The 72,089-nt window shown below is 44.3% G+C and overlaps 2 protein-coding genes across 2 annotated transcripts; one reads left to right on the top strand and one right to left on the bottom strand.

Annotated features, from left to right (window-relative positions):
- Positions 1-24,948: 24,948 nt before the first annotated feature.
- On the bottom strand, positions 24,949-26,936 carry LOC123131198 (MEIOTIC F-BOX protein MOF-like). The gene is made up of 2 exons (XM_044550928.1): positions 25,979-26,936; positions 24,949-25,503 (listed from the first exon to the last, which is right to left on the bottom strand). Exons 1-2 carry the CDS (start codon positions 26,915-26,917, stop codon positions 25,309-25,311), a joined length of 1,134 nt encoding a protein of 377 aa, XP_044406863.1. The 5' UTR covers positions 26,918-26,936; the 3' UTR covers positions 24,949-25,308.
- A 16,660-nt stretch (positions 26,937-43,596) lies between these two features.
- On the top strand, positions 43,597-45,670 carry LOC123131197 (MEIOTIC F-BOX protein MOF-like). Its single transcript, XM_044550927.1, has 4 exons — positions 43,597-44,568; positions 44,671-44,826; positions 44,944-45,195; positions 45,335-45,670. Exons 1-4 carry the CDS (start codon positions 43,633-43,635, stop codon positions 45,464-45,466), a joined length of 1,476 nt encoding a protein of 491 aa, XP_044406862.1. The 5' UTR covers positions 43,597-43,632; the 3' UTR covers positions 45,467-45,670.
- Positions 45,671-72,089: the final 26,419 nt, after the last annotated feature.

Below are 72,089 nucleotides of genomic sequence, written 5' to 3'. Positions count from 1 at the left end.
TAGTGCCGCGCCTAGCCACCCCGAGCGGGGGAAGATGGGAGGCCCGCCACCGCGCCAAGGCAACGGCGAGGAGGGGGGGGGGGGGAGGGAGGAGGAGTAGGCGGGCAGCTAGGTATTCCCCTCCGGTTGCCCGCGGGTGCAACGGGGAGGAGGAGAGGAGATGGGGTCGTCTCGACCCTAGAGCCGGAACCGATAGCGGAAGGAAACCAGGAGTGTCACGATTTGGCGAATCTTTGAGGACATCTGAACAAACCCTAGTTCGCACACGAACTCTTTGCTTTTCCATATTATATCAGCTGGTATTAGTCGGGTGATGAACGATCTTTGTGCAAGGAAAACACAGAACGTTGCTGATCCGGCCGTACGTAGACGTATCTCTTAACCGAAAGGAAGAAACAGTATCAGGATGCCGCGCAACTTACCAACCGTGCACCAATTCCTGCCCAAACGGTGACATAAAGGACTCATGCCTCTCGTACTATCGATGCACTATATAATTGACCTGGCCTCTCTCTCTCTCTCTCTCTCTCGATGGTCAGAAGAGAACCGGCCCTGGAACAGCTCGACAGGATGGCTGCTGAACCCTCGGTCCCGTCGGGCTTCGGCACCAGGCCATGGCTGGTCCAGGGAACGCGCGGGGAGCGGCAGACGTTCGTCGACTCGGCGGACGGGAGCTCTCACGCGACGATCGTTCCCGAGATGCAAGGCAAGACGTGCCTAGGCTGCATCCACAACGGCGACTGGCTGCTGATGCTGGACGAGTCCACCGCCGAATGCTTCCTCCTCCGCCTCATCACCTCGTCCGACAACGACGACCCAGCCAAGAACAAGAAGATCCCGCTGCCGCCGCTGCACGAGCCGATGGAATCCATAAAGACGTGCGCGACGCTCGGGACATCGCCGGCACACCCGGACTGCGTCGTGGTGGTCGCCGTTGCACGTGATGTAGAAGACGACGTGGATAGGTTCCTGCTCCACTGCCGCCCCGGCGTCTCACAGTCACAGGTGTGGCTGAGGCTCGAGTCCCCCGTCAGCCTCACAACCTTTATGATCGGCCATGGAGGGAAGATCTACTCGTTCGGTGAATCCGACACGCTCGTTGTGATAAGCGACCAAGGCGACGGCACGGTCCAAGCGCGGCTGATGGGATCTCTCTGTGGCGGCAAAGAGGAACACGACAGGACGGTCACATACTACGCTTGGAGTCGTGCGGGGATCTCTTCGAAGTTGCCACGCAACATTTTGGGGATTTTAGCTACGACGGCACGCTCACCAGCGTCACAGTGTCCCGCCTGGATCTCGAGTCCATGACATCGAGCAGGGTGGATAGCATCGGCGGCGACCGTGCCTTCCTCGTCTCCGGGCATTACGGCTTCTCCGTGCCCGTGCGTCCAGGGGAAGCGGGTTTGGTGCAGCAGGGTAACTGTGTGTACATTGTCTGGTCGAGCTGCGACTGCGAAAGGCTATACAAGTTCTGCTTGGATGACAACACCATCAGCTTCCGACAGATCCTTCCGCAACCTACCAAGCCTTGGTGCAGAGCATTCTGGGCCGTTCCGCCATTGGCAACGGTGGTGGAAGAAAGGGAACTGCTGTTGACTAATGGCCTTGTGCTGAAAAAGTCCACCTTGAAGTTGGAGGAGGAGGAGGAGCAGCAGACAACCTCTTTGATTACGCCGCCATGGCATGATCTGCCACTAGAATTGCTGGAGTTGGTTGTCTCGAGGCTTTCTTTGGTGGACCGTCTCCGATTCCCGGCAGTCTGCAAGTCCTGGAGCATGGTGTCCAACCCTGTTGAGGAAGCCAATGTGTGGCCTTGGCTCCTGCACTACTCTGGCCGTGATGGTAATTGCAAGCTGTTCGACCCTCTGCGTGGACAGCGGTACAAAATGACGGTTGAAATATTCGACGATGTCGAAAACGAACACGACGAGCATATTTTCCGGTTCTCCAAAGACGGATGGGTGGCCATGTCGACCAATGCAGACATATGCGACATGTACATCATGAACCCCTTCACTGAGGACGTCGTGGAGATGCCCATGCTCGAGAGGAAAAACTATTACATGGGCCTGTCGTGGTCCTTGGCGGACCCGGCGTCACCGGACTGTGTCTTCTTCGCCGTTGTCAGCCGGGATGACGGCAAAGCAGTCAATGCCCTTCCCGGTGGCATACAACAACTCCGTCTTGTTCCATGGCAAGTTCTATTGCCTTGGAAGAAAGGGCAACCTCGCCACGTTTGACCCGATGAGCGACACATGGACAATCTTGGAGAAGCCTAAGCCGATCCACGTGGAGATGGACCTTGACGGCGACCACCATGTGGGGAGAGAGTTTTGCTACCTGGTTGAACTGGGAGGGGAACTAGTCTCTGTATTCATCCGTAACGCTGACGAGCCACCGCGGGTGTTCAAGCTCAAGGAGGAGATGGCATGGATGGAGGTGCAAGAGATCGGTGGTGCAGCCTTGTTTCTTGATTTCAGGGTGTCATACTCGATGGTGTCGCCGGAAGCAGGGCATGGGAATAGGATATACTTTCCAAGTTTTTCCGAGGATGGCAAACAAGCGGTGTTCTATGATATGGAGAACAAGGCGTACCAACCATCCATCTATGGTCTCAAGCAACCATTGCAGTGTGTGTGGGTGGTGCCTAATATACAGCCCAAATCTAAATAAAGTCATATACTATCTCTTAATTAGGACAGTATTGTCAGGGACGAAGGTAGAAAAGATGAGCACGGATGTCAGCTTATGCCCACTGTAGCACATGCTAGCATATACCCGTGCGGCGCTGCGCCTTGTTATGGTTAATACTGTATACTATAGTATATATTTAAAAAAATCTCTTTTTATTTATTAGTCTTTACTCAGGGTGAAATTTACTTTTGTTGGTAACATCTGTCTTAAGTGGTCTAATAGAGGTGTGCACGCAATACTATGTTAAAATCATGTATGCGCTCATCTGATGATCATTTTGCTAATTGGTTGGTTACTACTTATTCATTTAATTTTTTGCATGTCTATTAAGTAACATAAATTTTGAATGATTTTTCTATGAACATAAAGGCATTGTGGATGATAAGGTGCTTTAAAAAGAGAAAGTTTTATTGCATGAAGTAATCGATACATATTACACAAGGGAAGTACTTTATTATATCACATGCTAAGTTTGAGTTTGGTGGATCTCGGTGAATCATCTATGTAGTATATAAATTTTTATGTACATATCTTTTTCTTATTTTAGTTAATTTGAGTTGTGGCCGCACTTCTCTGGTGCATTCGTGTGTCAGTTTTTCTATTTTGTGTGAACTTCTATTTGTCGCCGTTCATGTTCAGAACCTGGTACCAGATCTTCATGTCTTTTCACAAATTAGAAAAGGTAAAGGTCCACTAAAAAAGGTAAAGGTGTATATTTTCCTTTTGAAATCTCCTTAAAAAACTTAAAAAAAAACAGTTTTTCCATGAACTGGATGCCCAAGTGCTGGTACACGATGTGTGGCCGTAGCGTTTTCTTCTGTGGTTTGTTTTGTCAAACTACGTTCCATGTCACGGCATGAGATCTATTTGCTTTTGTTTTGTCGCTGGTGGGTGCAGGCTTTGATTGGGCGTGAATTTCAGAGTGATGTGAGATGTGACTACGTACATGTGCATGGGATTGAGAGGCGAGGTGGCTACGTGAATGAGTGAGTTTTGCATGGGGTGGCCACATGGTTGTAACATCATGGGATTGGGAGGCGAGGTGGCTACGTGAATGAGTGAGTTTTACATGGGGGTGGCCACATGGTTATAACGTCATGGGATTGGGAGGCGAGGTGGCTACATGAATGAGTGAGTTTTGCATGGGGTGGCCACATGGTTATAACATTAACAGATTTTTTTTCCTTTCCATGCATACTGGTCAAAAGATCATGTGGTTTAAGCGTACACGCATTTTTGGTTCATTTATTTTCGTCTGAATACGTAGCTACGGCTGCTTAGCATGCCGGTTTTCCTTCTTTATTTCTTTTTACGCTTGAATGCGTAGGTGCTAGGATCCCGGGCTCTGCCCAAATACTTCCCCTAAATTACACTAAGAGACTGAGTATTAATCGCCAGTTTTTGTGGGCAAATGCCTATGGAGCACACCCCTTTGCATTTTGCCCCGGCTCCATGGACGGGCTAGCTCCGCCACTTATAGCAGTCCCAAGCATTCTCCATCACAAAAAGTCTTACTCTACTAAGTACACCATCATTCTCTCACAGCTATTTTTTCAGTTGCGTACTTAATTAGAGATGGAGTAGTACATAAATGTTGGTCAGTAGATTTCATCATAGAGATGTAGTAGTACGTAGAGATGGAGTAGTACGTAACATGGCAGGATGAAACACTGATCGGGTAAATTCCACAGAGCAGAGGAGAGGAGAGCGGCGCCTAGTTGTCTCAACTAGCTTAACCCGCGCGGCGGCACGCCGCACCTTGCTGAGACATTGTATGGAAATCCTGTATGCGATGACGAAAAAGTTTAGGTTCTATCTTGTTGACTAATTGGTTGATTATTACTTGTTTGTTTCACTGTTCACATTATTGTATATGTATGAATATCAAGTTGTTAGGTGTTTCAGAAGGGAAAGCTTTACTGCAAGAAGCAGTCAATACATTTTACCAAAAAGAGATATATTTTGATATTGCATGCTAAACTTGAATCCCTCATGCCCTTCGGTAATTCATATCATCCTTGTACGACCACCTTCTGGATTGGTGCTGATGATGAAATGATGAGCCCGTGCAAATTTTTGTACATGATTTTCTAGCAGCTTGGTACCGGTTTCAATGTACACTTTTGCTTGAATTCTGAATGCCCATGGGATTGGTTCCCAGACATAAATAGAATAAAAATTACTTCAATGAATGCCAAAGAAAATTTAAGATATATGTAGTAATATTAAATATCAAATATAGTGCACTTCAAAATTCCTCGTCACAAATTTAAATACTAAGTATATAGTAATTGTATGCTAATGTTAAACTAAAGTAGATACAATAGAACTCCGAACAGTTTGTTAGAAAAAAAACTAAATTCACAATACATATTAATTGATTCAAGCAAGCTTTCAGTTGGAGGTCAGTAAGATATTTTCTGTGAACATGCTATTTGAATTGCAGAATCCCACTATGTCTGCTTCTTATTTGCCTTGTTTTCCGGCTTGATTAAGAGGCAACTGCTGGTTGTGTATTGTTCTCTTCATTTGCCGTTTGCTTGCAATGGAGAGTAGCTCCTATTTGTTGTTTTCTTCCAAGATATCATCAGGCCCAAGTGCAACTATTATTGTCATGGTTGCTCCAGTTGATTCATTGTGCTTCCTGCTCATGCTATGCCACTCAATTTGGTGTGGAAGGGTCCTTGTGCTGTATTGAAGCGTATGTTATTAGTTTATGAATTGGCTGATACTATGTTATCGTAGGCATGGAACTCTGGGTCAATTTGTTATCTTTCTCGTGTGTATCTACCTTACTTAGCGAAAGGATCTACAGTGCCACACATCCGAACATGCATGACAGATTGAACCCTCAAAATACCCATTATCCTAACCATGACTATCAAGAGGCACCAAAAAAAATCAGCACGGAAACCAAATTCTATTTTTTGATTATGAAGGTTAGTCCATATAGTATCTCTATTGCATAACGTTGGAGAAGTAGCTGCTCATATAGAGCCGTTTATCATCTGATTTACTTTTGCTAAATGATGAGATCTACACACAATTGAAAAGAATTCCAAGAATCAGCAACCAGACTGGCATTTTAAACCAAAACAGGCTATTGCATTCCGGCAGACAACACCTTATTTATATCTACTATAAAGAGAGAAAATGGCACAACAGAGAGAAAAGGACAATGTGTGGCAGTCTACTTTTAGCTGGTGTGGGGCTTTGGGCTCAATAAATTCATTGGAAAAGGCTCATGTTGTTTGTCCTACTACTATTACTCACCCATTCTTGCCATACGGAAAGAAAAATAGTACACTAATAGTTTTTCCAACTGAGACTGGAAGAGCTGAAGTATATTACAGCGAAGAGTTGAAGTATACATGGAAGAGGTCTTGACAGAAACAGAGAAAAGTGCATCACTAAGTAGGTATACACGTCGGTTTTAACCATGATAATTGACAATGATAAATGGACCAAACTGAGACTGGAAGCAGAGAAAACATATGCATTAACTTGCAATGCAATAGCACAAAGGAGAGCATTGCACAAAATAAACCAAAAAAGAGACTGATATTCAGTTTCACAAACTGAACTATATTTGCAAGAACTAATAACAGAGTTGCCATATCATGTATGAAGGGTAACAACTTGACATGAGTTGCTCACTGCATTTCCGTAGTAATATTGGCTTAAGGAATTAGAGCATCGCCAAAGAGTTCGCAAGAGTGCACGTCATTCGTAAATTAATAGGTACTGATCATGATAAGAAGAAAAAGTTTCAACGTTTCCTAACTCTGCAGGCAGCAGTATTTGAAAAGAAACACCAAATTGGAATGGTGCAGTCTGCATAATAACCCAGGGAAACTTAACACTGGTACATTACTTTGTGATAACAATAGTTCAAGAGAAATAATACATAAATTACGTTCATCTTCTTTTGTGGTAGAACCAGAGAGAAAAAAGCAAGATGTTTAAATGGTATATTACAGTTTAGTTCAAGAATATGGTCCTCTTCCTTTGTGGCAGAATCAGAGAGGAATGAGCAAGATGTTTAAATGTAACATTGCAGTTTTATTTGCAGACATATTATACCTTGTAGAGTAGAAGTTATTCAACAAAGTGGAGCCATGTAGCCATTTTGTAAAAGACAAGATCTTACGGCCTCCAGGATGGAGCCATGTTCATTTTGAAAAGAAAGAAAATGGTTTTACCAAGTAAGTATAGGCAGGCTCTTAAGTCAATCATGTCAACCTGCTAACTACTACTTAAACAACAATAATCCCTCAAAAAAACTTACACAACAATAAGAAAGCACGGTTCAAAAATCTATGGAAAGTAAATTCAGGAAAATTAATCTGGAATAAAAATTATGGGACTAATCAGACTACAAATCAGTTGATATGAGATATGGCACTTATCAAACGAAATTAAAAACCCGAAGGTATACAAATACTGTGGTGAATGGGAGTTTCAGCAGAGAGTCACCTTCCATACCAAGAAAGCAGCCACCTGCACTTTCAGATTATAGTGTGGATGTTTTGCACTTATTTTATCTCTCACCAACCCACCAATGGACAGACACATTGACTACTGCCCATAGTTGATTGAAAAACCTTAGAAATGTAATGTCCTGATGGAGACCAGAGTTAAGTGCACCTGGGCACAGTACTTAGATTTAGTCAGGCTTTGTTGATACAAATTATGCATTTTTCATAGAAACTCTATTTAGATTTAGTCAGGTTTCACTCAGTACTTGGCCACTGGAAACACCATCAAGAAAAGTTAAAACCTGCCAACGCAAATTAACAGATAATGCAATGAAAATCTAATGGTGTGGCAGCGCAGCTGTACCTATGAAAACATCGGTTTAAACTGTCCTTAACCAAAGAATAAGTACCATATGTCTAAATCATATCACTATATCCATAGAATATAATATGTACCTAGGAACAACTCTTCAAATCTGAAGTGTTCTTTTCCTATCAATCTCACATATCATTTGCAGAGGAGAAATACCATAGGTCCATATGTCATAATTCATACACCAAAAGATCCATCTACAGAGGTAAGCTATAGTTTTGATAACATCAGCTAAATGGAAAACCCAAATCTTGTAAAACAAAAGGTTGTTTTGGACAGTGCAAAGCAAACACATCACTCTACAAACATAACTAAGTTCTTTGTAAAGTACGGTACCTCGCTGCTATGAAAAAAAGTACCAAGGCACTATCTTTCCTCTGGCTCCTCTTCATCAGCCGTCAGACAGGGGGGCGCCACCAGGTTGGGCGGAGTGAGGCCATCTCCACTGCGCGACCCTATCCTGTCCGTCCCTGTCCGTTTGGGGTAAAACGGACAAACCAGACGGCCCAGCGGCAGACCCTATTTTGCTTTTTCGTCCGTTTCGTGTCCGTTTCACCCCATCCCTAGACCAAAGTTGGTCTCGTTTTGGGGCAAAAGCGGACACGAGCCGGACGTTTTCTGCGTCCCTGTTGTCCGCTGTGTCCGCTTTCACCTGGGTCTGGCCCACCTGTCATTGAAATCTGAGGGACCCACCCACCCACCCATCCCTTCTCTCTCCTCTATTTCCACTATTCATTGCACACCGCGTCGACGGTCGCCGGAGCAGGGCATGGGCACGGCCTCCCCGCCGGCGGGCCAACCAGCGCCAGCCTCCTGACCACGGCAGCCGCGACTGGCAGACGGCGAGCACGCGGGCTGCGGCAGGGTGGCGAGCAGCGGCGCACGCGGGCGCGGGCGCAGCAGCTGCCGGCGACGGCTCGGGGAGCGGGACGCGGCGGGGCGGCGCGCGGGGCTGGGCGCGGCGGGGTTAGGGTTTAGGGTTTAGGGTTTAGGGTTTAGGGTTTAGGGCGGGCTCGCGCGGGGTCTGCAGGACGCCTGGCGGGCGCGGTGGTGGGCGGCGGGGCGCAGCGGGCACGAGGGCGGGCAGACGCGGGCGAGCCCGGCAGCGGTGGCGGCACCGGCGGAGCGAGAGCGCGGGCTTGGCGTGGGCGGGTGAGGCACGCGACCGAGGCAGACGTTTTGGGGTTGGTGTGCGCGTTGGGCGCCTCCAACTCTATCCAGACATGCATGTCCGTTTTGCCACCCATTGTCACTCCAAACGGATAAAATCCGGACAAAACGAACGTCCATTTAGGGTCGTGTGGTGAAGTTGGCCTGAGGTCGAAGAATGGGCGGTGCCGGCAGCCAGAGGGTACGGGTCGGACCAGCGGGATGGCAGGGCTGTCGTGGCCTGGGCGGGCCCAAGCTCAAAGAGTCGGCGGATTGGCGGGCTTGAGGACACCGGCGCATGGTCCTACGTTGCCCCGCACCGCGCAGCCGCCACGTCTGGCTCACGAGGCTCCGCCTCGGCGAGTTCAACGCCACAGGAGCCCGTGGGCGCTGCCGATCACCGGCCACCTGCAATCCTGCATCACCTGGTCAGCGCCTTCCTGCACCGCGCTCGCTCAGGCCGGGGAGAACGGCGCAGCCGGTTACTCCGCGACGTCTGTCGCTCCTTCACCACAGATGCACCACGGCAGCCTGGCGCCACTCCCACTCGAACAACGAAACAAAAAATATATAAATAAATGATGAGATTGAAAGAGATGTGTTGGCGACGACAGCGAGAACATACATGGTTCCGTAGTCGTCCGGGTGGGCACGGGCGCACGGCCACCGTAGCTGCTACTGAATACAGAAAACCCCTCATGCCGACGCAATCCGAGGCGCGCACGCAAGATCATCAAGACTCACGACGCGTCCTCACGCGTCCTTGGCGTCCATGACTCTTACATTTATGCAAGAGATGGCGTGAGGGGCTCTGAGTCTTTGAGAACCTACGGCGACGAAGAGGGCCTCGTCTTCGTGTCCTACCGCGACGCATGGTGGCAGCTTCACAACATATGCACCCTCGAAATCGTCCTCCGCCCCTGCCGCGTCCAGTCCTTTCGCCCCGCCCGCAAGGAGGAGCCCGGGTGCCTCCTCCGGTCCGTCACGGCGGCGTCGGCCTCATCTTTGCCGGAAAACCCGACTGACTCGCACACCGGCGTACGTCACGGACTACATGGTGCGCGCCATCATCGGTGCCTGTTCAAGCAACGGGACACGTAGCCGAGGATTGTTAGAATAAATCCGAGGTATACCGTCGATCATCCGAGGACCAAGCAATCACACGAGGCATGACACCGAGATTTGTTAACGAGGTTCACCGATATGGCTACATCCCCGGGACTTGACTACGGGCGCTCCTCCCCGTGACACTGTCACAATACCGCACCCGGTCGCCCTGGACACCGGCACATGCCACCGGCTTCCCCTGCGTTCCGGTGCTATTATGTTGGCATAGGTTACATCATGTGTCCTACTAGAACACGACTTCATATCCTATCTAAACACAATACAACTACAAGTCCAACTGTAACCTAACTTGTACACTATATTCGACACAACTCCAACAAACTCCACCTTGGCGAATATTCTCCACCACCTTGAATTCGTTCATGCGTCAAACTTTCATGTACATTGGACTTGAGCTTATCCCATGAGAACCGTTGCTACTCCAAAGACTCCATGTGACTCCACCTGCAACTTGTAGTCCCTTCTTCCTTATTATTCTAATTTGTGCTCCCAACTTCCAGAGTACCAGTCCAACGTCATCACACACTGATCACTGACCTGCGTGAAAATAAACAACTCACATATTGGGTGTCACACATAAGAGTTACCTAAACTCAACATTACCGCTCCTTTCTTGACCGCCTGTCTGAAACTTGAAGGAATTTCACCATTGCTTGTAGTCATCCCGAGTCAAATTCGCACTTGTCTCACCACATGTATGACCACCAGAGCCCTGGCCCGTCTCCATGCCCTGTGCATACCGCATGCCTCGCCGTTGTCCTGGTCGAGTCTCAAGGGCCGCGAACCCACACTACTCAACCTCCACTGCAGAGTACCACCGATCATCACCGACCGATGACGAGTTTCACTCTTGCATCAGACCACTGGGCTCTAGTCCGAACTGCTGGACACCGGCACATGCCGCCGGCTTCCCCCGCTATATATGAGAGGCCTAGGATACAAGTGTCCTACTAGGACACGACTTCATATCCTATCTAAACACAATACAACTACAAGTCCAATTGTAACCTAACTTGTACACTATATTCGACACAACTCCAACAAACTCCACCTTGGCGAATATTCTCCACCACCTTGAATTCGTTCATGCGTCAAACTTCCATGTACATTGGACTTGAGCTTATCCCATGAGTACCGCTGCTACTCCAAAGACTCCATGTGACTCCAACTGCAACTTGTAGTCCCTTCTTTTCTTGACCATGGTCAACGCTCGAGCAAAATTAAGTTCCTTGTTACTCTAGTTTGTGCTCCCAACTTCCACAGTATCAGTCCAACGTCATCACACACTGATCACTGACCTGCGTGAAAATAAACAACTCACATATTGGGTGTCACACATAAGAGTTACCTAAACTCAACATCGCCGCTCCTTTCTTGACCGCCTGTCTGAAACTTGAAGGAATTTCACCATTGCTTGTAGTCATCCCGAGTCAAAGTCGCACTTGTCTCACCACATGTATGACCACCAGAGCCCTGGCCCGTCTCCATGCCCTGTGCATACCGCATGCCTCGCCGCTGTCCTGGTCGAGTCTCAAGGGTCACGAACCCACACCACTCAACCTCCACTGCAGAGTACCACCGATCATCACCGACCAATGATGAGTTTCACTCTTGCATCAGACCACTGGGCTCTAGTCCGAACTGCTGGACACCGGCACATGCCGCCGGCTTCCCCCGCTATATATGAGAGGCCTAGGATACAAGTGTCCTACTAGGACACGACTTCATATCCTATCTAAACACAATACAACTACAAGTCCAACTGTAACCTAACTTGTACACTATATTCGACACAACTCCAACAAACTCCACCTTGGCGAATATTCTCCACCACCTTGAATTCGTTCATGCGTCAAACTTCCATGTACATTGGACTTGAGCTTATCCCATGAGAACCGTTGCTACTCCAAAGACTCCATGTGACTCCACCTGCAACTTGTAGTCCCTTCTTTTCTTGACCATGGTCAACACTTGAGCAAAATTAAGTTCCTTGTTATTCTAATTTGTGCTCCCAACTTCCAGAGTACCAGTCCAACGTCATCACACACTGATCACTGACCTGCGTGAAAATGAACAACTCACATATTGGGTGTCACACATAAGAGTTACCTAAACTCAACATCACCGCTCCTTTCTTGACCGCCTGTCTGAAACTTGAAGGAATTTCACCATTGCTTGTAGTCATCCCGAGTCAAATTCGCACTTGTCTCACCACATGTATGACCACCAGAGCCCTAGCCCGTCTCCATGCCCTGTGCATACCGCATGCCTCGCCGTTGTCCTGGTCGAGTCTCAAGGGTCGCGAACCCACACCACTCAACCTCCACTGCAGAGTACCACCGATCATCACCGACCGATGACGAGTTTCACTCTTGCATCAGACCACTGGGCTCTAGTCCGAACTGCTAGACACCGGCACATGCCGCCGGCTTCCCCCGCTATATATGAGAGGACTAGGATACAAGTGTCCTACTAGGACACAACTTCATATCCTATCTAAACACAATACAACTACAAGTCCAATTGTAACCTAACTTGTACACTATATTCGACACAACTCCAACAAACTCCACCTTGGCGAATATTCTCCACCACCTTGAATTTGTTCATGCGTCAAACTTCCATGTACATTGGACTTGAGCTTATCCCATGAGTACCGCTGCTACTCCAAAGACTCCATGTGACTCCAACTGCAACTTGTAGTCCCTTCTTTTCTTGACCATGGTCAACGCTCGAGCAAAATTAAGTTCCTTGTTACTCTAGTTTGTGCTCCCAACTTCCACAGTATCAGTCCAACGTCATCACACACTGATCACTGACCTGCGTGAAAATGAACAACTCACATATTGGGTGTCACACATAAGAGTTACCTAAACTCAACATCGCCGCTCCTTTCTTGACCGCCTGTCTGAAACTTGAAGGAATTTCACCATTGCTTGTAGTCATCCCGAGTCAAAGTCGCACTTGTCTCACCACATGTATGACCACCAGAGCCCTGGCCCGTCTCCATGCCCTGTGCATACCGCATGCCTCGCCGCTGTCCTGGTCGAGTCTCAAGGGTCACGAACCCACATCACTCAACCTCCACTGCAGAGTACCACCGATCATCACCGACCAATGATGAGTTTCACTCTTGCATCAGACCACTGGGCTTTAGTCCGAACTGCTGGACACCGGCACATGCCGCCGGCTTCCCCCGCTATATATGAGAGGCCTAGGATACAAGTGTCCTACTAGGACACGACTTCATATCCTATCTAAACACAATACAACTACAAGTCCAACTGTAACCTAACTTGTACACTATATTCGACACAACTCCAACAAACTCCACCTTGGCGAATATTCTCCACCACCTTGAATTCGTTCATGCGTCAAACTTCCATGTACATTGGACTTGAGCTTATCCCATGAGAACCGTTGCTACTCCAAAGACTCCATGTGACTCCACCTGCAACTTGTAGTCCCTTCTTTTCTTGACCATGGTCAACACTTGAGCAAAATTAAGTTCCTTGTTATTCTAATTTGTGCTCCCAACTTCTAGAGTACCAGTCCAACGTCATCACACACTGATCACTGACCTGCGTGAAAATGAACAACTCACATATTGGGTGTCACACATAATAGTTACCTAAACTCAACATCACCGCTCCTTTCTTGACCGCCTGTCTGAAACTTGAAGGAATTTCACCATTGCTTGTAGTCATCCCGAGTCAAATTCGCACTTGTCTCACCACATGTATGACCACCAGAGCCCTGGCCCGTCTCCATGCCCTGTGCATACCGCATGCCTCGCCGTTGTCCTGGTCGAGTCTCAAGGGTCGCAAACCCACACCACTCAACCTCCACTACAGAGTACCACCGATCATCACCGACCGATGACGAGTTTCACTCTTGCATCAGACCACTGGGCTCTAGTTCGAACTGCTGGACACCGGCACATGCCGCCGGCTTCCCCCGCTATATATGAGAGGCCTAGGATACAAGTGTCCTACTAGGACACGACTTCATATCCTATCTAAACACAATACAACTACAAGTCCAACTGTAATCTAACTTGTACACTATATTCGGCACAACTCCAACAAACTCCACCTTGGCGAATATTCTCCACCACCTTGAATTCGTTCATGCGTCAAACTTCCATGTACATTGGACTTGAGCTTATCCCATGAGTACCGCTGCTACTCCAAAGACTCCATGTGACTCCAACTGCAACTTGTAGTCCCTTCTTTTCTTGACCATGGTCAACGCTCGAGCAAAATTAAGTTCCTTGTTACTCTAGTTTGTGCCCCCAACTTCCACAGTATCAGTCCAACATCATCACACACTGATCACTGACCTGCGTGAAAATGAATAACTCACATATTGGGTGTCACACATAAGAGTTACCTAAACTCAACATCGCCGCTCCTTTCTTGACCGCCTGTCTGAAACTTGAAGGAATTTCACCATTGCTTGTAGTCATCCCGAGTCAAAGTCGTACTTGTCTCACCACATGTATGACCACCAGAGCCCTGGCCCGTCTCCATGCCCTGTGCATACCGCATGCCTCGCCGCTGTCCTGGTCGAGTCTCAAGGGTCACGAACCCACACCACTCAACCTCCACTGCAGAGTACCACCGATCATCACCGACCAATGATGAGTTTCACTCTTGCATCAAAGCACTGGGCTCTAGTCCGAACTGCTGGACACCGGCACATGCCGCCGGCTTCCCCCGCTATATATGAGAGGCCTAGGATACAAGTGTCCTACTAGGACACGACTTCATATCCTATCTAAACACAATACAACTACAAGTCCAACTGTAACCTAACTTGTACACTATATTCGACACAACTCCAACAAACTCCACCTTGGCGAATATTCTCCACCACCTTGAATTCGTTCATGCGTCAAACTTCCATGTACATTGGACTTGAGCTTATCCCATGAGAACCGCTGCTACTCCAAAGACTCCATGTGACTCCACCTGCAACTTGTAGTCCCTTCTTTTCTTGACCATGGTCAACACTCGAGCAAAATTAAGTTCCTTGTTATTCTAGTTTGTGCTCCCAACTTCCAGAGTATCAGTCCAACATCATCACACACTGATCACTGACCTGCGTGAAAATGAACAACTCACATATTGGGTGTCACACATAAGAGTTACCTAAACTCAACATCACCGCTCCTTTCTTGACCGCCTGTCTGAAACTTGAAGGAATTTCACCATTGCTTGTAGTCATCCCGAGTCAAATTTGCACTTGTCTCACCACATGTATGACCACCAGAGCCCTGGCCCGTCTCCATGCCCTGTGCATACCGCATGCCTCGCCGTAGAGCCCGGAGATGAGGAAGGCGCGGTCACCACCGATGCTGTCCATCCTGCTCCACCTCATGGACTCGAGATCGAGGTGGTAGACCGCGACGCTGGTTGGTCTTTCGCCGTGGTGTAGCTTGACCGCATCCTTTGATTTCCCCCTCAACGCGGCAACCGGCACATGAGCGACATCATGCCCTTCATACTTGTCTCGTATCGATTTGAGGTTCTCGCAGCACCCGCGAAGTGCCGCGCCTCGGCGGCTGGCCATCATGCAACTCCCAGGGATCTGTAATCATGCATATGCATGGATGTAGTGAGAGGTAGTAGTGAATTAAACCAAAGCCCTCGATTAATTGCAGTAAGATATATACTACACTAATTATTTGAAAATAGATACATCACCATGCAATCTTCCAGCACGAGTGTCTCCATATTCGGGACACTCTTTAGCACGTGCGCCACAACATGGCATCCATCCCCAATCTCACATCCTAAATTCTAAAAAGTGCAGCTGTGCTGATTAGTTCTCCCGAGCACACAGGCCTGCGCGCCGTGGGATCCGCAATCACGATCGCCAGGTGTGCCACGGTCGGAGCGAATCGTCCGAGTTAATTAAACCGCTTGGGCACACAGCGAAACTGCTTCGCTATCTCTCAGAAAAAAACACACTAGCCCAATCCCCTTTTCCCCGTCGAGCAGAGGAGCGCCGGCGACGACGCCCGGGAGGTCGAGGGGGAGATGGCAGAGAAGAGGAGTCCGGCAAGCCGGTCGGCGGGGGATACAGAGCAGCCGCACCGCCGTCTCCTCCCCCTCTTTCCAGGATCTGGAGTTTGGGTCAGCTAACCGTCGCGGCTCCATTGGGGACGGCCGCCACGGAGCCCACGCTGGAGGGCGATCTGGTGCTCAGGTCAGCCCGCAGCGGCTCGTCCGTGTTGTCCGCCGGCACCAAGGGCCGATCCGTCGCCTCCTCTTGCAACGGCCGCCCTGAAGCGGTGGTCTCGGGTTCGGGTATGGCGCGAAGGTAACCCTGAAGGACCCGTGCGGGAAGCTGGACTGGTTCGGGTCGTTCGCGCAGACCGCGTCAATCAGCTGCGCCTGCGACGGCTTACCCGAGTGCCGCATCATGGGCTGTGTTCCTCGCTCGCTCGACGGCTCGCACCAACTTGATTTGTGAGCTGGGCGTAGGTTGATGTGTGCTTTGCTGTTCTTGTGTTTTTGCTGACACTGAAACTGAAACACGGTGCACACCAAACTTCAAAGCAAGTACACGAGAGCAACAACACAGCTTTTAAGAACAGGTGCACATGCGTCCACATTCTACAGTCTTCGCATCATTTGCACTCCTTTGACATCTTTTTCAGAAGCACCGAACGATAGATCAACCTCTACATCCTTTAATCAATGTTCAGATAGTTTACATCCTTTGCACATCGCAATTCACCGGACAATTTCATTGCAGGGGCCGTTGGGTTGCAGTTACAAGGGAGCGCTGAAATTTCTCATTTCTCAACATACTCAATCATAGCTAACTACTGGGATAGGATTCATCATGTGTTCCCAGGTAATCTACAAACTTGCCTGGAAGTAGTATGTATTTTGCCTACAACACGCAACAGGACTTACTTCTGAATTTTTTTCCTATTTCCCCCAACCAGGACTTCATGCAATCTACACACTGAGAAAACAAAATCATGCCCAGGCAAAAAAGCTTTATCACTTACTTCTCAGGTACAATTCGGACGAAAAAAAAACTTCATTGTGATCACCCAGGGATTAGCCTGGTGCCTGCAAAAAGCTTTATGTGGTTTGCCTACATCACAAAAACAATTTGCCTAAAGACTTGCTAAACTTTGCTTAACAGTTCTTGTCCCAAAAAGCAGGAGATTTTTTTTGCTTTCTTGCTGATTGCACTGAATTTGCCCCAAAAAAATGGCACCAACAACTTGTTGTGTTTTTTTATTACAAATCAAAGTAGCCTGCGAAAAAACACAAACTTTTTGCCTGATGATTACACTTAATTTGCCCCAAAACACACAAATGTCACTTGCCTATATTTTTTGTTCTAGACAAATGCAATCTAATATGCATGGAGGGAAGATGCATTCATAACAACACAACATTTACTCTTCATGTTATTTATTTTGAAAGCCAACACTGCGCAAAGTCGTTTTCTCAGGTAAGCTAGATCATGTACGTGCCATTTTGGATTTCGCCCATTACTACTGCTTCTGACTCAATCCTTTGCATGAATGTGCAATTCTCCATAGCTCGAAGTCCACAAGGTGCTCACCACTGGCGGAGCTGCGTTCTGCTTTTGGAACACCAAATTTTCCCTTTCAGGTGTGTTTTAACTGCTTAATAGCTATGTGATTAATTATGCAACAAGATCCTAGTTAATCAGTAGCATCATGGTTCAACATGTAGCTTCTGATGTAGTATCTTCACTGTATGTGTTGCATACGAAATTTATCTTATCCAAACAGATTTTTTATTTTCTTAGTTCCAAGAAATTTTAACAATTTCTTCAAGATTGTTGACTTGGAATCAACAGTTTCTCAATCGGTTCAGAAATAGATAGTCTTTTGCTGTAAAACTTTGAGGTTAAGACAATACGGTTGTGCTCGAAGCTACTTCTGTAAGGCCTCTCAACTTATGTGAAATATAATCCATACTCATACGTGTTGTTTCCTCCGATAGGTCAACTCGCAAGGAACAAGTGATGACTCAAGGATACCAGGATATCATTTGTTGCATACTGTGTTATTATTGACCAAAACTTGCCCATCATTTACTAGGTAAACTGTAGTTGCCCGAAAATCTACGTGATGGCCCATTGAATTATGAATTCTTTACCTGTGCAGTGAAGTTAGGCAATCTGTAAATAAATTTGTACACTTTATATCAGTAGCATTATTTAAGCAGCAAATTGTTGTGATTTGCACACAAGTTGCAATTGCCAATGGAGTAAGTTGCCTCAATATAAATAATACTTGCCTAAATCACTCAGTAAAAGTTTCCTATAAAAAAGGGGGATCTCTAGAGTCATTGTTGAACATCAGGGGGTAATTCATGGACGTAGCTCGGTCCCTTGTCTATTTTGTAACTGGACGCGGGAAGGGAGAGATCACTTGTGTGAATCTGGTTCGTACTTATGCACCCATCTACCTATCCACAGGATGAGCACAACACTTTAATTGATTGGGCAGTATAAAATCTAATAGCATCCGATGTACTTCCTCCGTTCCACAATGAGGTTCCATAGGGAGGTTAAATAGGAGTCTGTGGAGGGAAGTGCCCAAAACATGTCCAACACGCGATAGTTAGTTGCGGGAGATAGTGACATGACTTGCCTAGAGATCCGCTCCCATGAGTTACGTGGTTTCACCAAAAACTTGCCCAACGTATGATAAGTAGTTGCTAGAGATGCTGGCGCAAGTTCCCCAGAGATCCATCCCTGAGAGAGTTGTGTTTTTTCGCACAAAAACTAGCGCAACACATGTTAGGTACTTGCTAGAGATGCTTGTGCAAGTTCCCTAGAAATCCACTCCCGAGACCGAACAAGAGTGGGGGGGGGGTCATGTCGAGTTGTCTATGGATTGGAGGAGGCGAATCGATGATTTCGATGACGATGGGATTTCGTGGTTGGGGATAGTGGTGAAGTCGGGGGCAGGGGCACGCACGAGAGAAGCACAAAAAAAATGAAAATATGGTCAAGGGCCACTTGCCAGAGACATGGACAAGTCGTAAGTTGCTTGGGTGGTTGACAACTTCACACCACTTTTACTGTCCAGGGAAAGAAGCCAAATTATGTGGGGTGGTAAATTTTGCACCACTTTCAAAGCAACTTTTCTGTTTATGGAAAGATAACTTTAGTGGCACACAAAAGCAACTTCATTGTATAATGTGTACTAGTTAATTCGTCAAAAGTGATGGTATGAAGCTTGGTAGGCAACTTATAGGTGATGGTAGGTAACTTGATAGTCATCATAGTCAACTCAAAAAAACATTGGGATGATAGGTCACCATGATAGACGACCTAATCGAAAGTTGCTTACTGATACAAAAGTTGCCTCCATGGCACGAAAGTTGCTTGAGATTTTTTTTCATCAAAGGCAATTTCATAGGTGATGCTAAGTAAATTGACGGTAATGAGATGATAACCAACTTTATAAGAGCATTGAGTTGATAGGTAGTCATGATAGGCAACCTGGCAACAAGGTGCATCATGTATGTAGTACCAAAGTTGATAGGTAGTCACAGGTAGGCAACTTTCAAGTGATGCTAGGCAATTTGGTAGTTATTGTAGGCAACTTAAAAGAACATTAGGATGATAGATGACCATGATATACAACCTAACCGAAAGTTGCCTACTGTAGTATAAAAGTTGTCTCTCTCTGGCACCAAAGTTTCTTGAGAGAAAAAGTTCATCGAAAACAAATTCATAGTTGACGCTAGGCAACTTATAGGTGATGCTAGGCAATTTGGTAGTCGTCATAGCAAACTTCAAAAGAATATTGGGATGATAGATAACCATAATACACAACCTAACAGAAAATTGCCTACTGTAGTACGAAAGTTGCCTTATCCGCGGCACCAAAGTTGCTTCAGAAAAAAAGTTTGCCGAAAGCAACTTCATAGTTGATGCTAGGCAACTTATAGGTGATGTTAGGCAATTTAATAGTCATCGTAGACAACTCAAAAAAACATTAGGATGATTGGTGATCATGATACACAGCCTAACCGAAAGTTGCCTACTGTAGATCAAAAATTGCCTCTTTGTGGCAGCAAAGTTGCTTGAGAAAAAAAAGTTCGTCAAAAGCAACTCCCTAGGTGACACTAGGCAACTTGACGGTCATGATAGCCAACTTTATAAGAGCATTGAGTGGATAGGTAGTCATGACAGGCAACCGGCCAACAAGGTGCTTCATATAACACCAAAGTTGATAGATAGTTGTGGTAGGCAACTTACAGATGATGATAGGCAATTTGGTAGTCATCGTATAGCCAACTCAAAAGAACATCAAAATGATCTGATAAACAACCAAACCAAAAGTTGCTTGTTGTAGTACAAAAGTTGCCTCTTCGTGGCACCAAAATTGCCCGAGGAATAAAAGTTTGTCGAAACATATCAATATGGGATCTAGTTTTGAAGAGCTCGTCGCCAAGAATCTAGCGATGAAAACGAATCTTAATTTTGATGCTTCGTTCAAAAGTTATGACTTTTTGAAAATTTTAAACACACGTAATAATTACACATGGGACAAGATCTTTCCTATTTTGGAGTGAATTTTGCATCATAGCATTAGAACAAAATTTATCTTTTTTGGGTGTGTGCTCGGGAACGCTAAGGAGCACACGTGTGCTCCCTAGTCGCGTCCATCTCACATTGGGTCAGGACCAATGTCCTCAGGTTATGGTACTTGTGGAATAGATCCTAAAAGAGAATTTCATTACCTGCTGCCGCGGTAATGCCTTCATGTAATGATGTGTAAATTGTAGGAGAAATTATATATACCAAATTGTATATATATATATGTATGCGTAAATGGTCGTGTGCAAGAAATTCGATGATATATATATGATTGGTTCTACGAGAAATTCTATTTTTATATATGCATAACATGTACAATATGTAGTAGCGTAAAATATGTTTCAAATAAAAATAATAATAAATGGAAAACAAAAAATTAAAAGGAAAAATAAATCATAAAACCATAAACCCTAAACCTTTTAGTCCCGGTTGGTCCCAGCCCCCGTCACAGGCTCGTGCCACGTGGTAGGCCTTTGGTCCCGGTTCATGTTGAACCGGGACGAAAGGGGGGAGGGGGACCTTTAGTCCCCACCCTTTAGTGCCGATTCCAGAACCGGGACTATAGCCCGTTTCTACACTAGTGATCAGGGTATCAATTTCAAGGATTTGGACGTCAGGGTCCATTCACGACATGCTCTACAACCTCAGGGTTCAAAATAGACTTTGTACAACCTGAGTACTACTCCTACCATGCATTCCAAAGCGAGATTACAGGAAACCTTGCACGGAAACACACATATAACAATGCGGCTATCCTGCATGACACAGCCTGGAAAAATCGACCACCTCCAAGTTCCACCACCGCTGAGACGCTCGCCGGAGATAGAACCGCGCCTTTCAATCACTCTTCTGCGGTGAAGTAGTCCACGTAGCTCTCCAATGACTTACTCCCCGTCGAGTCATAGACGTCGTCGTCCACCTCATCGTCCCATCCGGCGCCCTCCTCATCGTCTCCTCCGGCGCCCTCCTCTTCGTCCCCTTCATGATCGCTCATGTTGAAGAAATCGTCCGCGTCTTCCTTGTCGCTCTCGAACTCCACCTTGTTCGGGTCTAGGTAGAATTTGTGGGCGTAGCCGTTCAGGAGCGGGACCTCTTGGCCACCGTCGTCCTCTTCTTCCTCTTCGCCGCCGCCGTGGCCGATTTGGACATTCAGGCACAGTTTTTTTTCATATAAATATTTTCAAATTTTACAAAGTTTGATTTCACACAAATAATATATACAGAGTAAAAAGGACAAGGAGTAGGGGTCAAATGCCCCCCCCCCTACTTCCTGCTAGTGTACTTGTTTCAGTGTTTGACACAAAAAGCGGACCAAAACCACGAATTTGAGAGTTTTCTTCTATGCTAAATCCCGCCAACTCCGTCCGGCTCATCTCCTCTTGCACTGTCTTCCTCGCCGACTTTATCTCTATCTTTTCTCTACCTAATATTAAAGGGGGATTGTTTCTCCACAATTTTTTGTCATCTTTTCTCTACCTAATATTAAAGGGGGATTGTTTTTTTTCCGTCCTTCCGTTGTTTTAGGCCCCAAAATTTTTTATGCCATCTAGGACTCGAAACCTGCCCAACCAGAATATGCCCGCAGGCACTAACCACCTCACCTAACCAAGCTAATGTGTTCTTTAGATGCCTCCCGATTTTAATGTATTTTACAACTCGATTCTTAGTCCTAAACAAACACAACATCCATCGTATGCTATGCTTCCTTGGGAAAAACGGTATGATCGTACATCGCGTCCCGTTACATCGTATGCTAGGAAACCTCAAAGCAAAACTAAAAATTCTCTTTCCACGCACACGAGCAAACGACAATTGTATTTCTATACAACTTGGAAAGAATTCTTTCAGAGGAGGACGAGGCGCTATAAATAAAAAATATCCCCCTCGATTTTTTGTGACTCTCCAGCGGAACAAGTCGTCGAACCGGCTGGTGGTCGATGAGTGAGAGCCCGGGAGGACTCGATCTGCAGCCTCGTGGGGGAAGAGGAGGAGCAGGTGCTGCATCTCGGCAAGTTTGTGGGAGACCTGCCGGCGAATAGCATTTAGCACCGAGGTTGATATGTAGGAAACATGCACTGGCCGACGAGCAACGGCGAACGATCCCCTCACAGGTTTGGCACCGGGTGTGGTGATGTGGTCACATATGGTGGGCACTATCTGGTAGAGCCTCATGAGGGCGGCATGATTTTCCCGAAGTGCATCCATGCTGGTGCGGTCATAGCCCTGCTCTTCTTCGAGGCCTCGCGGCTCTGTGCCTCTCTGAGCCCCACTCCGCCAGTCTCCTGCAAAGCGCAAGTGTGAGGCCGTCCCCAATGGACCAAATCCCAAACTCCCTCGTGGCTGTGATGTGATATCTGAGCATTAAATATGCCAGCGTGTGCGTCCTCAAATTCTCCTCGATGAATGACGTTGCATGTCACCTGTTTGAATGAATGTGTGGATGAACCAAAAGCTTGCTACTAATTTGCTATGCAAGGTGGAACAGATCTTTAGTATTGAGTTGTATGGTTGGTTAGTGCACCTAATTTGACTCTCCTATAACTGAGTACAAGATCGTACTTAGAAACCTATTGTTTCCTACATTATGATATTAATTAGCATTACATATTTTCTATGCTAAGCTGATCATCATGAAAGTTATCTATATTTGTGTCTGGCAACCTATCCTTTGGTTTTAGTCTTACTTTCTATTGGAAATTTGCAGTTGTCACGTTGACATCAAGATTGTCGAGATAGTACCAGCTGATTTATTCATACTAAGCTTGCATGTGCCCAAACGCCAATGTAACTGCTTCATTTTACTATATATATATATATTTCAATTACAATTATTTATGAGATGAAATTGCATGCTACCTTTCAAAGCACGTATATAAATTTTTGGCAATCATATTATTAATTAAAACCATGCATTAATACATGATCGATTACAGTAAAAAAAATAACACATGTATATAGAGGATAAACGACAATCTGGATGGGGTGTTGTGTTGAAATAGAGGAGATGAACATGTTCGAGGAGGGGGTTTACTAGGCTAAGGACATGTAGTATTTCTTTTCACACATTGCAACGCATAGACATGTTTGTTATTCTAACCTATCTAATAGTAAAACCAAAAGTTAGATGTTTCAATACTGATATACTAGACACGTCGTTGAGCCGCTATAATATCAAAGGACTACAATTTATGATATTTTTTCTCCCGTTGCAACGCATGGGCATGTTTGCTAGTAATCACTTACATTAAACAAATCATCGCCATCTTCTTGGTCGCTCTCAAAATACAGGTCGTCCGGTTCTGGGAAGTAGGTGTGGGCATAGCTGTTCGGGAGCCCCTTCGGGTTCTCTTCGCCGACGTGGTTCTCTTCGCCACCTTGGACGTTCGCCATGTGGTCGTTCGCCGGGACCTCATCCACTCCTCGTCCTCTTCATCCGTGTGATGTGGGCGTTCACGGGGACCTCGTCCTCAAAAGAAGAAGCGAAAATTTCTACACAGAAACGAGCACATCAGGTCAGGTTGCTTCAATATGCAGGCCTTGCAAGCTTCTCCGCGCGAAACTGCAAAATCCACTTATATTGCGCAGTTTTCCGGTAAAGCCACCAAGGTTTCACTTATGGTATCCATTGCCGCACTCTTCAATATACACTGTGATATGTTTTACCAGCTGCTTTTAGATGGAGGAAAGAAACACCCAGATATCGAAATGAGAGAAATGGTAGTTTCTATAAGTCTGTATCTTGTTGTGACTGCAAGCAAGCATTTGTTCCTTTGTCAAAGATCCACTTTGTCTTACTTAACACACATGCTCAATTTTATCTAGGATGCTGAGCAGGTTGCCACCGGAGTGGTCTGGACTAAGGCCATGCGTTGCATGGAACCTACAAGCCTATCGTGTGACCGTGTCACACGGAGCACACGATGGACAATGGGTAGTGGACCCACAACATGAAAAAAAAATGCTTCCATGGAATGAATAAAATGCTTCCAATAGGACACGAAGAAAAACTTATTTCATGGCACACACATGAAGAAATGTCACTAGCAGGCGAATTAATGTTCGCCAACAAACCGACCTAGAGACCGGTGAGATCCCAAAAGGCCTGAAGGCCGGGTTCAGTCTGCAGTGCACTGCTTATTAGGTTGTCCACCTTGTGGGTCGATCAATTTTCAGAACCGGTCTAGGCGCCCCCTTCGGCGTGCCTTGATGGCGCTGTCCCTGGCATGCTTCTTGCCGGCACGGTGCTTCCATGCAGTGGACTCGTGCTCCTCATCGGACTCAGGCGCAGTGGTGATGGAAGCTACATATCGCTGCAGAGCCAGTGGAGAATCAATATATGCCACAGTACATATATAGTGAGGAGAATGTGTTGGAGAGGAAGAGGGAGGCATCAAAGGCAAAAGGTGAGAAGTCCTCCATCTCCCCACTATATATAGGAGGGCCAAGGGGGGGGGGGGGGGGGGGGGGGCGCCGGCCCTAGGAGATCCAATCTCCTAGGGGGGTGCGGCCAAGGGGAGGAATCAATATATGCCACAGTACATATATATGATGGAGGTTGGAGTTGGAATACAAAACGCATAGGATCTACTGAACTGTGAAAGGTCATGACCTGGCTGAGGTGAATTGCGTGGCTGCTGCACAAGGCGATACGCTTCAGCCAGTGGCGCCACTCAACGGAACTGGTTGGTCTTTCCCCGCGGTGTAGCTTGACTGCATCCTTTGATTTCCCCTCAACGCGGCAACCGGCACATGAGCGACATCGTGCCCTTCATACTTGACTCGTATGGATTTGAGGTTCTCGCAGCACCCGCGGAGTGCTGCGCCTCGGCGGCTGGCCATCATGCAACTCCCTGAGATCTCTATACATTAGTTTGACACTTGGGAAAAGAAAGATACAGCACCATGCAATCTTGCAGCACGAGTCTCTCCAGATTCGGGATGCTCTTTAGCACGTGCGCCACAACCTGGCATCCATGCATCCCCAATCTCACATTCAGTCAGGACCAATGTCCTCAGGTTATGGTACTCGTGGAATAGTTCCGGTTCCTCCTCGACCAATGCCTGGATTTAAACCATAATACAACATATACAGATCAGTTGATGCACAAAGACATAAAGAGTAGATGCACAAAGATGCACAGATGCTGAGGGAACTAGCAGTTGGGGCTTGATGATTATAGACTTCTTTAAAGCACTTCTAAACCTTGCGCAATTTTTATACTCCCTCCAATCCATATTACTTGTCAATACCATTAGATTGGTTATGTAATATATTTTCATATGGTATATATTTGATAAAAATATTTTTCTCAAAAAACTGAATCAAAGTTTGTGAAACTTGAACGGAAATCCTATTCCTGTAGGCGCAAGTTTCTACAGGAACAGAACCTTCATTTTGCTCACAACAACAACAACCTTCACGTTTTTTTTGCTAACGGTGTTCGGATTGCTACAGTAGTCATAGGTAAACATTTTATAAAAGCCGTATGTATGAATAACAAAGGATATGACGCATGCATGTAGGCAGGGCACATACCCATGTGGTGAATCTCCGCAGTTCCAAAGCTGTGGCGCTGCGGAGCGATTTCAGGAGAATGAGTGCGCCGGCATGGCATGAGATGGACGCCACGGCGAGGGACCAAATCTCATCCTCCACGGCGACCGGCGTGTCTACGTTCAAGGAAACAAGGGTGGGAGCGGTGAGGCACAGGCGGTGGTGCAGGCTGGACACGCCCTCGATAACCAACCTCTTGAGGGAGCGGGAGCCGATCCGGATGATGTTGCGCCTGTTGCCCGGGAGGAACTGCGTAATGCACTGGCAGTTGACGAGCTGCAGGTCTTCCAGGAGAGGGCACTCGGACCTCAGCTCGTCCGGGAATCCCTGCAGCAGGACCAGTCCAGAGAGGGACAGCCTCCTTAGGCGGCCGGTGACGGCGCCGTCGAAGATGCTGAAGCCAAACGCCAGAGGATCCTTCCAGCAGCTGTTGTAGCCGGCGCCATGGTGGTCGTAGTCGAAGGCGACGCAGAGCTCGGCGGGGCCGCGCGCGAGGCCGCGGCGGATCCACCGGTCCATGGCCTTGCGGAGATGCAGGTCGTCGCGTATGTGCAGCCGATAAGCGTCGAGGGGCCAGGCGCCGTTGAGGGGCAGCACGGCGTCCGCGAAGTCCTCCAAGACGCGCCGCTGCTTCTTCTCCCTGGCGGCCCTCTTGCTCTGCGCTTCTCTGAAGGCGCCCATGGCCGCGTCGGAAGCGCCATGGCCCGGGGCCACAGGTTGCGGCTCGTCAAAGAAGAAGTCGCGATGGTCGACGTCGACGCACGGCACGGCGCGCCACAGGTGCCTCCACCGGCGCGACAGCAGGCTCGTGTGCACCGCCTGCCGTGAGCGGAGGCACGACAGCACGCTGTGGAGGAGGCAGTCTGGGAGATTGCTCAGCCGGTCGCCGCCTGCAGGGGCGGCGGCGGCTGCCGTCTCCATTGTGAATCGCTCAAACCGATCCGTGTCCAGCATTTTCGGGTGGGACTTCGGTTGCACATATATATACCTTGGGTTATCCTGGGCCTCCGTTGCCACATTGGCTTTTGGGCCAAAAGATTTAGTGAAAGCTTTAACAGTGCTACTCTGTGCACTTAGGCCATGGCCATGGGTGAATACTATCTGGGACATATTTGCCTCAAAAAATAAAATCTGTGACATATTCATGTGAATGCATAAAGGCAATTCCTATTTGGCGCATAGGTCCACGGTCAGTGCAGGTGCCAAAGTGGATCCCTCCAATGAAAGGTATGCTCAAAATTAATGTAAATGTAGGAATAGGCAAGAACAGTTGCAAGGGTGCGGCGGCGGCCGTGTGCCGAGACGCCCAAGGAGTTTACCTTGGCTCGTCCGCACGCATCATTGACAGCTGTGTTGACCCCGGAACGCATGTTTCGAGGCTCTTTCCCTCTCAGTCAATCTGAACCTTCGGAGGCTTATTATTGCATGTGACGCAGAAGCGGTAGTTAAACAGATTAATGGAGGAAGTAAAGGTATCTATAGCCAAATTGTACATGAGATTAACATCTGTCGTCGGGACTTTGAAGAGGTCCTGATTATTCATGAAGGCAGGATGTCCAATATGAAGGCTCACAATTTTCTAAAAAGTGTTTTATTGTTAGCTCATGGTCGATATATCTAATTGTTGCAGCCGAATAAAACTACAATTGTACCATATATTATCATGCAACAAAGAGACCATGATTTTCCTCAGAAACAATATTTAGCGCATAGGTCGCCATATTTTTTCTTTTTGGTTTTATTATTTTCTTTTTTTCCTTCTTATTTTCTTTTTAATTTTATTTTCAGCCTCGTTTTTTAATTTTTTTTCATGTTATTTATTTTCATTTTCATTTTCATTTCTGTTTTTCCTTTTTCTATTTAGTGAATATCTTTAAAATTTATGAGCATTTTCTGAATTCATGAACATTTTTCAAATACACGAACATCTTCTGAAATAGGAAAGGTTTTCAATTTGCAAATAGTTTTTCACAAATTCACGAATATTTTTTGAAATCATGAACATTTTTCCAATTGACGAACATTTTTTAATTGGAAACATTTTTGTACAAACTCGCAAACACTTTTTGAGTCGGTGAACATTTATTGAAATGGGGAATAATATTGAAAGGGAAGCTACGTGGAGAACATTTTTGCAAAAAGAGCAATTTTCTGTTTTTTAACTTCTCTTATATTTTTATTTTTATTTTTTCTGTTTCTTTTCTTTTTTTGCTTTTGCTTTTTAAAATTTTACTTTCGTTTTCGTTTTCTCTTTTTATGTTCTTTTCTCTTTTATTTTCTTCTTCACATTTCGTGGACATCTTTCAAATTGGTGAATACTTTTTGATTTCCTGAATGTTTAGTTAACACACGATTTATTCTAAAAGATGAACATTTTTCAAATTCGCAAATAATTTTTTTAGAAATTCATGAACATTTGTAGAAATCATATATATTTTTCAATTGACGAATATTTTTTGAAATTGGAAGAATATGTTTTTTGGAATCCACAAACATTGTTTGAATCCGTGAAGATTTTTTTTATTGCTGAACATTTTTGTAATTTGATAATTTTGAATTTTTTTTCAAATTTCACAAATTGTTTTTGAAATTGTCTTTTTTAAGCCCCTGAACAATTTGTGTATATGTTTGCTTTGTCAGGTGTCGATTCAAGTCAATCATTTAAATATTTGGTAATTAAGAATTCAGAAATAATACCATAAACATGAGATCACCTTCCAAACAGATCACCTCCCTCTCCAATTTATTTCTCCCATCGATCCCCTTCCATACTTAGCTCCACTAGGAAAAAACCACAACCGTCGAAGCCACGCCCTAACTGATCTCGTATCACAATGAGAAAATTCCTTATCTCTACTCCAAATGGAGCATTTGGTAGTCTCCGTTCCATGGGTTTTTTCATCCCACCTCCCACCTCCGGCTGGTTTTTTTGTCCTCCTCCCGCACAAGCTCCGGCACAGAAACATGGCGGGGCTCGAAGCCGTGCTGCCACTCCAAGGAGGAGAATTTGGTCATCTACAAGCATGTCCCCAGCTGCAGCCTCTTCCAAATCCTACATGGTACAACCTCCTCCCCGCCACAGTATGCATCCGGTCTATTCAATGTACGAAGAAGTACACATGCCAAGACTGTGAGAGGGCGCACTTATGTCCTGCTACAGGGATGGATGCACTACTTAGTGTCATGGTGTGGCTATCTCATTATTTTTTCCACCTCAAACCTTGATGAAGTGTCAGCATGAGTGCTCCAGATTTTGTTGTAATCTGCTGAGAAATTTGATAGCAGATTGTTATGTCGGCTAACTCACAAAATGTCATATTTACTCAAAGTAGCAGCAATTGACACTAATTTGTTCACATAATCAAACTGTTCACTAGAATTATTCAGTAATTTGGTATGCATAGTCTTGTTGACAAGTTAGAGATCAACTAACATAAAATAGTTGTTGACATTTCTTGAAATTGTGTGAACTCAATAGCATTAGGAGCATCCGAGTCATTGCAAAAAATTATTTTACCTTTCAATGAAGAGGTGAAGATGCAACCTACAAAATGAGTCAAACTCCATTTGACCTCACAAGTAATTAATATGCAAACATTTGTTTCCTTCAATGCAATCCTTTAAGTAAATCATGTGTGAATTTGATTATATTAATACACGTCATGTTTACGTATATGAAATTAGAAGATAGGGCCATCTTCTTTGAAATAAGCATAGATTTAGGATTTCTCGTTTCTTGACTAGGGGTGATTAATATGATTGTCCATTTGCTGTGCCATTATTATAAACATTGCTCAATGAGCACATGTGACATTTTGGAAGGATAGGGGTAGCGAAGAGGAACGGATGGACATGTTGGTTGAGGAGGTGGGAGCAAAAGAAATACATTCGTGTTTATAGCTATGTGGTGAAAATCCAGATATATGTTGCACTCGATGCATTTAATAGCGTAGAATAATCTATGCATAAATACTATGCTTGTTGGTCCGTGGCAAGACATGGGTACATTAAAAAATTGACCAATCTATTTGTTTCCCTCTCTATATGTTGCTAACAATACTAAAAGCCCATAATAGTAAAGAATGATCTCATCGAGACCTGACTCATCTTCCATGGTTATTAGAAGGTAGCATAATACTGATCGAACCTGATAGTTAACTGAAACCATTGCTTAACATCGAGCCCTCTACTTTCTAAAAAGTTTCCATTTTAGTTTACTGAATATGTTTTTCTTGCTTGAACTATATCAGTTGGGCAAGTGCCAAATCCCAAAAGCTTATGATTTTGCTGCTCTTGGGATACGCATCAATATTGCAATCAACTTTGACTGTGCAATTATGTAGACAAGGGACTGCATTCTATATCTAAGGTTCGAAAGTGAAGTTGCTTGCATTGATCCACAATAGATCTTGACTTCGGTGAAAAATGAGGTATATTGAGCTTAATGACGTAACCATGCATTACATACAGATAGAAGGACCGGTTGTACTAGTTCTACTTCTGGTTCATGTGTAATGAATCTTCAGTTTATATAGTTCATTCTCTACACCTGTAGAGTCGAATGCATATGCTGGTGAGCTCTGTAATCCAAACACTCATAAGATAGTAGATGATATTTTGTACTCTTAGCAGGTAAGTTGTTTTTGACATTTTATAAAGCAGCTTGTGACATTTCTAAAAAGTAAGGTCATGTAGGCACATGGAATGCTCCTTTTTGGTCATTTTCTACTCAATCGTAGAGTTTTATTGCAGTATCACAAATTTTCATATCTCAGTAAAGTGCATGTTTTTCAGATTAATAAGTAAAGTGCATGTCAGTACTTCCAAAGGGAAAATTTTCAAAAAAAATTGTTCTTTCCTGACGGTAATCATTTTCATACAAACTACTACGGTTTGCTTGTCCTTTTGGTTTTGCATCGTGGCCATTCGAGAACCCCTATAGAATAATGAGCGTTCTTGAATTCCCACTATTTAGTTATGATTATGAATCTTTAATTATTGATTCCTTTATGTTATAGTAAGCTTGAGATGAAACATTTGGGGGAGATACAGTTTTGATATACAACTTTACTTGATTTTTAATCCATGTGGTAATACCATTAGCATACATGGAATCTTGCGCATACCATACACTGTTGTCTCACAAAAATTGATTAGTTTCTAATTTCTAATATTTTGGTTGAGATTATAGAATTACATGATGATGGAGGATGGAGCTGTCCTTCGACGAAATGTCTAAAGAACTAAAAAGTAGTAACACTATGTCTTGTTTAAGTGTTTTCGAGAAAAAAAATGTCTTGTTTAAGTGCCAAATCAGCACCGCAAGGCGCTGACTCGTGTATGACATCCACCCATGTTGATTATTGAAATCTTTGATAATTAGTATATGTTTGGTATAATATTTATCCATGTGTTGTAGTTAATCTGTACAACGCAAGTCACCATGAGTCAATGTACGTAGCACAATAAAATGGAAGAAGTTTAACTAAGGGGATTATATCGACGTTAAAAAAAATCCATCAACAAGGGTCTGAAGGTAGTGTCGTTGAAAAGGATGTTTTAAGTATATATATATGCAATAAAAAAGGACCCGTAGCAACGCACAGACATTCTAATAGTAAAATATTATAATTGTGATGAATCAACCGGTGGTTAGATGGTTAGAAGGACAATGGTATCCCATGCCCATCAGAGTGCAAGTCTCAGACTTGACATTGATGCTCGCATTTTCCTAGATTTATTTCAGACCTTCCGGCGATGTGCATTCAGTGGGTGGAGACGTTCTCGTCGAGTACGAAGGCGTCCGTGGCAACTTCGTCAATCTGAAAATGATGTGCCGGCTCAGTCTCTCAGAGATGCTTATAACGATACAGTGTGTGTGTGCGTTCATAGAAATGAGCGTGTGTGCGTATATATGAGTGTCTGCGTTTGTACCGTGTTCAGAAAAAATGTCGTAATTGTAAATGCAGCATGCATTTTTTTTAGCGATATGCATACTCCTGCACATGGAGACCTCCTAATCGGCGTCGGTTAGCATGGTAGTGCTGCCTTTGTGCTTAAATGGGTCGAGGCCCCAAAATAGATTTCGCTCGCGCTCGTTAGGCTAGTTCACTGTTTGTTGGATCATCTTTTCGCAGGTTCGCTTGAACCCTTGGTCGGCTCAACTTTTTTTTTAAAAGAAACTGGCATCAAGCTAGTTTTTTTCATTCCTCGGTTTTTAGTACAAGAGAAGCCAGCATGTTTTTTTGGTTCATGAGTTTGTAAAAAATGTTATTCCAAAAACAATTGTGAACTCAAAAAGTTAACGAACACAAAAAAATTTGAATTTGTAAAAAGTTTGCATATTTGAGAAAAGTTTGTGGAATTGCAAAAAAATCATTGATTCAAACAAAGTTCTTGAATTTGAAAGATCACAGATTGAAAAAAAGTCCATGAAATTTAAAACATTCATGGATTTGAAAATGTTTGTGAACTTGAAAAAAGTTTTTGAATTTGATAATTGTTCATGGATTTAAAAAGGTTTGCGATTTTCTGAGAATTCATGAATTTTAAAAAATGTCAATCATTTTGAAAAAATTCAATGAATTAAAAAAATGCGCACACTTTTGGCAAAAATTTGTGCATCAAAAGCTAAGGAATACTTTTTTCGCACATTTGAAATTTTTTCATGTTTTAAAAATAAAAAAGGAAACTGAATAAGTAGGTAGAAAATAATGAAAAAAAATGAAAAATCAGGGTGGAAACTTCCCAAAAGTGAGCACGCAAAGCTTCTGAATGCTTCCAAAAATTGGGAGGAGCTTCCAACGGGGTCGCACTATGGTTCGCTACATGGATCAACCTATTAACAAAGTAATTGATTGAAGTGGTATGCGCCACATATGAATTATACTTTATTTGGCGCTACGAGCGCCAAATAGGATTCATCATGCATGTGCACGTGAGAATAAGTGGGCTACAAAAGAGATCAATCTAAGCCTAATAAATGAATCCTATTTGGCTTATATGCGTCGACATGGATTAATTTATTAAATCCAAGCCAGCGGAAATCACTTAGATATAAGAGGCCCACGTAATTAATGGCAATACATGTCTGAGTAGTGTGGGAATTTTTTAGTATATTTTCTTTTTTTGACCCACATTTTACCTTTAGTATTGCACATTTGACAAAAATTCATGTTTTAATGGAAAAAGAAAAAAGTAAACAAAGAAACAAAGAAATCCGGGTAAAAACTACATAAAAACAGGATGGAAGCTTACCAAACCGGGCATGGAAGTTTCCCAAAGATTTTTTTGTAAATTTTTTTTTGCGAAAAGATTTTTTTGTAAATTGAGAGTAGCTTCCGACGAGATTGCACTACGCTACGCTAGATGAGCAGGCATGTTAACAAAGTAATCGATCGAAGGGGTGTGCGCCACGTACGAATTATACTATATATAAGCACCAAATAGGATTCATCATGCATGTGTACGTGAGAATAAGTGGGCCATGGAAGAGATCAAAACATGTTGGGACGGATTGGCCTTGATTGGGCCTTATATGCATCAAGGTGGATTAATTTATTAAACTTAAGCCATCAAAATTCTCTTAAATGTAAGGGGCCCATGTAACCAACGACGAGATGTTTCTGATTAACATAGGATTTTCTAGCACATTTCCTTATTAGTTACCAAAAAATCACATTTCCTTATTTTTGACCCATGTTTTACTTTTTGTATATATAATAATAATAGAATTTCTTGTATATTTCCTTATTTTTGACTCGTATTTTACTTTTGGTATACAATAGATATGATAGATATATAGATAGATAGATAGATAAAATTGATAGATAGAAGATAGAATCGATAGATAGAAGATATAATAGAAGATAGAAGATAGATAATTAGATAGATAGATAGATAGATAGGTAGACAGAAGATATATTATTTTGTGTGTTGTGGACTTAAGATAAAAAAATAGGGGCAGATGTTTTATGGGGCAGGGATGGATGGCCGACACCTGCATCTGTATCCCCAGACCAGTCCACAGACAAATATCGCGTCCATTTTGAGGGTCGGCATTGAGATGCCCTTACTGGCCAAACTAGTTTTGCAACGTAGATTAGTTTTGTAGCTTCTGGCAATTTCAAAACTGGATTTGTAGCTTGCTGTGTGTGGGATAGGGACGTAATGTTCTGTGTGGTGAAAATATTAGAAGGGTTGGGCGCGCTTTGCTACGTCGTTGATGTTGTTAGGTTTCTTAAAAAAATCATGCTATTTTATAATATAAGGTGTATTACTTTTTTGAAAAGTCAAACATTTTAAGTTTGATCAATTTTGTAGAGAAATATATCAAATCGATATTTTTAAATTATCATGTAACAATTTTTCATACTTTTTGTTAATATTATGGATGTCGGTATTTTTGCTCTGAACTAGATTAAAGTTAAAGAAATTTGACTTTCTACAAAGCTAACACCCCTTATATTTTGGAATAGATGGAATATTTACTTCGGCGGGCGTGGGAGATGATAGACTGTATTTTATTTTTATTTATAATGTAGTGATTTGGTGGACCTTTCATGACGTGGTTTTATGTTATCCATTAACCAACCGATATTTATGTGGAAATTTTTTGTGTCGATGGTCGTATGTACTACTATATTGGTGCCATAATATCTCATGGTGATGCTTATTTTTTCCAGGTGGTGGGAGATTGCGCGGGATTGATATGCTTTTATAGGCCGATTGCTGATGATTGATTTGAAAAAATTGTTGGCCCCGTTGAAATCATAAACGAAATCCAAAATTAAATACCTCAATGGAACATAAGAGCTTCAAAATTAGGAAATGTAGTGAATTAAAAGAATTGAATGGGAGAGCTAGAAAGTGTTGACCCGGTTGACCCAATCCTAAATTCAATACCTCAATTAATCTTGAGGCCTTAAAAATTAGAAGGCATGGTGTATAGTTTAAAAGAATTGAATGAGAGATCTTTGAGAAATTGTTGACCCGGTCAAAATCGGGTGACCCAATTCTAATTGGAGAACTCGATTAAATGTTGGCTCTTTAAAACTAGGGAATTTAGTGTTCTTCATATTATAGATGTCGATATTTTTGCTCTGAACTAGGTCAAAGTTAAAGAAATTTGACTTTCTACAAAGCTAACACCCCTTATATTTTGGAATAGATGGAATATTTACTTTGGCGGGTGTGGGAGATGATAGTGTGTATTTTACTTTTATTTATAATGTAGTGATTTGGTGGGCCTTTCGTGATGTGGTTTTATGTTATCCACTAACCAACCGATATTTATGTGGAATTTTTTTGTGTCGATGGTCGTATGTACTACTATATTGGTGCCACAATATCTCATGGTGATGCTTATTTTTTTTCCACGTGGTGGGAGATTGCGCGGGATTGATATGTTTTTATAGGTCGATTGCTGATGATTGATTTGAAAAAATTGTTGGCCCCGTTGAAATCATAAACGAAATCCAAAATTAAATTCCTCAATTGAATGGAAGAGCTTCAAAATTAGGAAATATAGTGAATTAAAAGAATTGAATGGAGGAGCTAGAAAGTGTTTACTCAAAATCGGTTGACCCAATCCTAAATTCAATACCTCAATTAATTGCAATGCCTTAAAAATTAGAAATCATGGTGTATAGTTTAAAAGAATTGAATGAGAGATCTTTGAGAAATTGTTGACCCGGTCAAAATCAGGTGACCCAATTTTAATTGGAGATCTCATTTAAACGTTGGCTCTTTAAAACTAGAGAGCTTAGTGTTATAGAGGATATAAAAGAATAGAATTAGAGAGCTTTGAGACATCGTTGACCCGGTCAAAATCGGGTGACTCAATTCTAATGGAAGACCCCAATTGAATGTGGGTTCTTTAAAACTAAAACTAGGCAGCTTAGTGTTATAGAGGATGTACCTCTCCCTTTCTACAGATATGGCCCCACTCTTACATGCTTCTAAAAGTAGTACCTTATTCACTGTAGTATAAACATACGAGTACAGTCGCTGGTACAAAAGTTCGAACCTTGAACACATAAATCATAGACATCCTAGGAAACAGATACACATATGTTTATCATCGAAGACCTGATCGTTTCGCCTGCAGACATTCGAAACGGAAGGCTTTTAACGTCAGATGCACATATAGTCCAGATTAGCTTCACTCAGCTGCAACCTGCCAAACAGGTTGGTTGGCTGGTGGGCCAAAGTCAACTCAGTGTCCGGTTAATGTGGAGACGCCTCCGCCAACCACCATTTTGAACAGCATGCGTTAGCAAAATGAAACAGACTTGACCATCTATCACTCGAGATATAAAGCAGCCGCACTCATTCATTCATGCGACAACAAAAGATATAGAAAATCTCCAGCGTACGTACCAAATACAAGAAAACTGGAGTAACTGTGTTACCTTTTGTGAGCCTTTTTCTTGGTTGCTCACATATATAGTACACAATTGAAGTTATTAATAATGCATGCCGCCCGTAGGCATTTGGCAAATATGAGTATATTTAATTGCGCATCATTATGTATAACTTTTGTTTGTCAGTTACTACTCGCCCTTCCGACACCATCCTCTTGCCCTACAAATACTCGGGTCCGGTCCTCCCTGGTTCTATTCACTCAAAAACATATATAGCGACTAATTAAGTGAAATTTGTGACAAGTGAGTTCTCTATCTTTGAGATTCAGGCATATATAGTGGCAAATCTAGTGTGGCTACGGTTCCTGTTGCACAATGGAGGACGAATTGCTCGCCTTCTTCCCTAGTGGCATCCGGGCCTTGCTTGTTGATGATAATACAACGTTTGTAAACTCGGCTCGCACCATGCTTAATCTGTTGCGCTTCAAAGGTAACGATTACTTTCTTTTGTTTTGATTAGATCTAGTAGTCAGTTGTTGAAAGCAGTGTGGGACGCACACATGAGCTTCATTTATGAGAACCCACATCTATGCGCTTGGTTGGAAAGAACCATTTTATGGTCTTTTTATGCATCTATCTATTTGTGATGAATTCTTTGAGTTCTCCTTGTAAATGTTAGAGCGTGTTTCCTTTTTCCAAGAGAGATGTTCTTTCTTCGACTAATCGATGTTCAAAACGATATTGGGAATACATCGCTTTTCGCGCCAAATTATGCCTTTGATTTTTTCGATGTAATAAGTCGCCTTCGCGCCAATTTATCCTTTTAAATTTTTGACTTTGAAATACGAAACTTGATCGCGATCTACCTTCTACTACATTTTTCATTTTTATTTTGGTCACTACTATGCACAGTATTCAATATTTTTTAGCATTGAACATATTGATTGTAATACAAAACATTGTTTAAATGAGCTTTCACATATGTTTGTACAACTAAAAATTACCATATTAATTAATTCGCCAGAAAAACATATTAATTCAAGAAAAAAAATAAGAAGCTTATTTTATGGCTCAAAAGGATAGCGTGAAGATACATGGAACTACGATAAAACTCACACGGTCTTGTATATAAGGTTACCGTCTGTATTTCTCATCATAAGTACGTAGGACTTACAATCACATAGGTAACACAACTCTATTTGCACATATACACGAGTTTCCCTAATTTTTTGTATTTTCATACCAAATTGTCACATTCTTTGGTATACAGTGGCTACATGCAAGACACCAACCGCAGCCCTGCGGTTTCTCTCAAAAAATCAAAACGATATCATCGATGTCGTCCTCATTGATGGTCACAGGGTATCAACATGCGGTTTTGACCTACGCGCTATAGTCGAGCGGGACCTCCACATCCCAGTCATCTATTGTAAGACCATAACTTACTCCAAGCATAGACAGATCTTGTCAGTACCTTTTACATGTCCATCTAGTCATGCAAGTTGAATAACTTTGAATCTGCACAGACATGTCACTGGAAGACCCAATTCCCACCAGCGGGGATGATACCCTTTCCCGGATGGTGCAAGCAGCAACATACATCATCAACAAGCCGCTCGACGCATCCGAGCTGGGTAGCCCGTGGAGGGCTATTGCCTACCGTAGATTGGCTTGGAACGCGAGGAAAGTTAATGGCCACAACGGTCATGGCAAAGGCAAACCTGTATCTCACTCATTGGTTGGAGACAAAGGTCGTAGCCTCTCGTCATTTCCACCAGGTTCATCTGCTGATGATGGGGACGACGACAATGAGATAGAGCCTCGTGCTCACTTCAAGCTGGTTCGGGTTCACACCGAAACTAAGAACAGACCCATGATCCCCATGGAGAAGGTTCCTCTAAAACCCACAAACACCACATCGTGTGGTCACCGCTCCTCAAGGAAAGGTTCAAGTGTGCCGTGGAAGACATGGGCATCGGTACGTGTCTAATCCATTGGAGATAGAGTATCATCCTCTCTAATCTCTACACTAACTTTATAACATATGTTTTCAATATGCACACATCTGTACGATATTTATCAAATGGTGGGGTAAATTTTGACAGAAAAATAATAGTCACTACAACTAAGTTTATGTTAACCAAGATAAACACATGATACATGCTAATGTTTATTTTATATAGAAAACTTGGCCTATTTTTTGCTGCAATAATACATTTATCGAGGAAAAAAAGTATTCGTTTATTTTCTAAGACTGATAATTTAGGACTAAAATGTTGTTTGCTTCGATAAATCAACTAGGACACCCAAGCAAGATACTGGAGCACATGAATGTGAAAGGCCTAAAAAGGCACCACGTGGCTAGCCACTTACAGGTGGGTCATGTTCTTCCAAAGTGATTTAGGAGTAGTCATTTGCACTCTTCCTCTTTTTACATATAAGCATTGTAGAAATTTAAACGTTTTGTCGTTTTGTAGTTTTCTCTCATTTTTGTCTCGATGCATGGTATATAGTAGACTTTTGTTCTAGTGATATATAGTAGACTTTTGCCAATACCTGAAGAAATCCACGGTGCATACATTTGGGCTAACTGCATTTTTGTAACATTAATGTTTCCTAATTAGAGTACCAGTTCTAGAAACTAAAATATCCAAGGTAAATACTTTCTGCGAGCTGCAATTTTTAATATTATTGCTTCATAACACCATTCTACGCATAAAATTGAAGACACCGTATTAATTCTTTGACCATGACTTATGGTGATCTCCATCCATCGATGCAGAAATACAGTGCGAAGCTCCAAATGAAGAATGACATGTGCAACACCTCGAATAGTTGCCTGCGCTCAGGTGACCGCCCTCCACAGGCGACCCATATCATTCAAACCGCCCATCAGCTGCAGACGTCCTCCGTCGATAGGGCCTCGAACATCTCTGCCGTGCCCTTCGCCGGCGGTACCGATGCCCCTGTTCCGGCATCATGGCCTTCGTCTTCCCAACAACAAGCCGTGAAGGATGTCTTCAACGACATTGCACCGGTGGGCGTGCTAACAAAGGGCCCGCCTTCCTCTAGCTACAACCCGAATACCTTCCCACAGGTGTTCTTTGGGCCATTTTCCTACCAAGGCCCATCTCTGCAAGCATCAAACACGCCACCTGTGAATTATGCGGGCGATCATGTCACTGCAGCTTCACAGTATCGTACTGGCTCTCTTGTCCCCGAGTCTTTTGATGCGGAAATAGAAGCTTTCTTTGGCAGCACTGAACCGACAATGGAAGCGTCCGAAAATGGTGCCGCCGCCGCCGCCGGCACATTTGTGCCGCCTGGTCAGGCTGATGCCGTGGCTTCAGCGGAAGAAGATATTGCAATGGTGGCCGAAATGATGACTGCACCATCAGACGTCGCTCTTGCCATGGGATCATATGAAGCAACGGCTCTGAATACGGATGAGCAGTTCATGTTTCCTCTAGAAGCACTTCGGGGGCTGGATGTGCCCATGGACATCAACAACAACAGGGTCACCGATGATGGAGCTATCACATGGCTGAATGGCGAGGCCGACGTCCAAGACTATGACTTTTTCTAGACGACCATATCTTCCATGTCTACAATATTGAGGAAGAGGAATGGTTTGGTGCATTGAGCGGCCAGTGCAAGTAATAACCCATATATGGCTAACTACATGTATGCACCCGGTTATAGTAGACATGATAATTTGGAACAACTTTTATGTTCACATATCCTTCTTATATACTCCCTTTAAACGCTCTTATATTTCTTTACACAGGGAGTACTATGTATCCTTACTAGATGGAAGTGTTTATTATTTCAGTCGAAATGTCCCAAACTGTTCTCTTTTTGCCCATACTTTACTTGAAATCTATTCCAGCAATTTCCTTGACTCAAAAAAAGATACAACTCTTTCTGTGTCTGAACGGTCACAGTTTATTTCCCACACAATGGTCATAACTTGTCGGCTCCTGCTATGTAGCGGTGGGGGGTGGGGGCAAAAATGCCAATGGGTTTTTGAAATACAATTTTGTACGGCAAAAAAATTATTCAACTTTTTTTCTGAACACACATACACATGTATAATACGTATGTGCAAAATTTCATAACAGTATACCTTCACACGTGGCGAACAAAAATAGACAATCCAAAAATGGGCCAATTGAGATCCTAATCAACGACCCTCCCAACCCACATCCCTCCTAACCCTAGCCGCCGCCTCCAAATTACCTCACTGTCGCCGTATCACTGCTAGACAAAGGCTGGTGATGGATGATGGCGGAGGCGGGGCCGTCCTCCATCGTTGCTCTAGGGCGCGGCGCCGGCAGATTCTCGTGCAGGTGCCCCGGTCTACTCTCACGCGTTCGGTCCCCACCAAGGCGGCGAGTTGATCTGGTGGGGGTGGCTCGGCCTGGCAGCGCGGCTCGGCGTTCCTTCGACCGCGGTAGCGATCATCCTCGCATCCGATGGTGTCGGCTGGTCGCACGCCATGATGGGGTGGGGTGGCAGCCTCCTATCCTGGCTCATGGAGGTCTTAGCCAACTATAGAGGTGTCACGATGTCGCATTTGTCTTAGTTGGGCCTGGCCCGTCGGTTCATGCCGGCGACGAGGGACGTGAGGCGCGAGTACCAATAAAACTAAGCCGACCTCGGTCATGGCGGATGATGGCAGCGTCTTTGTGTCGTTACCTTGATGATGGCATCGCCTTGCAGTTCTTGTCTCCTCATTTGGGCTACTTGGGGGGAAACCGAAGATCTGGATCTTATGGATTGGGTGATGGCGATGCGCGGTGCCGTTCTCCCTCCTTGGGGCATCATCTTGGAGTAGGCGGTGGAGGGGTCAGAAGGTGGAGCATTGTGGCATATACCACATCGACAGCGGCGTGTGTCGGCGGCATGGTGCAGCGGGGTGTCGGCGATGGACGTGGGATGATGGACACGCGCATGCAGGTGGCGTTGTCTGGCGTCGTGGTGGTGTTGGTGGCAGAAGGGTCTGGCAAGATCAATGCGTGGATCACGCCTGAAGATGGGACAATGGATGATGGCGACGATGGATTCTAGAGTGTGCGCATGAGGTGCACGTTGAGGGTCTACTACATCGGTTGGTGCTTCCGGCTAGCCGACGGGCAGTTTGGTGAGGCCACCGGTTTTCATGGTGTGTGTTGGCGAGAGAGGCCAGGACGCATCATAAACCTTGTAGGTAGGGAGGTGGCTTTGGGTCAATTCATATATTTATTTTGCAAGGCTTTGTTGAATAATATAATAAAGATGGTTGTGTCCATCGCTCGATGTAGAGGCCGGGGGATTACCCCCTTTCCCAAAAAGATAGGCCAATTTTTTTTTGTTGGGCTTGAATTTTTTGTACATCCTACAAATCACATATTTAAAAAAATCACACAATGTAAGTTTTCATGGTTTTTAATCAAGTTTTTAAAACTTTTAAATATGTTTACTGAATAGTTTTAAGTATCGAGCTCCGTGTAGCTCGGTCACCACTCGGGTGGGTGGTCCATTCTCCCTCCCCCCCCCCCCCCCCCCCCCCCCCTCTCTCGGTGATCGAATAGAACTTATATATGTATTCTCCTTCTATTTTACAGTTCATGACCCAAGATATGATGCTCTTTGATTTTGTGCAGCGGTGATATTGCTTTCATTGAGGATATATACTGAGTACAATAAATTAAAGTAACTATGGCATTGACAACGCTGATATTCTTGTCGCCCTAAAAAGCGTTAGATCACCATAAGTAACTCAATCGAGTTTTCCTTTCCGGCTTATAAGACTTATCTTAACTTTTTTGTTTTTCCAATTTAGAGGGCTCATCTCCATCAGTTTCCAATGCACATTAATTCTTTGCATACTAGAATTAAAAAGGAACACACCAATGCATGTAATGTTCCTACTCATCTAGTGGCCAAGCATGCATGCACTATAATTAATCCAAATTAATGCATGAGTTTAATTGGGGCAGTTTTGTAAAGTACGAGATACATTCCTACACTCACAAAATGCCTTGGTTGAGATTTGATATTTGAGCCCTATAAACCGGAAGGGGGTGGCGAGTATCATGTACTAGTATCATGCATATGACACTAGTGTATGATACTACAACCGTAGTGAATAGTATCATATGTTAGTATCATAGATGACTTTATTTATTGACATGCATGACATAAAGTAGCACAATATTTAATATGATACAGTATAATGATATAATACTCAACCCTCTCTTTCTTCGTTTAATTTTATGCCACCTCATAAAATTTGTCTAGTTGGCATGCATGATACTACTTATGATACTCTCATTACGACCAACCTTAAGGATTGACTCACTTCACGCACACAGTTACCTTTTATTGCTACGTACTCACCTTTAATTGCAACTTCACTGTTACAAACCACAACACCACTACACCGTTTAGCATTTACAGTGAATCCTTGCAGTTTTTGCGCTTATCAATTCCTTCAGCTGCTTGTGGAAATACATATTTAGAGATAACATAGCCACCAAAAAAGTGAAACGAAAAATTATCCTATACTTCTAACAAAATGGTCGATGACGACAGGAATCTTGGCGTTGACGTTGATGAGATTCCTACCTGATCGAATGAGCAAATTTCACTCCAGAGAATCCAATAATCGACCTTCCACTTCACCCACTTCAAATTGACAGTGAAGATAGTTTAAGTCAACAAATCAACGAGGAAGTTGAAGGCGGCTACTTTTTCACTAATTTTCAAAAACTTATTTCACTCCTTTGAAAAAAATAACTAGAACTGAAACATAATTGAAAATTCAAACTAGTTAAAATATATCCAAGGTTGGTCTTGATTTAAAGTCGACCTAAATACAAATATATAAAAAGTTTCCAAAACAAAAATTCAGTTTAAAAGTTATGAGCAATTCAAAATGCTAGATTGAAAATAAAAGGGAAGTTTTTTGTTTGGAGAGAGAGAGGAGGACGACATGTGAAAGCATCCTCCACTAGTTTGCCTAACAAAAATCTGTGCATGTCAGTTGTACTAGCTGTGTATTCCATTTGTATCTTCAAATGTGAAAAGGATTTTATTTTCTTTGCACGAATATTAAAGTCTGAGGTGTAAGATGGTCCTTTGCCGGTACATACCGGCCGGTTCCGGTAAAAGAGATTTTGCGGTGTTAACGACCGACGTACTTCTCCCGTATCTTTCGATCAGGTACGTGTACATATATATGCCACCCGTAAATACTGGACAGGATAGATATCGATCGGGCCTCTCTCGATGGGGACGCCACCTGCCGCTGCCGGCGGCGACCGGCTGAGCAACCTTCCGGACTGCCTCCTGCACAGCGTGCTGTCGCACCTCCGCTCCCGGCAGGTGGTGCACACCAGCCTGCTCTCGCGCCGGTGGAGGCACCTCTGGCGCGACGTGCCGTGCGTCGACATCCACCACCGCGACTTCCTCCTTGACGAACCGGAACCGGAGCCGTCCTACAACGGCCCTTACGACGCGGCCATGTACGACGCGTACAGACGAGCGCGGGACGAGAGAAGGGGCAGGGAGATCACGCAGCGACAAGACTTCGAGGACTTGGCCGACTCCGTCCTGCCCCTCAACGCCGCGTCGCCGCTCGACGCGTACCGGCTGCACCTCGGCGGCGACGTGGACCTCCGCAGGGGCATGGACCGGTGGATCCGCCGCGGCCTTGCGCGCCGCCCCGCCGAGCTCCGCGTCGCCTGCGACTACGATCATGGCGCTGGCGGCCATCACAGATCTCACAAAGATCCCTTCTTTTCCTTCGGCATCTTCAGCCGCACACCCACCGCCACCAGCCGTCTAACGAGGCTGTCCCTCTCCGGATTGATCCTTTTTGAGAGCTTCGAGGAGGAGCTGAGATCCCAGTGCCCTGTCCTGGAAGACCTGCACCTCGTCAACTGCGAGTGCCACCGGCGGTCCTGGGACGACAACGCCAACCGCATCTGCATCGCCTCCCGGTCGCTCAAGAGGTTGGCCATCGAGGGCAGTTCCAGCGAGGCGGCGCGACTGTGCCTCACCGCTCCTGCCCTTGTTTCCTTGAACGTCGGCATGCCGGTCGCCGTGGAAGAAGAGATGCCATCCCTCGCCGTGGCATCCATCTCGTGCCATGCCGGCGTACTCGGTCTCCTGAAATCCCTTCGAACTGCCAGAGCTTTGGAACTGCGGTGGTTCACCACATGGGTACGTTCGTACAGTTCTATCCATCTTTGTGCATGAACTGATGATCTTTGTGCATCAAATCAACTGATCTATATATGTTGTATCCATGGATTTCAAATGCAGGCATTGGTTGGGGAGGAACCCGAACTATTCAGCGAGTTCCATAACCTGAGAACATTGGTCCTGACAGAATGTCAGATTGGGGATGGATGCCAGGTTCTGGCGCATGTGTTGAAGAGCTTCCCGAATCTGGAGAGAATCGTGCTGCAAGATTGCATGGTGCTGTATCTTTCTTTTCCCAAGTGTCAAACTAATGTATAGAGAGTTTACTATAATAATATGTCAACTTTGGCTTATTAATCTACTACCATCATCTCACTACATTCATGATCACAGATCTCGGGGAGTTGTATGAGGGCCAGTCACCGTGGCGCCCCACTCCACGGGTGCTGCCAGAACCTCAAATCGATACAAGTCAAATATGAAGGGCATGATGTCGCTCATCTGCCGGTTGCCGCGTTGAGGGGGATTCCAAAGAATGCGGTCAAGTTGCACCGCGGCGGCCAAAGACCTATCAGTCCCGTCGAGTGGCTCGACTGGATGCAGCGCATCGTCTCCTGCAGCAGCCATGCCATTGGCCTAAGCCAGGTACCTTTCATGGCTACAAGCTACTGCTACCGCTAGATCCTACCCACTTCTAATTCCAACTCAAAACCTTCCTCGTGGTGGGTCGCCATATAAGTAGCTAGCATATATATTGATTCCCGTTGCTCTCTGTCTCTTACAGCGATATGCGGCCGTCGCCCCTCTGTCAGACTCCGACGAAGAGCACGAGTCCACTACACGGAAGCACCTTGCCAGCAAGAAGCATGCGAGGGACATCGCCTTCAAGGCGCGCCAAAGGGGCCATCTAACCTGATTCTGAAGATCAATCGGTCTGCAAGGTGGACAAGCTAATAAGCCGTCCACTGCACACTGAAACCCTTCCAGACCATTTGCTGCTATCTTGTTTCCTTCAAAAAGGGATCTTCTCCCTTTCTCTACATACACACGTTGGTTGGAGAGAAAAATGTGTGCTTATATTTCTCTGTGCGCAAGGGATGAAAACAAAGCTTTTGTTGGTGTCCGGTGGAAACATTTTATTCATTCTTGTTCTATTTCCAAATGACCGTCATGTGCTCTACTGGAAACGATCCCACGCGAACCTTGCAGGTTCCCTGCTCATCGTTTTATAGTCCATATAAAGAGGAGAACACCATTGTACTACGTACGTTTCACAGAATTATGAACAAAGAAACCTCTACCCATTTTGCAAAGTGTATGTTTTTAGGTTATTCTATATGTGTATGTAGTTGTGTGCGTCCGCAAGGTTGACTACATCCTAGGTTCAAAAAAAAAGGTTGAGTACATCCTCTACACTGAGATGAGCATGGGCAGCCCAGCCCCAAACCCGTAATCCGACAGTCCGGTCAGCTCTAGCTTCGGTTTCGTCAAAAGGGGTGGCCTGAAGCCTGAAATAACCCCAAAAATGCTTAAAATGGACTTTAGTGAAAAACATAAATAATAATGTCTGAATATATTCCAAAAAATATTAATTTAATGGTTTTAAACAGGAAAGTATCGTAGTTCTATTTTTTAGACCATGTCCGCTCGGGCTTGGATTATTTAGGTTTGGCTTTTTAAAACCAGCCCAAGATAGCCCGGATTGAGGAACGACCATGATTACACTACGCCTCCTCCACAACCCTTATACCGGACTCGCCGGCGAAGATTGTGGTACAATGTTTTCATAATCAGCCTGAAATTAATGGCATAGTGAGAATTCCAAATCGGACTAATTGATGTAGGTAATAAAAATTCAAAATGAAGTTTTGCAACAAAAGAACAAATTACTAAGATGTAGTTTAACTAATGATACTTTGTAAAAGATATACTTTTTGAAATATGTTCACCATCTAGAAAAAAGTCACATGACAAAAATATTGTAGACGATAATACTTGAAATACTTCAATGAAGAGCATATGCGACTTTATGTTATTTAAAAACGGTCACAAGGACTGATTAGTACTGTTTAACAAAAAAGTGCATGTGAATTACTGTGAAATAGCATGAATGAATTTTTTTTAAAGGCCAGTGATAGGCGCCGGTCTGCCGGCCGAAATTTTGGTTGGTCGGCCCACAACCGATCGATTAGGCCACTCCCTGTCGTTGATTTCCCCACGTCACACATTCCCTTCACGTCTAGTCTCGCGTTGACCAGCATCTTGGAACCATGGCGGACTCGCGCTCACCACCACCCGCGCTCGTCCTTGGCTGCCTATGCTTGGCGGCCAACGACGCCACCCACGCTAGTCGCTCCGGCCGCCCGCACTCGCCGCCCATCAGCACTCGCCCTTCAACGGGCCTTCCGTCATCGCTAGCAGCCCCTGCTGCATCCCATGCAACACGAAAAACGTCGCTATCCGCGAGCATCGCCTGACGTCGTAGTGCAGCCAGCGTGGTCATGACAACCTCGGCCGCCAGTTGCAGCATCCGGGCTGCTCGTGGAAGCAACTCTGGTGGCGTTGTGTGGCTGACCAGTGCTCGTGCTGGTTCCAACAAAAATCGAAGCCGGATGTAGCAAATTATGCCGCTAGATGCAGCTCCTCCGCTATGACTCTCGAGTGGTTCCAACAAAAAAATTGCCGGCCGTAGCAATCTGATGCACGGGTTGTAGCATTTTCCCCTCTGGCAGTAGCTCCAATATGCGTCAACGGGTCGTAGCCAGCGCTAGTGCTGGTTCCAACAAAAATTGATGTCGGATATAACAAAAAAATTCCTTGGATGCAGCTTATTCCCAAGCATGTAGTCTTCTCCGATGTAGCAAAATAAAAGATTGGTTCCAGCAAAAAAGATTGCTAGTTGCAGCAAAAAAAAATCATGGTGGCCATGGCGTTCGCCGCCGAGGATTCCAACAAAAAACAAAATGAAAAATAAAAGCAACTTATTCTCCGCCATCGCCGTCGCCGCCAACCACAACCATCGCTGGCTGAAGCAAAATCCCGCTGGTCAGGTTTCAGCACCGCAACTCGTCGGTTTCCGGCATACCTGCACTAGATGCGGGGTGTGGTGATATAGCAGCGTTGCAGTGGTGGTTGGCCTGCAGGTGCGTCGGCGCTGGGAGGTCTGAAGAGAGAGGAGGTGAGCTATGTCGAGAAACCAGCAGCCGCGAGGAAGACGGAAGGGGAATGAGTGAATGAGGTCGTGACTTGAGATAATAAGGAAGTAAAAAAAACAAAGCGATGTGGGAAACGTGGCTTGTGTGCTAGACCCCACGTTCGTAGCAAGCGAGGCGGCCGGCCGAAGTTTCGGCCGACTTGGCGTAGGAAACGTTTCCGTTTTTAAATGAGTGAGCTTATCTATTGAAACATCATAGAAAAAGAAAGAAGGAGAAATATAAAAAACTAAAATGAAAAATGAAAAGAAACAAAAACTCGGTAAAGGGCCGACCAAAAAGGGGCAGCACTACACGGCGCATCGTGATCAAAAAAAAGTTCACAATTGAAAACTTCGGCTCTATCCTTGATCTCTCTAATAATGGAACCATACCTCTCATGATTGCCTCTGTGTATATCATGGGAGCACCTAGTTGAGAAGCGATCCTTCGGAAGCCTCACAATGATCAGTGCCACTTGACGCGCACTCAGCCGTTCGCCACATGTCGTGCTCTGGGCGTTTTTTTTGGATTTTTTTTAATTTTTTCGCACAGGTTTTCTTCTTTTTAAATGGTTTTTTCGACGTTTCGGTCTTTCACCGGTCTTCCTTAGCTTTTGGAATAAAAAAAATTCAAAAAAAAAATTACGCGAAAAAACACGTTTTCCTTTTTTTTTCTTTCGCAAGAGTCACGGTTTTGCTTTCACGAGAGTCACGACCGTGCTTCTCGGAAACGAAAAAAAACATGTTTTCTATTTTTTTTCCTTCCGCGAGAGGCGCAATTTTGCTTTCACGAGAAACATGGTTGTGCTTTCACGAGAGGCACGGTCGTGCCTCTCGGAAACACAAAAAAAATGTGTTTTCTGTTTTTGTAAGTGTTCATTGTATCGGATGCGGCCCAAAAACTTTGTAGATCCTCCGCTTAAGACAACACTTTCCGGCATGCAACGGCCTCTAGCGAAACAACATCAAGCACCCCATGTATGACCAATAAGCACATGTATAATGATGCTATTTTAGGAGTGCCACGTAGGATCAATGATGAAGTGGACGAGAGAGAACTCATAAGAAAAGGCTTGTCTTCTCTTATTTAAGAGAAGATAAGAGATGATCTCTTAGCACAATATGTCTCACCATATTTTTAGGACTTGCTAGTTATTGAAGATAAGACTAAGAGATGACTCATTATAGATTCTCTTTTTTGTCATCTTTAAATTATATGCAAAACTTACAATAAGACTATTTTATCAACCATTGTACATGCCCTAATGAGCTACCCAAATAATTTCCAAATTCATCACAGCAAAGAGCAAACAGCAGCCGTTGAGCTTCCAAAGAGCCACCGCGGAAAAACAGCAGCTGCTTTATGCGAGACATTAGCACGGATATCCAACATGGGAGCCGGTAGTGGACCAGCTCATGACTCGTCATGTTGACCATCCAAATACATATATTTCAAAATTGATTTAGTTAATTTTTTGAAAGTGTTCATCGTATATTTGAAAAATATACATGCAGTGTAAAAAATGTTCATTAACCTTTAAAAAAATTGTACCATTTAACAAAATATGCGCATGATGTTTTGAAAAAGCATGTGTTTTAAAATATATTTGTGGCATTTAAAAACATGTAGAATAATGTCAAAACAATGTCCACATAATTAAAATGTTTCATACCATTCAAAAAAATGTGTGAGACATTTAAATATGTTCTCCCATGCTTAAAAAATGTTCATGGCATTACAAAAATGTTCATACTGTGGAAAATATTTGCTTAGCTAAAAACATTTCGTGCCATGCAAACAAAATGTATGTGGCATGAAAAATGTTCATGTTTAAAGAAAATATGTTCGTGACATTTTGAGAGCACCTTGGCAGCAAGAAGCATGCGAGGGACAGCGCCTTCAAGGTGTGCCGAAGGGGGCGCCCAGTTTTGTGTCTAGCATGGTGAATTTTGAATGACCGGGAGTGTGCACCATGTCTTGCAAACCAATGGTAACAGTGACCTCCTAAACCCGTGCAAGAGGGGCAAACCAGGCTTCGGTGATCTCTTTCTTATGACTTCATGACCAAGACACCCAAAGCAGCTACTCTTTGTGCGTTCAAGGAAACTCCAAATAGACTAATACCCAGCTGCCGCCTCCCTAAAACTAGGGTTCTTTGCCTCCCATCGGCGTCGGCGCCGGTCCGTTCTGTCTCCGATGGCCTTATGCCATGGAGGCGGAGTGGATCTCGGCCCTTGCCGGTGGGAGGGCTTCATTTTTAGATCTTTTTTGAAGTTTGTTAGGGTTTATGTCTTGCTCGGGAAGGCGGGACGGTGGCGACTCCCTAAAGATGGAATAAAGGGATCCCCGCCTAGCCCCCGTTTCGGTGATGCGCCGTGTCTCCGGCAGATCTGTCCTTGGCGGATTTGTTTGGATCTGTTCGTCGTTTGTCTTCGTTCGTGTGTTTTCAGGTAGGATTCTTTTGATCTACACTTTTCATCCGTGGTAGTTGCTGTTCTGGTGCGTTGGTTCTATGGGGTCTTAGCATGACGACTTTCCGACTGTCTACTACAATAAGGTTTGCCCGGCTCCGGCGAGGGCGGGGCAATGACAGCGGCGCGCCTTCGGCTCGCTTCAGTGCTTGTTGTGGTCGCTAGGTGGTCTACGGATATGGATATAATTTTTATTATTTTTAATGTCTATTGTACTATCATGATTAAAGATGAATAGATTGAAAATTTTCTTAAAAAAAAAGACACGCAAAGCAGCTCATTGAACTCTACGGAAACTACAACCGTCAAAACCCAGCTACGTCGGTAAGGGAGACCGGGAATCAAACACACTAACCAAAATTGAGGTTCATCGCAATGTTCCCGTCGCTTCGATTCCACCATTTGGGTGACTTTATTGATTGCCAATGTCCACTACCTGGATGATCGCCTTTTGGTCGTAGTTTGTGTAGACACAAAATTAGAATAAACAAGTATGGACTAAGACCTCTTCCAATGCAAAGGTGCTTAGATGAGGTGCTAAGTGTATTAAATACCTTAGCAACTCAACACCCCAATGCATAGGGTGCTTAGCTTGTTGTTGCTAAGCACACATTATTTAACGAGTTAGCACCTAAAGTCTTTCATGTATTGGTCAAATTGTTTCATTTAAGTGGTTTGCCTAGGTTTTTGCGCTTAGTATTGGTTCTTTCTGGGGTCACCAAAATACTCTCTCTCCTCCTTAAATATAGTGTCATGTCATTTTTTCGCTTATGTGGCATGCTTAGCATCTATTCACGGTGAAGCATTGGGAGGGGCCTAATGAGAATTTGGAGATTGCCGGGGTGAAATTTTCTAAATAAACGGGACAGAGGCAATGATACGACTTCTATCACACACGTTACATCTAGTTAGTGTTGACTGTAGAATAGCAAAACATTGTTGATGTCATTGCGGTAGAAACATGGGCAGCAGTTTGGTAAAAAAACATCTCGCATGTCACTTGCTGATGTGGCGTTTTTGCTAAGCTAGTGCAATTTTGACCAAAAGAGAACCTACAAAAGAAGTTTATACTACCCTGTCCTGATTTATTAGTACCCCTCGTATTTAGGGACATATTTTAACCATCCTTTTAACTAATAAAATATAAGTTATACATTGCAAAAATAATATTATTGAAAACTATGTTCAAATAGAAATCCAATGTTTTAATTTTTGATGACATGCTTTAACATTTTATTAGTTAAATGTATGATCAAAATTTGGCACAAAATATTAAAGAGACTAATAAACAAGGATGGAGGTAGCATATGGGAATGAACTTATGATTTAGTGGACTAGAACGTACCCTCACGCCTAATTTTACGTGTTTGTGGTCTCATTTTCTCTAGAATTAAAGACCTTACCATAATTAGATCTTAGATATTTTAAAATCATCATAATTAATGTCCTTCTAGTGATCCTTAGGCTATTTAGGCTAGTCAGACTAGCCGCAATGGAGGGGAGTAATTTATACTAGTGTCATGCATATGACACTAGTCTAAGTTACTACCTTCATAGTGCAAAGTAACATAATAGTAGTGTCATAGATTGCTTCATTTATTAGCTCATAGACTCATTTTGCCTCGGAAAGCGCTATGTTACAGTAACATATTATGTTACCATAAGCACAACTTTCCTCATTAAATACTTGCCACATAAGCAAAATTGTCTCGGGATATGTTAAGTTACTACCTAAGTTACCCCATTATGGCTAGCCTAACATACACTACTAACATACACATATCCCTAGACTATATTATACCTTCATAGTGGGTAACATAAGTGTGGCGTCATGCAAAGCTTCATTTATTAGGTTATAGACTCATATTGCATTGGGACATGTGATGTTATAGTAACTAGCTAAGTTACTTAAACTACCTCTCTCCTCATTAACTCATTACCACATAAACAAATTTGCTGAGTTGGACTCGATACTACTGCTGAAGTTACTCCCACTGTGGCTAGTCTTATAGTGAGAGTAACTTAGCTACTCACTCCTTTCATCTATATAGGGCCTAATGCGTTTTTCGAGGCTAACTTTGACCAAATATTAGAGCAATAATATATGACATGCAACTTACACAAAGCACACCGGTAAATTCGTGTGTGAAAGGAGCTTTCAATGATATAATTCTCACATTGTGCATGTCATGTACTATTAATCTTGTCAATAGTCAAAGGCGGTCTTAAAAAATGCATTAGGCCCTATATAGATGGAAGGAGGGAGTAGTAACAAAGCACACTCAAAGAATTTTTTTGCTTATATGGCAAGTAATTAATGAGAGGTGGTAACATAATATGTTACTGTAACATATCGCTTTTCAAGACAAGATGAGTCTACAAGCTAATAAATGAAGCCATCTAAGATACTACTATTATATTACTTTACACTATGAAGGTAGTAACTTATGCTAGTGCATGACACTAGCCTAAGTTACTCCCCACTATGACCAGCCTCATAGTGGAGAGTATCATAAACTATTATCATGCATATGATATTAGTGTATGATACTATCCTCATATTGCATAGTATTATAGAGTAGTATCATAGATTATCTTATTAATGGTCATGCATGACACACAGTAGCACATCATTTATTATGATATGGTATCTACCTATGTTACTCTAACCCTCTCTCTCTTCTTTAATTCTCTGCCACATCAGCATGGTTGCTATTCTCAAGCGCATGATACTACTAAGATACTACCACTAGGGCCAGCCTTACACTGCCACGCCCAATAGCAACTCCACCATCTCAATCCGATCCTTACAACCTAACCACACTTACCAGCATTGGCAGAGCTTCATGGGGCCAAAGGGGGCCATTGTCCTCCTACTCTACGAAAACTCTTAAGTGTACCCCCTAATTATTAGACTTGAATATCAAAGGATTCTCAGAGTCGATGCATAACTTATCTTTTTCGCCCCCTCAACTATGGTTAGCCCCTCAACAATCTTCATGAAGCTCCGCCGCTGCTTATCAGCACAAGCTGAGATGACACCTTCGCCATGACCTCCTCTGGTATGCCAGCGTCGCAGACAATCGCAAGCACCCGGACATACTTGTGCCCATAGGTCGACAGCGGTCCGCAGTGATCCTCATAGCTTCTCACCATGGTCTTGAGACAGCGCTAGGCATCGACCAGGGGCTGCCCGGCCAGCCGGCCTGCGGTGAGCACATGACCTTTCTTGAAGTACAACAGGAAGCCGTCGATGAAGTAAAACCTCCCGTCCTCCTTAACCCGTCGTGCCATAGTGTCCTGCGGTAGGTTACTTGCCTCCTCTCGCTTCGTTGAGGACGATGACGGCTGCACCTGATATCCTCTATGGTGACATTGTCGATGGCCGGAGTAGTAGACGAAAATGTGGTCGTTCGGCCCGTTGAGGACAACCTTCCCACTTTCGGTGTAGATGAGTCTCGACCTGTCGCCGAGCAGCGTGGCGACGAAATTATTCACGTTGATATCATCCTTGGTGTAGTCCTTGGGAACTCCCGCGTACACGTCGCCGCCTTTCAGGTGATTGATGATGACACCGGGTGGGGATTCTCAAGATTCCCGGCAATATTGTCCTACATGAAGATGACGATATTATCCTCCTTCAACCCGCCGGTCTTGAGGATCTAGTAGGTGTGGCAGTGGCGGAGCTTGATGAAGATTTTTGAGAGGGCTAATCATAGTTGAGGGAGCCAAGAACATAAGTTATGCATGAACTCTGAGAAAGCTTTGAAGCCTAATAATATTAGAGGTACACTTAAGAAATATCATAGAGTAGGGGGCAATGGCCCCCTTTGGCCCATGAAGCTCCGGCACTAGGCGTGGCATACGTGTCCCTGTTCATCCATTTAGACACTTGAGTGCAAAAGGCAAGGATTTTCAAAAAATAATTACACTTGAGTGCAAAAAGAGAAGGATTTTCAAAAAAGAGAGAGTGGGATCTAATAATTACTCAAGTCATTGGAGCAGTCCGTAGTATTGTCCCTCTTTGGATCAATAGGCTAGAGTTAGTTTGGGTTAGTTTGGACTCATCTAATCCAAAAATATCTAAACGGGAGGGTTAGTTTGGGTTTGCATCTAACTCACCCAAAAAAACTAACCCACCCAAGAGATGCTTATTTGGGTTAGTTCTTCTCGGGACTATTAAAAAACATATTTTTTCTCTCACTGTCCCTGCAGCAGATCCCTCCCCACTTTCTTGAAGCTTCTTGTCCTCCCCCTCCCTCCCTATCAAACCGTCCGTGAAGGCACCTCGCCGTATCCGCGCTCCACCTAACCCTGCCATCCAAACACCTCTTTAGTTAGAGTTAGTTCAGGCTTAGAATCTAACTCTAACCTCTAACTGAATTAGAATACCTAAACAGGGTCATTGAGCAGATTCCATGCGAGCTAGTAGCAGTACTAGTACATACAGGACGGCCGTTCGACCCAGCGATCAGCATTCTGCTACAAGCTCAAAATTTATATTCCAAAGTAGTATATGCAATAATCTCCATGTATGTAGCAGTACTCGAGTGTAAATTTTAGGAGTAAGTAGTATAATACTAGTACTACATAGTACTCTCTCCATTTTTGTAGTCTGCATATAAGATTTCGTCAAAGTCAAACTTTGTTAATTTTGACTAAGTTTATAGAAAAAATATCAAGAGTTACAATATGAAATCAATATTGTTAGGTACATCATGAAATTAATTTTTATACCATATAGATTCAGTATTGTAGATGTTAAATTTTTTTATAAAGTTGGTTAAAATTTACAGAGTTTGACTTTGACCAAATCTTATATGCAAACTAAAAGAAAACGGAGGGAGTACTAGATTGTTGCTTACCTGCAGGTGACGATAGTTGGCGTAGCCGTTCGACCCAGCGATCACGACGGCCCACCTCATGGCTCCATCGTCTTGCTCCAACGGCGGGACAGGGAAGCCACGGGCAGAGAGGGCGACCAGCTGCGACTGCGTGATGAGGAGGAGTTGGAGGAGGGGGGAGCAATGGAGGCGACCCATGATGAGTCCGGCAGTCTACACTGACGATGATCCTCGCTCTATCTCTATATAATAATATAGGAGTGAGGTAGCGTTCTTTTTATTTATTTTGATTTTGATGGCATAAAGTCTTTTTTGTTGTTGTTTATTACTCCTCGTTTCTACTTACATTTGCAGAGCCACAGTAGACGCGGTTGCAACCTTTTCACTGCCCATTTGATAAATCTAGATGGCTGTGTAGCCCAAGGAACTTGTGTGTTTGTTCAAGAATTAACTCTTCGGTTCCCTCTGCCCAGCGGTTTTAACTATAAACCGTCCCGTTTCTGTGCTCCCACGCGCATGATTCCACCGCTTCAAACACGAAACCGATAAAAAGATCAAATATACAAAATAAGTTGTCACAGTGTGGAAAATGCTGAGAGCCATCGTATTTACAAGTAATACGCATAGCGTGCACCCTAATTCAGGTAGCGAAACAACAATGGAGTTCTTGGTCGAAACTCGGGAAAGCATTGCAGCATGCCCCTTCTCTTTCTCATCTGAAGCCTCCGCACCACCAGTACCGGCTGTTTCTGGTGACCGGTGGCGTTGTCATTGGCGAGCAGCTAGAGATGTTGCCAGAGTCAGAGAAAAAGGTATAGGAAATGTAAAATTTTGAAACTTACAAATCAGCAATTACCTATGATAAAACTCAACACCAACTTCTAATTTCCACCCCCTGCAAAAAAAACTTCTAATTTCCACAAAAATATTTTCATCCCATGAGCTTACTACCACACAAACAAGAGAATCCTACTACGACTAAAAATAATCACCAACTTCTATTTAAACCTTGGCATGGGCAGCTTGGCCCGAGGACCTAGTCCAAGGCTGCCCTAGAAAAATCAGATCATGCTCGTGCATTGTTTTGCAGCCTGAAAGAGCATTCGGGCCGTGCCCGGGCTTGCATTTTCCAACTTTACTGATCGGGCTTCCACGTGTATGTACTGAAATACAATGTTTGATCCAGGATTTTAGACTCCGGGCTTTCGGCTTGGGCTTGAGGAAAGAGGTATTTCTGAGCTTCAGGCCGGGCTTGGGCTACACATGTGAGAGTTTCCTACTACAAAAGATAGGATATTCCTACTATCCACACCAAAGGTTCATATATAATACGTGCATGCGCGCGTGAACGCTCACAAACAATGATTTCTACCACACAATTTATAGACCCCTCACTACACACACAACAACAACAAATCTTGTTCAGATACTAGGCATAGAATGGGAAGGAGAGTGCTTATCACTAGCGTAGCTGATGTTGGAGGAGGAAGTCGGTCCTGGCATGTGTGGCTATGGTCTTGATGCGCCAGTTGTCTGGTTGACATCCAGATACGAGCTCGGATCATCGGCCCCATGTAGGATGGGGAAGGAAAAGTAGAAAGCAGTAACATGTTTCCCCATAGACCTTACCAAACATCAATGCTCATGTGGCAAAACTAAATTATGTGCTTCAATGGTTTTCTTTACAAGAAATGGAAACCGGGAGCCGAAACCTGATGATCTAAGAAACTTTGATGTCGCAAGGTGCAACCCAACTTTGTTTTTTCGGACAAACCCCTCTGTCGCGTGTGTAGGTGTAAATAATGAAGGTTGAAATTACGTGAACATGCTTTCCGAGGAATATTTATTGCATTTGGTATTTCTGAAAGTATAGGTTCACGATTATTGAGGTAGGCCGCACTGATATACTAATAAAAGTACTCGCATTTCACAAACATGCAGTCGCGGAGCGTGAAAAGCAACCAGGGGCAATTTCATAATAAAAGCAAATTTTGCACAGAAACAGATGCAACTCAGTCCCACAACATTAACTGGAACAAACTATACATCTTATATACATATATCTATATAGTTTGTTCACACAAATACATGATAACACCAACATATCTTGTTGTGAACAATTACTATTTAGTGAGTGCTCCATAGCCAGACCATAGAACACACCAGACTGACCAAAAGAAGTGCTCCACAGCCACAACAGTAGATTGCACCGGACTAAACAAAAGGCGACTAAATATGAGACCAATAACTACAAATATGCTCTCCTCAGCTTCTTAGCTTTGAATTCAGCTATTATGTCATCATAACTTATTTTTTGTGCAATCTCTCATTCTACTTGTAGCAGCAAGCTATCCGCAAGAAATGCATCTTCCATTCTATTGCGCAGCCTTGAGTTGATAATTTTCAAACTAGAAGGCACACTCAAGACTTGTTGTAGAAACTGGGAAGGTAACAAGCAGCCGAAGTAATCTTTTGTTCCAATTATTGATTCTATGCCTTCTTGTCTCAACAAGGCATCGACATAGAGCAGGTATGGTTATAGGCATCTTAAAGTTCTCACTGATATTCGGCGAAAGGCTTCGTTAAATGGAAGCTGATGCGTAAACCCAAAAACCTTGGAGGGTTGGGTATTATTAATACTTCCATCATGAACCAATGTCTTATGATTAAATGGTGGTGGAAGATTATGTGTGGTGGGGATATACCCTTATGGCTCTCCATTCTTAAGGCAAAATATTTTCCTCTCTCTAGCCCGATGTTTGCTAACTCTCGTGGTGGTTCTCAGTTTTGGAAGGCCTTGGTGAAAGTGAGACCTCTTTTTCAGGCTCATGTTAAATTTGTTGTGGGGGATGGTTCCTCAATTAGATTTTGGCTTGATTGGTGGTGTGGAGACTCACCACTCTCAGTGACCTTCCCTACCTTATTCTCTTACTGCCCTGACCCGGATATCTCTATTGCGGAGTTGGCTGCCCATGGTTGGAACTTGGCCTTTCGCCGCTCCTTGTTGCCAGAAGAGTTTGAAGATTGGCAACGTCTTACTGCCTCCTTCCCCACGGTCGGTGAACCTGGACTCGGTGATTTGGCCACACACTGCTTTTGGGCGCTTTTCTGTTAAATCGCTGTATTCTAAGCTTATTGGTGGGACTCCTACTAACCGTTTCTCTCAAATCTAGAAGGCTCGGATCCCTCCTAAAGTTAAGATTTTTTTATGGCAAGCTTTTAGGGGTCGATTGCCTTCGGCTGACCAAATTCGTAAGAGAAACGGTCCGGGCTCACGGTTTTGTGCTCTATGTGGCGACTTGGAGGATACGGCTCATATCTTCTTCCACTGTGTCTTGGCTAAGCTCATTTGGAGTTGCGTTAGAGATTGGCTTCATGTCTCCTGGGACCCTGCGTCTTTCTCTGAGCTTCGGGCTCTGGCTAGTAATTTATTAGGAGTCACCGGACGTATCTTTTGGGTGGGCCTAGGAGCTCTGTGTTGGTCTCTCTGGACGACTAGGAATAAATTTACTATCGAGCATGTGTTTCTGGCTAGACCTACTGATTGCTTATTTAAATCATGTGCTCTCTTGCAGCAGTGGAAATCATTGACTAAGATGGACGACCAGGATGTGCTATCTATGCTGATCTCCAAAGTCCGGGCCTCGGCGTCTAATCTATGCAGACAAGAGCATGATGCTTAGTCGGATTGCGCGTCGTTGGCGAGTTTCTTTTGGGCAGTAATCTTCCGGCCTGCGTGCCGTGTACTGGCTAGGGATCCATGTACCCTTGACTTAACTTTCCTTGCATGACCCATGGTTGGGGTCTGGTTGGTTGTGTGTTTCGAACCCTTGTGTGTTTGCTACCTGACTTATGGCTTTATTTATAAAGTCGGATGTATGCCTTTTTTCTAAAAAATATTAGCATCCACAATATAGCGATTTAGCTGAAGCTCTAGTGCGTACCTCTCTTGTTGATAAAAATCAGCTGAATTTTACTTCTCCACCATTGAGCATATTTCTCCAGCCATGACGATTTCGGGGAAAGAGAGAGGTTCTATCGATTTGAGGGGAAAGGTGTTGGGGAACGTTGCAGAAAACAAAAATATTTTCCTACGGTTTCACCAAGATCCATCTAGGAGTTCATCTAGCAACGAGTGATCGGATTGCATCTACATACCTTTGTAGATCACGCGCGGAAGCGTTCAAAGAACGGGGATGAGGAAGGCGTACTCGACGTGATCCAAATCACCGGAGATCCTAGTGCCGAACGGACGGCACCTCCGTGTTCAACACACGTACGGTCAGCGTAACGTCTCCTCCTTGATCCAGCAAGGGGGAAGGAGAGGTTGAGGAAGATGGCTCCAACAGCAGCACGACGGCGTGGTGGTGGTGGAGCTGCAGTACTCCGGCAGGGCTTCACCAAGCACTATGGAGGAGGAGAATGTGTTGGAGAGGGAGAGGGAGGCACCAAAGGCAAAAGGTGAGAAGTCCTCCATCTCTCCACTATATATAGGAGGGCCAGGGGGGCGCCGGCCCTAGGAGATCCAATCTCCTAGGGGGGTGCGGCCAAGGGGAGGAATCCCTCCTCCCTAAGGCACCTAGGAGGTGCCTTCCCCTTTTGGGACTCTTCCCTTCCTTGAACCCTAGGCGCATGGGCCTCTTGGGGCTGGTGCCCTTGGCCCATATAGGCCAAGGCGCACCCCCTACAGCACATGTGGCCCCCCGGGGCAGGTGGCCCCACCCGGTGGACCCCCGGGACCCTTCCGGTGGTCCCGGTACAATACCGGTGACCCCGAAACTTGTCCCGATGCCCGAAATAGCACTTCCCATATATAATTCTTTACCTCCGGACCATTCCGGAACTCCTCGTGACGTCCGAGATCTCATCCGGGACTCCGAACAACATTCGGGTTACTGCATATTCACTCTGTGCATTTTAAAACCAAACCGAAAAACCATACCAAAAATAAACCGAACCGAACCGATTTTATAGTTTTTATGGTTTCTGGTTTCGGTATGGTATGAACTTTCCATACCGATTTGAACTTTGGTTTTTATGGTATATACGAAAAACCGAACGGTTAACCGAATAAACCGAAGTGAAAATAAATTTATATTTCTTGAGATGAACAACCGTACAAGTTGTCATTTTTCTTGTACATGAGTCAAATTCACTGCTAAGCACGTAATTTTTTCTTGTAACATAGTCATTTTTCTCTTTTTAAAATGCTAAGCACATCCATAACCATCAACAGATGAATCAATGCATGCATATATACTTATATATATAGTCATATACTATCTGTGCAAAATAGTATGTGTTTTGAATCATAAATTTGCAAATTATTATTACGTCATTTTCAAATTCGCGTCAACTTTGGTTTTTATGGTATATACCGAAACCATACCGAAATAATTTGGTATATACCGAAACCGAACCATATTTTATTTTCATACCGTATTTACCGAAGTATTAATACCGTACAAACCGAAAAACCGTATAAACCGAACCATGTAAACCGAATAAACCGAACGCACAGGGTGACTGCATATACATATCCCTACAACCCTAGCATCACCGAACCTTAAGTGTGTAGACCCTACGGGTTCGGGAGACATGTAGACATGACCGAGACGACTCTCCAGTCAATAACCAACAGCGGGATCTGGATACCCATGTTGGCTCCCACATGCTCCTCGATGATCTCATCGGATGAACCATGATGTCGAGGATTCAAGCAACCCCGTATACAATTCCCTTTGTCAATCGGTATGTTACTTGCCCGAGATTCGATCGTCGGTATCCCAATACCTCGTTCAATCTCGTTACCGGCAAGTTACTTTACTCGTACCATAATGCATGATCCCGTGACCAGACACTTGGTCACTTTGAGCTCATTATGATGATGCATTACCGAGTGGGCCCGGTGATACCTCTCCGTCATACGGAGTGACAAATCCCAGTCTTGATCCGTGTCAACCCAACAGACACTTTTGGAGATACCCGTAGTATACCTTTATAGTCACCCAGTTACATTGTGACGTTTGGCACACCCAAAGCACTCCTACGGTATCCGGGAGTTACACGATCTCATGGTCTAAGGAAAAGATACTTGACATTGGAAAACTCTAGCAAACGAACTATACGATCTTATGCTATGTTTAGGATTGGGTCTTGTCCATCACATCATTCTCCTAATGATGTGATCTCGTTATCAATGACATCCAATGTCCATAGTCAGGAAACCATGACTATCTGTTGATCAACGAGCTAGTCAACTAGAGGCTTACTAGGGACATGTTGGTGTCTATTATTCACACATGTATTACGATTTCCGGATAACACAATTATAGCATGAATAAAGACAATTATCATGAACAAGGAAATAATAATAATGCTTTTATTATTGCCTCTAGGGCATATTTCCAATAGTCTCCCACTTGCACTAGAGTCAATAATCTTGTTACATTGTGATGAATCGAACACCCATGGAATTCCGGTGTTGATCATGTTTTGCTCTAGGGAGAGGTTTAGTCAACGGATCTGCTACATTCAGGTCCGTATGTACTTTACAAATATCTATGTCTCCATCTTGAACATTTTCACGAATGGAGTTGAAGCGACGCTTGATGTGCCTTGTCTTCTTGTGAAACCTGGGCTCCTTGGCAAGTGCAATAGCTCCAGTGTTGTCACACAAGAGCTTGATCGGCCCCGACGCATTGGGTATGACTCCTAGGTCGGTGATGAACTCCTTCACCCAAATTGCTTCATGCGCTGCCTCCGAGGCTGCCATGTACTCCGCTTCACATGTAGATCCCGCCACGACGCTCTGCTTGCAACTGCACCAGCTTACTGCCCCACCATTCAAAATATACACGTATCCGGTTTGTGACTTTGAGTCATCCATATCTGTGTCGAAGCTAGCGTCGACGTAACCCTTTACGACGAGCTCTTCGTCACCTCCATAAACGAGAAACATTTCCTTAGTCCTTTTCAGGTACTTCAGGATATTCTTGACCGCTGTCCAGTGTTCCTTGCCGGGATTACTTTGGTACCTTCCTACCAAACTTACGTCAAGGTTTACATCAGGTCTGGTACATAGCATGGCATACATAATAGAACCTATGGCTGAGGCATAGGGGATGACACTCATCTCTTCTATATCTTCTGCCGTGGTCGGACATTGAGCTGAGCTCAATTTCACACCTTGTAACACAGGCAAGAACCCCTTCTTAGACTGATCCATATTGAATTTCTTCAATATCTTATCAAGGTATGTGCTTTGTGAAAGACCTATGAGGCGTCTTGATCTATCTCTGTAGATCTTGATGCCTAATATATAAGCAGCTTCTCCAAGGTCCTTCATTGAAAAACTCTTATTCAAGTAGGCCTTAATGCTGTCCAAGAGTTCGATATCATTTCCCATCAAAAGTATGTCATCTACATATAATATGAGAAATGCTACAGAGCTCCCACTCACTTTCTAGTAAACGCAGGCTTCTCCATAAGTCTGTGTAAACCCAAACGCTTTGATCATCTCATCAAAGCGAATGTTCCAACTCCGAGATGCTTGCACCAGCCCATAAATCGAGCGTTGGAGCTTGCACACCTTGTTAGCATTCTTAGGATCGACAAAACCTTCCGGCTGCATCATATACAATTCTTCCTTAAGGAAACCATTAAGGAATGCTGTTTTGACGTCCATTTGCGATATCTCATAATCGTAGAATGCGGCAATTGCTAACATGATTCGGACGGACTTTAGCTTCGCTACCGGTGAGAAAGTCTCATCGTAGTCGACCCCTTGAACTTGTCGATAACCCTTTAGCGACAAGCTGAGCTTTATAGATGGTCACATTACCATCCGCGTCTGTCTTCTTCTTAAAGATCCATTTATTTTCTATGGCTCGCCGCTCAACAGGCAAGTCAGTCAAAGTCCATACTTCGTTTTCATACATGGATCCTATCTCGGATTTCATGGCTTCTAGCCATTTGTCGGAATCCGGGCCCGCCATCGCTTCTTCATAGTTCGAAGGTTCACCGTTGTCTAACAACATGATTTCCAAGACAGGGTTGCCATACCACTCTGGTGCGGAACGTGTCCTTGTGGACCTTCGAATTTCAGTAGGAGCTTGATCAGAAGTATCTTGATCATCATCATTAACTTCCTCTCTAGTCGGTGCAGGCACCTCAGGAACATTTTCTTGAGTTGTGCCATTTTCCGGTTCAAGAGGTAATACTTCATCAAGTTCTACTTTCCTCCCACTTACTTCTTTCGAGAGAAACTCCTTCTCTAGAAAGGATCCATTCTTGGCAACAAAGACCTTGCCTTCGGATCTAAGGTAGAAGGTATACCCAATAGTTTCTTTAGGGTATCCTATGAAGACGCATTTTTCCGATTTGGGTTCGAGCTTTTCAGGTTGAAGTTTCTTGACATAAGCATCGCATCCCCAAACTTTTAGAAACGACAGCTTAGGTTTCTTGCCAAACCATAATTCATACGGTGTCGTCTCAACGGATTTTGACGGAGCCCTATTTAAAGTGAATGCGGCAGTCTCTAAAGCATAGCCCCAAAAAGATAGCGGTAAATCGGCAAGAGACATCATAGATCGCACCATATCTAATAGAGTACGATTATGACGTTCGGACACACCATTACGCTGATGTGTTCCAGGCGGCGTGAGCTGTGAAACTATTCCATATTTTCTTAAGTGTGTGCCAAACTCATGACTCAAGTATTCTCCTCCACGATCTGATCGCAGGAACTTGATTTTCCTGTCACGTTGATTCTCAACCTCACTCTGAAATTCCTTGAACTTTTCAAAGGTTTCAGACTTGTGTTCCATTAAGTAGACATACCCATATCTACTCAAGTCATCAGTGAGGGTGAGAACATAACGATAGCCACCGCGAGCCTCAACACTCATTGGTCCGCACACATCAGTATGTATGATTTCCAATAAGTTAGTTGCTCGCTCCATTGTTCCTGAGAACGGAGTCTTGGTCATTTTACCCATGAGGCATGGTTCGCACGTGTCAAATGATTCGTAATCAAGAGACTCTAAAAGTCCATCAGCATGGAGCTTCTTCATGCGTTTGACACCTATGTGACCAAGGCGGCAGTGCCACAAGTATGTGGGACTATCATTATCAATCTTACATCTTTTGGTATTCACACTATGAATATGTGTAGCATTACGCTTGAGATTCATTAAGAATAAACCATTCACCATCGGAGCATGACCATAAAACATATCTCTCATATAAACAGAACAACCATTATTCTCGGATTTAAATGAGTAGCCATCTCGTATTAAACGAGATCCTGATACAATGTTCATGCTCAACTTGGCACTAAATAACAATTATTAAGGTTCAAAACTAATCCCGTAGGTAAATGTAGAGGTAGCGTGCCGACGGCGATCACATCGACCTTGGAACCATTCCCGACGCGCATCGTCACCTCGTCCTTCGCCAGTCTCCGCTTATTCCACAGCTCCTTTCGTTTTGCCGGCCTTCTTGTCCGCTAAGTATTTGGGGCAGTTCCACTTCCAGTGACCACTTTCCTTGCAATAAAAGCACTCAGTCTCGGGCTTGGGTCCATTCTTTGGCTTCTTCCCGGCAGCTTGCTTGCCGGGCGCGGCAACTCCCTTGCCGTCCTTCTTGAAGGTTTTCTTACCCTTGCCCTTCTTGAACTTAGTGGTTTTATTCACCATCAACACTTGATGTTCCTTTTTGACTTCTACCTCTGCTGATTTCAGCATTGCAAATACTTCAGGAATGGTTTTTTCCATCCCTTGCATATTGAAGTTCATCACAAAGCTCTTGTAGCTTGGTGGAAGCGACTGAAGGATTCTGTCAATGACCGCGTCATCCGGGAGATTAACTCCCAGCTGAGTCAAGCGGTTATGCAACCCAGACATAGTGAGTATGTGCTCACTGACAGAACTGTTTTCCTCCATCTTACAGCTAAAGAACTTGTCAGAGACTTGATATCTCTCGACCCGGGCATGAGCTTGGAAAACCATTTTCAGCTCCTCGAACATCTCATATGCTCCGTGTCTCTCAAAACGCTTTTGGAGCCCCGGCTCTGAGCTGTAAAGCATGCCGCACTGAACGAGGGAGTAGTCATCGGTACGTGCCTGCCAAGCATTCATAACGTCTTTTTCTGCAGGGAGAATAGGTGCTTCACCTAGCGGTGCTTGTAGGACATAATCTTTCTTGGCAGCTATGAGGATGATCCTCAGGTTCTGGACCCAGTCCGTGTAGTTGTTGCCATCGTCTTTCAGCTTGGTTTTCTCTAGGAACGCGTTGAAGTTGAGGACTACGTTGGCCATTTGATCTACAAGACATATTGTAAATATTTTAGACTAAGTTATTGATAATTAAGTTCATCTAATCAAATTATAATGAACTCCCACTTAGATAGACATCCCTCCAGTCATCTAAGTATAACATGATCCGAGTTAACTAGGCTGTGTCCGATCATCACGTGAGACGGACTAGTCAACGTCGGTGAACATCTTCATGTTGATCATATCTTCTATACGACTCATGCTCGACCTTTCGGTCTTCTGTGTTCCGAGGCCATGTCTGTACATCCTAGGCTCGTCAAGTCAACCTAAGTGTTTTGCATGTGTAAATCTGTCTTACACCCATTGTATGTGAACGTTAGAATCTATCACACCCGATCATCACGTGGTGCTTCAAAACAACGAACTGTCGCAACGGTGCACAGTTAGGGGGAACACTTTCTTGAAATTATTATGAGGGATCATCTTATTTACTACCGTCGTTCTAAGTAAACAAGATGCATAAATATGATAAACATCACATGCAATCAAATAATAAAAGTGACATGATATGGCCAATATCACATAGCTCCTTTGATCTCCATCTTGGGGCTCCATGATCATCTTGTCACCGGCATGAGACCATGATCTCCATCATCATGATCTTCATCATTGTGTCTCCATGAAGTTGCTCGCCAAATATTACTTCTACTACTATGGCTAACACGTTTAGAAATAAAGTAAAGTAATTTACATGGCGTTTCTCAATGACACGCAGGTCATACAAAAAATAAAGACAACTTCTATGGCTCCTGCCGGTTGTCATACTCATCGACATGCAAGTCATGATTCCTATTACAATAGCATGAACATCTCATACATCACATATATCATTCATCATTCATCACAACTTTGGCCATATCATATCACAAAGCACTTGCTGCAAAAACAAGTTAGACGTCCTCTAATTCTTGTTGCATGTTTTACGTGGCTGAAGTAGGGTTCTAGCAAAAACGTTTTCTTACCTACATGAAAGCCACAACGTGATTTGTCAACTTCTATTTACCCTTCATAAGGACCCTTTTCATCGAATCCACTCCAACTAAAGTGGGAGAGACAGACACCCGCCAGCCACCTTATGCAACTAGTGCATGTTAGTCGGTGGAACCGGTCTCACGTAAGCGTACGTGTAAGGTTGGTCCGGGCCGCTTCATCCCACAATACCGTTGAAGCAAGATAAGACTAGTAGCGGCAAGAAAGTTGACAACATCAATGCCCACAACAAATTGTGTTCTACTCGTGCAAGAGAACTACGCATAGACCTAGCTCATGATGCCACTGTTGGGGAACGTTGCAGAAAACAAAAATATTTTCCTACGGTTTCACCAAGATCCATCTAGGAGTTCATCTAGCAATGAGTGATTGGATTGCATCTACATACCTTTGTAGATCACGCGCGGAAGCGTTCAAAGAACGGGGATGAGGAAGGCGTACTCGACGTGATCCAAATCACCGGAGATCCTAGTGCCGAACAGACGGCACCTCCGTGTTCAACACACGTACGGTCAGCGTAATGTCTCCTCCTTCTTGATCCAGCAAGGGGGAAGGAGAGGTTGAGGAAGATGGCTCCAACAGCAGCACGACGGCGTGGTGGTGGTGGAGCTGCAGTACTCCGGCAGGGCTTCGCCAAGCACTATGGAGGAGGAGAATGTGTTGGAGAGGGAGAGGGAGGCACCAAAGGAAAAAGGTGAGAAGTCCTCCATCTCCCCACTATATATAGGAGGGCCAAGGGGGGGGGGTGCCGGCCCTAGGAGATCCAATCTCCTAGGGGGGTGCGGCCAAGGGGAGGAATCCCTCCTCCCTAAGGCACCTAGGAGGTGCCTTCCCCTTTTGGGACTCTTCCCTTCCTTGAACCCTAGGCGCATGGGCCTCTTGGGGCTGGTGCCCTTGGCCCATATAGGCCAAGGCGCACCCCCTATAGCCCATGTGGCCCCCGGGGCAGGTGGCCCCACCCGGTGGACCCCCGGGACCCTTCCGGTGGTCCCGGTACAATACCGGTGACCCCGAAACTTGTCCCGATGCCCGAAATAGCACTTCCCATATATAATTCTTTACCTCCGGACCATTCCGGAACTCCTCTTGACGTCCGGGATCTCATCCGGGACTCCGAACAACATTCGGGTTAATGCATATACATATCCCTACAACCCTAACGTCACCGAACCTTAAGTGTGTAGACCCTACGGGTTCGGGAGACATGTAGACATGACCGAGATGACTCTCCAGTCAATAACCAACAGCGGGATCTGGATACCCATGTTGGCTCCCACATGCTCCTCGATGATCTCATCGGATGAACCATGATGTCGAGGATTCAAGCAACCCCGTATACAATTCCCTTTGTCAATCAGTATGTTACTTGCCCAAGATTCGATCGTCGGTATCCCAATACCTCGTTCAATCTCATTACTGGCAAGTTACTTTACTCGTACCATAATGCATGATCCCGTGACCAGACACTTGGTCACTCTGAGCTCATTATGATGATGCATTACCGAGTGGGCCCAGTGATACCTCTCCGTCATATGGAGTGACAAATCCCAGTCTTGATCCATGTCAACCCAACAGACACTTTCGGAGATACCCGTAGTATACCTTTATAGTCACCCAGTTACGTTGTGACGTTTGACACACCCAAAGCACTCCTACGGTATCCGGGAGTTACGCGATCTCATGGTCTAAGGAAAAGATACTTGACATTGGAAAACTCTAGCAAACGAACTATACGATCTTATGCTATGTTTAGGATTGGGTCTTGTCCATCACATCATTCTCCTAATGATGTGATCTCGTTATCAATGACATCCAATGTCCATAGTCAGGAAACCATGACTATCTGTTGATCAACGAGCTAGTTAACTAGAGGCTTACTAGGGACATGTTGGTGTCTATTATTCACACATGTATTACGATTTCCGGATAACACAATTATAGCATGAATAAAGACAATTATCGTGAACAAGGAAATAATAATAACGCTTTTATTATTGCCTCTAGGGCATATTTCCAACAAAAGGAACAAAGACGAGTGAGTCTTGGTGATGCGTGAGAGACGTGTCAGTTCAATGGGCTGGGCCTGGGTCGAATGCAATGCTTAGTACTTTTTTCTACTTTTTAAGGGGAGGGGGGGTGTCATGCCCCCCTTTGGACCTAAAGAGGCTCCGCCAGTGCAAATAGGATTATATGTGATGTAATGGGGTTCGCCACAACCATTTCAATTTATTCTTTTTAGTTTTGACCATCTTATAAGCTAGTATGAAGAAAAATCAGCACTAGTATTAGCAATTATAAAATTATCACTCAGACAACACAAAAAATAGTAAAAACACTAGTGTAATATAAAATACATATGTTCTGAGTACACAAAAAATAAATAATTGTGCATTTACATTATTCCCCGAACTCAGAATAAAACAACTTTGGTTTTAGCTGACTAAACTTGAATGGAAAAGAAGAAATTTTGACAAATTAATTTTCTGAATATGTGTACTTTAAAGTCATAGTTGAGTATGTGCATTTCATTTTGAAGGTAACGGTTTTAAGTACTTGGATCTTTTAAATACCAGGTAAAATAGTTGAAGTCCTTACTCGTTTTTTGTCTCAAACTAAAAATACTCATTCTTACCACCATTGTTGTAACCCTTATGCGCTCTACAAATTATCTCACTCGACAAACAAGGTTGTTGCATGTCATTGGAAGCCTCGTGCGTATGATAGGCTTGATCATTGTTGTGCCTCGTGTGTTCCTTGTCCTCCATTTTATAGAAGAGGTATGTCATAAGAAGCCTGTAGAGTGATACATAGTCGGAAGACATGTATTGTTTCATTTTATCATATCTAAAATTAGTATTTGCTTATTCGACCTTTTTTATTTTGACAAATGGTAATGTATTCATCTCATCTGGATCGGGCTGAAGGAAATATGCCCTAGAGGCAATAATAAAGTTATTATTTATTTCCTTATATCATGATAAAAGTTTATTATTCATGCTAGAATTGTATTAACTGGAAACATAATACATGTGTGAATACATAGACAAACAGAGTGTCACTAGTATGCCTCTACTTGACTAGCTCGTTAATCAAAGATGGTTATGTTTCCTAACCATGGACAAAGAGTTGTCATTTGATTAACGGGATCACATCATTAGTTGAATGATCTGATTGACATGACCCATTCCATTAGCTTAGCACCCGATCGTTTAGTATGTTGCTATTGCTTTCTTCATGACTTATACATGTTCCTATGACTATGATATTATGCAACTCCCGTTTGCCGGAGGAACACTTTGTGTGCTACCAAACGTCACAACATAACTGGGTGATTATAAAGGTGCTCTACAGGTGTCTCCAAAGGTACATGTTGGGTTGGCGTATTTCGAGATTAGGATTTGTCACTCCGATTGTCGGAGAGGTATCTCTGGGCCCTCTCGGTAATGCACATCACTGAAGCCTTGCAAGCATTGCAACTAATGAGTTAGTTGCGGGATGATGTATTACGGAACGAGTAAAGAGACTTGCCGGTAACGAGATTGAACTAGGTATGGGATACCGACGATCGAATCTCGGGCAAGTAACATACCGGTGACAAAGGGAACAACGTATGTTGTTATGCGGTCTGACCGATAAAAGATCTTCGTAGAATATGTAGGAGCCAATATGAGCATCCAGGTTCCGCTATTGGTTATTGACCGGAGACGTGTCTCGGTCATGTCTACATTGTTCTCGAACCCGTAGGGTCCGCACGCTTAAGGTTACGATGACAATTATATTATGAGTTTATACATTTTGATGTACCGAAGTTTGTTCGGAGTCCCGGATGTGATCACGGACATGACGAGGAGTCTCGAAATGGTCGAGACATAAAGATTGATATATTGGAAGCCTATGTTTGGATATCGGAAGTGTTCCGGGTGAAATCGGGATTTTACCGGAGTACCGGGAGGTTACCGGAACCCCCCGGGAGGTATATGGGCCTTAGTGGGCCTTAGTGGAAGAGAGGAGAGGTGGCCATAGATGGGCCACGCCCCTCTCCCCCCCCCCCTTGGTCCGAATAGGACAAGGAGAGGGGGCCGGCCCCCCTTCCTCCTCTCTCTCCTTTTTCCCCCCTCCGCGAATCCTATTCCAACTAGGAAAGGGGGGGAGTCCTACTCCCGGAGGGAGTAGGACTCCTCCTGGCGCGCCTCCTCTTGGCCGGCCAGCCCCCCTTTGAGCCTTTATATACGGAGGCAAGGGGCACCCCTAGAGACACAAGTTGATCCACGTGATCATATTCTTAGCCGTGTGCGGTGCCCCCTTCCACCATAGTCCTTGATAATATTGTAGCGGTGCTTAGGCGAAGCCCTGCGACGGTAGAACATGAAGATCTTCACCACGCCATCGTGCTGACGGAACTCTTCCCCGACACTTTGCTGGATCGGAGTCCGGGGATCGTCATCGAGCTGAACGTGTGCTAGAACTCGAAGGTGCCGTAGTTTCGGTGCTTGATCGGTCGGGCCGTGGAGACGTACGACTACATCAACCAAGTTAACGCTTCCATTGTCGATCTACAAGGGTATGTAGATCACACTCTCCCCCTCTCGTTGCTATGCATCACCATGATCTTGCGTGTACGTAGGAAATTTTTTGAAATTACTACGAAACCCAATAGTGCTATCCGAGCCTAGGTTTTATGTGTTGATGTTATATGGACGAGTAGAACACAAGTGAGTTGTGGGCGATATAAGTCATACTGCTTACCAGCATGTCATACTTTGGTTCGGCGGTATTGTTGGACGAAGCGGCCCGGACCGACATTACGTGTACGCTTACGCGAGACCGGTTCTCCCGACGTGCTTTGCACAAAGGTGGCTAGCGGGTGACAGTTTCTCCAATTTTAGTTGAACCGAGTGTGGCTACGCCCGGTCCTTGCGAAGGTTAAAACATCACCAACTTGACAAACTATCGTTGTGGTTTTGATGCGTAGGTAAGATTGGTTCTTGCTTAAGCCCGTAGCAGCCACGTAAAACTTGCAACAACAAAGTAGAGGACGTCTAACTTGTTTTTGCAGGGCATGTTGTGATGTGATATGGTCAAGACATGATGCTAAGTTTTATTGTATGAGATGATCATGTTTTGTAACCGAGTTATCGGCAACTGGCAGGAGCCATATGGTTGTCGCTTTATTGTATGCAATGCAATCGCGCTGTAATGCTTTACTTTATCACTAAGCGGTAGCGATAGTCGTGGAAGCATAGATTGGCGAGACGACAACGATGCTACGATGGAGATCAAGGTGTCGCGCCGGTGACGATGGTGATCACGATGGTGCTTCGAGGATGGAGATCACAAGCACAAGATGATGATGGCCATATCATATCACTTATATTGATTGCATGTGATGTTTATCTTTTATGCATCTTATCTTGCTTTGATTGACGGTAGCATTATAAGATGATCTCTCACTAATTATCAAGAAGTGTTCTCCCTGAGTATGCACCGTTGCAAAAGTTCTTCATGCTGAGACACCACATGATGATCGGGTGTGATAGACTCTACGTTCAAATACAACGGGTGCAAAACAGTTGCACACGCAGAATACTCAGGTTATACTTGATGAGCCAAGCATATACAGATATGGCCTCGGAACACGGAGATCGAAAGGTCGAGCGTGAATCATATAGTAGATATGATCAACATAGTGATGTTCACCACTGA

The sequence above is a fragment of the Triticum aestivum genome, chromosome 6A (genome assembly GCF_018294505.1).
Source record: "Triticum aestivum cultivar Chinese Spring chromosome 6A, IWGSC CS RefSeq v2.1, whole genome shotgun sequence".
NCBI classification, from domain to species: Eukaryota; Viridiplantae; Streptophyta; class Magnoliopsida; order Poales; family Poaceae; genus Triticum; species Triticum aestivum.
Note: the sequence above shows the minus strand (reverse complement) of the source record. Positions and strands in the feature narration are given on the sequence as shown.

Coding starts and splice junctions, on each gene's coding strand:
- LOC123131197 (XM_044550927.1), top strand. CDS start 43,633: ATGGGGACGCCACCTGCCGCTGCCGGCGGCGACCGGCTGAGCAACCTT. Junction 44,569..44,670: donor TGCGGTGGTTCACCACATGG/GTACGTTCGTAC, acceptor TTTCAAATGCAG/GCATTGGTTGGGGAGGAACC. Junction 44,827..44,943: donor TCGTGCTGCAAGATTGCATG/GTGCTGTATCTT, acceptor TCATGATCACAG/ATCTCGGGGAGTTGTATGAG.
- LOC123131198 (XM_044550928.1), bottom strand. CDS start 26,917: ATGGAGACGGCAGCCGCCGCCGCCCCTGCAGGCGGCGACCGGCTGAGC. Junction 25,504..25,978: donor TGCGGAGATTCACCACATGG/GTATGTGCCCTG, acceptor GTTTAAATCCAG/GCATTGGTCGAGGAGGAACC.